The sequence below is a fragment of the Notechis scutatus genome, chromosome 11 (assembly GCF_049901735.1).
Source record: "Notechis scutatus isolate UNSWTSFEM ecotype Mainland chromosome 11, rNotScu1.2, whole genome shotgun sequence".
Lineage (NCBI taxonomy): Eukaryota > Metazoa > Chordata > Lepidosauria > Squamata > Elapidae > Notechis > Notechis scutatus.
Window position 1 is genome coordinate 2,244,266 of NC_142019.1, and position 71,137 is coordinate 2,315,402.

At 43.9% G+C, this 71,137-nt stretch overlaps 2 protein-coding genes across 2 annotated transcripts in view; one reads left to right on the top strand and one right to left on the bottom strand.

The window, feature by feature from the left end:
- Window positions 1-9,605, top strand: part of LOC113425225 (uncharacterized) — a 12,013-nt gene extending 2,408 nt beyond the window's left edge. Inside the window, exons 2-12 of the mRNA XM_026687278.2 lie at window positions 1,396-1,454; window positions 2,234-2,394; window positions 2,673-2,800; window positions 3,170-3,228; window positions 3,508-3,644; window positions 3,738-3,862; window positions 4,460-4,518; window positions 4,934-5,088; window positions 5,829-5,938; window positions 6,694-6,807; window positions 8,022-9,605. Coding sequence (XP_026543063.2) covers window positions 1,396-1,454; window positions 2,234-2,394; window positions 2,673-2,800; window positions 3,170-3,228; window positions 3,508-3,644; window positions 3,738-3,862; window positions 4,460-4,518; window positions 4,934-5,088; window positions 5,829-5,938; window positions 6,694-6,807; window positions 8,022-8,048 — 1,134 coding nt within the window. The 3' untranslated portion in view covers window positions 8,049-9,605. The remainder of the gene's footprint in view (window positions 1-1,395; window positions 1,455-2,233; window positions 2,395-2,672; window positions 2,801-3,169; window positions 3,229-3,507; window positions 3,645-3,737; window positions 3,863-4,459; window positions 4,519-4,933; window positions 5,089-5,828; window positions 5,939-6,693; window positions 6,808-8,021) is intronic.
- Window positions 9,606-15,360: 5,755 nt separating this feature from the next.
- Window positions 15,361-35,933, bottom strand: LOXL1 (lysyl oxidase like 1). The gene is made up of 7 exons (XM_026687267.2): window positions 33,517-35,933; window positions 25,640-25,748; window positions 20,226-20,363; window positions 19,142-19,298; window positions 18,413-18,508; window positions 17,402-17,517; window positions 15,361-15,601 (listed from the first exon to the last, which is right to left on the bottom strand). The coding sequence occupies exons 1-7, from the start codon at window positions 34,703-34,705 to the stop codon at window positions 15,595-15,597; spliced, it is 1,812 nt and encodes a 603-aa protein (XP_026543052.1). The 5' UTR covers window positions 34,706-35,933; the 3' UTR covers window positions 15,361-15,594.
- Window positions 35,934-71,137: the final 35,204 nt, after the last annotated feature.

Consider the following 71,137-nt stretch of genomic DNA (forward strand, 5'->3'; position numbering starts at 1 on the left):
ATAACGATAAGGTTGAAGTAAATGACATAAGACTGGTGGGGTCTTTTGGTGCTGAGAAATAAATAACAGTCTGTCTGTGCATCAAGGTCAGTACAGGAAGTTTTTAGAAGGTAATCAACAGAACAAGCCTGCAGAAGCAAGGAAGGACTATATATATGGTGTGATATGAGATCATAGGTTGTTTATGTAAGGTACCAAGGGAAATGTGGACTACAACACTCATCTCTTGTGTATGAACACAGCATCAGCGTTCCAAGTAACAACCTCCAAAGGAAAAGACTCCAAGACTATCATTTTCACAAAGATCCATTTTATTAGAGATGTCCTATTGGCACATCTGAGGAATACCCCAAATCTGAGATTTCCGGGTTATCCTTAGCTCAAAGAGGATCCAAAATCCAACCCCTACATCCAACAATCCATCACATGGTCCAGTCATTACTTCGTTCCAACTGGAGACTATCCCCAGTCACTCCCCTCCAGGTACAGGGTTACATGTCCTTGACTGTGAGAAAGGAATGTTGTTGTGGCTAATACTTCCACCACTCCTTGAAATCTCCCCTCCCAAATTCCCAGGCGCTGAATGTGGCAGCCCAGAAGCCCCAAAGAAAAATGGCTTCCAAGCTGACACACAGGAGGCTGGGAATACGGTGGAAGGGAAAGGAGAATGTCCATGGAGATTCTCAGTCATCCAGGTCGTAGTTGTCCCAAAAGTGCTTTTTTCTCAAGAGGCAACTGGACTTTCTGGTTTTTCTTTGAAGACGTTTCGCTTCTCATCCAAGAAGCTTCTTCGGCTCTGACTGGATGGTGGGGAACGGAAGGATTTATATTCCTTGTAGACAGCTGGTCATTTGCTTCCTTTTAGGGGGTCATTGAGGCCACTTGGAGGTTTGTCTGTATCCTCAGGAAACAGGAAAGCCCAGTTGCCTCTTGAAAAGGCATCTTTGGGACAAGGGAGAGGAGACATAAATAATCAAGAGAAAGGTGAGATGTCCATTGACAGCTTAGCTTACCATTCCAACAAGTGGCTATCTAGGCTCTTCTTAAAAGTCTCCAGCCATCTGGGTGATGGAGCACACAGAACTTCTGAAGGCTAGTCTTCAGAACTTAATGAACTTGCTATTAATAAGGGTTGAAAATATAATTTCCATGTCTTTGTTTACCCCAAGACTAGCATTAAAGAGACCTTACTGAGATTTGCTGCTCTTGCTTTCATGATCTTGTGGATCTTGGTATCCACCATTGCAACAAAGTTGGTTGTTGAACAAGAAAAGAAACATTATGCGATATCCATGGATTATCCATCTAGAGTTTTCCCTACCAGCTTCCTACGTTTTTAACATTCTTCTGGGCAAAACTGCTCCTTAACAATCTATTTTATTGTTCTGCTTCCAGTTAAAGAAGATATTGTCTACCTATCAGAACTTTCTGCACGCAAGGGTTCTTCGTTTCTTGTAAGTAGGCTGCCAAGTTTATCGCTCAGTTTCTAGACAGGAAGAAACCCATGGAATTAAGGATAGATACAAGGGTATGAAATACCACTATGGAGATTTGGGCAGTTCTTTGCCCTGTCTTGGTTTCTGAAAGGAATGTCTCTTAAATTGGGCATAAGCACACAATCGTGCCTACCATCCCTGTCCTATTGTCCCCATTTATTTGTACCTATTTCCTGTATTCATACTCATGTTTATTCGTATATCATCTTGTAAGTGACCGACAAATCAAAATAAATAAATAAATGAAATGAAAATAAAATAAATCGATTCTGTGCTGGTATAATAATAGCCCTTTTTTCATTGGTTTTTCTAAATTGATTTTGCATGTATGTAGAATTCTCCCAACTGAATGCTTTGAACAGAAGTTCTGAAACAGTTTACCAGATCAATTGCAGATTCGAATCAGTTGGATCATTTGGGGAAAAAAAATCTATGTTAATTCTAACCCATCATTAGTCCTGTTTGCCCATGTAGCAGGAAAGATGGAGTGATATATGCAGAGAGTATTCTCTCTAGAGATTTTCCTCTTTTTTTTTCTGGACAAAGGCACCATGTGTGAGATGGAACCATAATACAACTTTGTCTCACCTGGGCCCTTCCAGTGGTTGCATTTAGACGTCCTGGACTGCTGGCTGGCAATTCCTGGAATTCTAACATGCTAGGAAGGTGTTGTGAAGGTCAGGCCACCACATTTGCAAAAAGTGCCTATAGATGTTCTCCTGAATTCTGTCCCACAGGAATGGATCTGTCATAGTGGAGAGCCAGGTGGTGTTCCAGGGAATGGGCCTTTTTCCCACCCCATCTGACATCATACGGACAATTGTGACGGGGGTTGAGAGTCTAAGAATTGATGCCTTTTTTGACTGGAGGATAGATGTGAGATCTTTGCATTCAAATGGTGAGTCACCAGGCAATGGTCAGCTTTAGTCCAGTTGCCATGGTTTAACCTTTTTAGATACTTTCGGCCTGGATGATTGAGTCTTCATTTACATAAACAACGGGCTTAGTTAAGGAACTTAATTTCCTTCCTGCAACAAGGCAGTAGCAAACTTCATTTGCTTCCTGGAATTTATTTGTTAGATTTACATCTATTGGTTGATTTGTAATTAAATTTGTAATGGGAAGATGCTTCTGCTTGTTGACATGCTTCCTAAAATTGTCCTCTGTTTTCACTAGGATTCAGCTTGAAAAATCTAGAACCTGAGAAGTTGGCTGTATTTTTCAGTCTCCTGGAAATGGGGTCCATATCAACCTTTGATGACAAGAACTTTGTCCAAGAACACTTGGAAAGTCTGAAGATCAAGGTAATGGAATGGTAATGCCCCTGACAGGCATGGAGAACACCTGATAGAAGAGAGGGCCATTGAGGATGAGTTTAGCCAGTCCTGCTTGGTTAAATTAAATGCCCCAGGCATTTAAATGGGTAGGTTGCACCCATACTTGGTCTACTGCTTCCAAACTAAGATCTCAGATAACTTTCCTTGATGAACTTCTGTGCCAGGAAACCTTAAGCTTAATGAGTTGTAAGTATGCTCCAAGTTTTTGGGAGGGATGAGAAGTTAAGAACTTGCCCATAAAGGTCGTAAGTGTTTTTCTGTTGAGATGCAGAGTTAATTCTTAACTCTGCAAACTGAATTTATGACTCAGTGATACAATAATTTCTGCCTGTACAGATGAAACTGTTGCTTGGAACCCGATATGCAGTTCATTTGATCTCGCTTGTTGATAAACGGTAAGTAACAACTTTCTGGGAAGCATCAATTCTCCAGTGGTCTGGACATTTTTCTCCCTCTCTCCCCCTCTCCCTCCCTCTCCCTCTCCCCCTCCCTCCATCTATATCTATCTTATCTATTTTATCTATCTATCTATCTATCTATCTATCTATCTATCTATCTATCTATCTATCTATCTATCATCTATCTATCATCTATGCTTGCAGTCAAATGAATATCGAATGCTGAATTTTCACTTCTCTTGGAAGTCAAGTCTTAACATAATTCCTCTCATACAGAAATACCCAAGGTGGTGTTGATATAAATGGAAATATCTTCATCAAGAGCGATAGTCACGTGGACGTTCACTGGATTCTCAAGGCACTGATTGGGCTTTCAAATGTCTCCGTGGACCTCATCTCACTCTCCATCAATGGTCAGTAGGTACAGATCCATGACTGACTTTAGGCCTGAGCTTGGGTTCAGGGGAGATGTACCTTTTTCCTTACGTGCAACTCTCTGATTTTAGGTTCCAAGCTGAGTCTTCAAGTCTTTCCAGTTTCCTTCCTGATAACCAACAGAATATTCAATGAGAAGATGTTGGAGCGTTCTTCTGTAGAACGTCAGAACATCGCCAAAGATCTCTCTGATACGGTGAGATACAAACGATTACTGGAAATTTAAATTCATCCGTTGCAAAACTGGTTGAAAACTCTTTTTGGTGTTCGTTATTGTGAACATTAAAGAATGTAGGAGGTTTCTATGCCTGTTTAAAACAGTAAAGGGTATATAGATTATAAAGTCTAATTTTCTTAGGTCTAATTGCGTAGTTCTTTTCTAACCAGGGACTGAATGATAGATTCTTCTGGTGAAGTTTCTCATCTCTGCAATATTTGTGATAATGATAAATTGGAAGCTGTAGATTTCCTAAGCTTAGCTTGGAAATGCATGGCAGGTTCAGCTCTGGATAAGCAATTCAGGATAATTCTTCTTCTTTAAAGTTCACATGGTGTAAGGCAGGGTTCCCCAAACATGGCAACTTTAAGTTTTATGGACTTCCAAACTCCCAGAATTCCTCAGAATTCCATGCTAGCTGGGAAATTCTGGGAGTTGAAGTCCACAAGTTGCCAAGTTTGGAGACTACTGCCAAGTTAGAGCTGGAATGATGAGACGTAATAGCTGAAAAGGTGATGCGTAAGGCTTAGAAGGACTCTGATCTGGGCTCACCTTGTGAAAATGATTGCTTTCCAGCTGACACGAATACTTGGCAAATACAAAAATCTTCTCCAAGTGGCAATCCGTAGGATCACGTAAGTTAACTGAATTTGTCTGTTTTTCATAGCCTGCTTATTAGGTAGCCTGTTGCTGATGCCAGCTGAGATCACTTTTCTTCAATTTAGTAATCTACCTGTTTGGTTGGTTTACACCTTCCGAGTTAGTAATTTGGCCATGCTGGCATCCATCCTATTTGGAGAATTCTTATTAGGGTCTTCTTTGAGTCTAGGGTGAAGCCATAACGTTAGCTTTTTCTTGAAACCAACAACTTTGGGGGCCTCTATAGAGGCTGGGCTCGGAGAACTGAGTCGTAACGTGACTTCTGGATGTTGGGTTAGTGCAGTGGGTGAACCTGGCTAGTCACTGTGGGATTAGCAACCTGGGTTTTAACACCAGGTGTGAACTAGATCAACCTCCTTCAGCCATGTCTTCTCTCTTGCAACTGTGTAGAGGTGGCTCTCTCGTTTGTTATGGAGATGTGATATTCCAGCAACCGGCGCCAAGCAACAAGGATGTTCTCCAGACTCTGGCATTTTCAGTCAATCCAAAAGATTACCTAGATTCCTCAAGTTTTCAAGTGGATCGGTTCTCCTTTACTGTGGCAGGTAGGATTTCATTTGGACCTCTTGTTCTAAGAGGAAGCATCAAGTGTCCTCTAAACCCATGTTGGGTTACAACCAGTGGTGGGATTCAATTTTTTTTACTACCAGTTCTGTGGGCGTGGCTTGGTGGGTGTGGCATGATTTGGTGGGCAAGGCAGGGGAAGGGTACTGTAAAATCTCCATTACCACCCCACTTCTGGGGGAAGGTTACTGCAAAATCCGCATTCCCTCCCCACCCCACTAACCTGCTTTCCAGCTCCGTTCTCCTGTTCAGGGCAACCAAAGAAGACCCAGCCAATCAACTGGGACTCAATGGGAGGCGGAGAATAGATGGGGTTGGCGGGACCAGTCAGAGGGGGTATTTGGCCGGTTCTCCGAACTACTCAAAATTTCCTCTACCGGTTCTCCAGAACTGCTCAGAACCTGCTGGATACCACCTCAGGCTACAACTTTCATTTCTTCAAGCCCGTTGAAGCCAGGGATTCAGGCTCTTGGGGGGAAAATGCTTGGGGTGGGCTGCTTTGCAAAAGGCAGAAGATGAGAAAGAAAAGCTGGAGATCTTCATGAGTATTAAAATTCCTGGCTTTGGTTCCCACTGGAGCTGCTGCTGGGCATTCTTAACCTGGCAACCTTGGGCAGGTTGCTTAACCCTTTCCGGGATAATACGGTGTGAGCTAATACAGAATTTGCCATGGGTGTATGACCTGATTTAATTCTTTTTTTTCTTCTTCTTCATTTCTTAGGTGCTGGGCTGGAGCCTTCCTTGAAAAAATCAGGTGTCCCAGTCTATGCTATAGTCCTCATCGTTATATTTCTTCTTGCTGTAATTGCTGTCCCTACTTTCCTTTGGCTGGTAAGAGCTGCAGCCCTAATCAAGAGCTTTACTCCCTTGCTGGACAAAAGACCTCACAAAACATCTCGGCTCTGTTCCTCCCCACTCTCTGGGTGTGGGGGAGGGGCTGGGTGGCCTTACATCATCCTCATCTGATTGTCCAAGTGGGGCCTAACTTTAATCACCTCCCGGCAATTCTTGCCTTGGAGTCTCCCAAGGTTGACAATCCTACAGATTCAGCTAGAGAAGCTTCTTCAGATTCATATTCTGAATCTTGAGTCCTAAACCTGGTTCTTTGGTCGCCACGAGATTAAAAAAAGGATGTTGAGGTTTTTGAAAGGGTGCCGAGAAGAGCAACCAAGATGATTAGGGGGCTGGAGGCTAAAACATATGAAGAAGGGTTGCAGAAATTGGGTATGGCTAGTTTAATGAAAAGAAGGGCTAGCGGGGGACAGGATAGCAGAGTTCCAGTATCTCAGGGGCTGCCCCAAAGAAGAGGCAGTCAAGCTATTCTCCAAAGCACCCGAGGGCAGGACAAGAAGCAACGGGTGGAAACTAATCAAGGAGAGAAGCAACCTAGAACTAAGGAGGAATTTCCTAACCGTGAGAACAATTCAACAACTTTCCTCCAGAAGTTGTGGATGTTCCAAAACTGGAAGTTTTAAAGAAAAGATGGGACATTTGCAATTGCTTCCGGGAGTGGGTGCTCCTTTTCAGAAATTCCAAAGATGTCTATATCTTATTCTAACTCACAGCTTTATTCTTTTTCTTTGAAGCCCAAAGCACTTGCTCGCCGTGGCAAAATTACAATCAACAGAGAATCTGATGCAGGAGTGCATATAGAAGTATTTGAGCTGGATAATCCGGGATATCAAGCTACTGTTGAAGAGGTAGAATTGGGAGGTGGGGATACTTTGCAAACAGGTCCTTCCAGGAAAAAAAAAATAATCTCTAGGCCACCGGGGTGGTTTTAGGGACGCGGTGGCTCAGTGGCTAAGATGCTGAGCTTGTCAATCAGAAAGCTTGGCAGTTCAGCGGTTCGAATCCCTAGCACCGTGTAATGGAGTGAGCTCCCGTTGCTGGTCCCAGTTTCTGCCAACTTAGCAGCTTGAAAGCATGTAAAAATGCAAATAGAAAAATAGGGACCACTTTGGTGGGAAGGTAACAGCGTTCCGTGCACCTGCAGCATTTAATCATGCTGGCCACATGACCACAGAGACGTTTTCAGACAGCACTGGCTCTTTGGCGTTGTAACGGAGATGAGCACCGCCCCCTAGAGACGGAAACTACTAACACAGATGTGCGAGGTGTCAGGGTTCCGGCAGTGACCCCAATTAAATCATGAGTCTCGAGCCAAACTTCCAAAACTTCAAATGGATTTATTGGGAGTTAACATGTCCGGCACTGCCTGGGTGTAGCCGACTCTGAGGCACATCATTCATTGTCACCCTTGACCCTGGTTTTCCCCCCACCCCTCTGGGTGTATCATAATTCATATTCTCCAATGGGACACCTCCATAGCCAAGAGTCATCAATCATGCTCTCCAGTTAGAATTTTGCACGGCAGAAACTTCAGTCACCTAGTTACTATCTTTGAAAACATTTATGGAATGCACTTTCGATTTCCAAGCGGCTGCACTGCTCTCCCCTCCCTTTCTGTTGGCAACTCTAAAAAGACCATTGAAATATTTTATGAGTTGACATGAGGGAGACCTTTTAATTTTTTAGTGTGGTTTTTACTCAGTGGACATTTTGTGGAGATGCTAACTGTAGGTAGTCCTCAACTTACAACAGTTCATGTAATGACCGTTCAAAGTTCACAATGGCCCTGAAAAAAGTGGCAACTGACTCATATTTATGAGGGTTGCAGTGTCCTGAGGTCATGTGATTCCCCTTTTGTGACCTTCTGACAAGGCCAGTCAATGGGGAAGCCAGATTCATTTAACATCCATGTTACTAGCTTACCAACGGCAGTGTTTCCTTAACAACTGTGTCTAGTAAGGTGTTAAAACGGGATAAAATCCACTTCACAAATGTCTCGCTTAGCAGCAGGAATGTTGTGGTTATAAGCTTGAGGACTAACTCATTTTCCTATAATCCACAGGCAAAGATCAAGGACTCCTGCAATTGAATACCAGAATGTCTGAACCAGAACAAAAATTTGCAATCCTTTCCGTTTGTCAATGCCACAGTGCGTCACTGGCCAATTTATTAGATTGAAACCTGAGTTTTATTCTGTGGAAAAGTCTCTAAAACTAGACATGGTTTTAGAGAGGCAACTGTGTTTCTGTTTTTTGCTAGGAGCTTTTAAGGAAAGGCAGCCGGGATACACACTTTTCTATTGCTTCTGGAGGTAGATGTCCACCCTCAAGATGCTTTTCTCCCAAAGCAGCCATCCCGGTTTCTTTTATTATAATAAGTTGGATCTTTTAAATGATGTCTTTCAAGTATTCCTTGCTATTCTTTGTGTGAAAGAGAATGGAACGATTCCATTTTCCCTATGTTTTTTTCAGATAGAAAAGTTTAACCTTGGGGGTGGGAGGAGGGGAGGGGAACTGCATTTGGTTAGGTTTTGAATTTTTTTGGGAGAAGTAGAAAAATAGCCTTTGGTTGAAAGGCCTGATGGTTGACTGTCAAACATGTACAAAACTGGAAGCTTGTGAAACTGAAGGAATGTGGCACCGTCGTTTTTTAAAATCTCTCTTTTTAAAAATGTGATATGTTTGTAGGCTGTGCAGAATGTGAAAAACACAATCCAAATGGTTGGATTTGAAAAATGGATGGGAGGATTCCAATTGGTTCTGGACAACTGATCCCAGGGTCCAAACTGATGGAGAAAAGGTCTTTCCTGCACTCACACCAAAATAACTTAGCAGATTTTGGAGACATGCCATTTAACTCTCCAAGGGAATTGATTTGATGCCCAGATCGGATTGGATTGACTCCAGATTAAATCTTTGCCAGTTCCTCATTCTAAGCTGACTTTCAGCCTTCCTCTTTTTGACTTCCTAAAATAACCTCCCAAACTCAAAACTTGATTTTCCAAAGCTGCTTTTTAGCACTGTCTGAACCTTAGAAATCTTTTTATGCCCAGTGTGCTCATGAAGAACCCAAGACCCAAATGGTAGAGGAACCAACAAAAGGCAAAATGGATATTTTGTTTTTTTTAATTGCAGTATTATGACGTCGAGAATTGACAGCTCATGTTTTTAATTCTTCCTTTTCTCCCTGGCTTGACAATTTTCCCAGCTCCGTTGCCTTAACTCTATTCCGCTGCTAGCGATGCGTAACTCTCCAGGGGCTGTCAAACTACAGCTCCCATCCCCGCAGGAAGGATGGGAGTTGTAGTCTAAACACTTCCTGAAGTTTCACCGTTGCCTATCACAGCTGCGTCCATTCTGCATTTTTGGGAAAGGTGAAATATCCACTTTGCTGAGTTGCAGTTCGAGACAGAGGCAGTCCTGTTGAACTGCTGAGGTTTTGTTTTTGTTTTTTGTCATTTCCCCCCTCCCCGCACATCACTTCCTTCCTACTCTTACTTCCTTAGTCTCACCATCTGATGGACTTTATTGTTTGTTTTAACAGTGAGCAAGTCAAACATAACTGCTGAAGTCACTTCTTCCAGGCTTCTAGCCACCAAAACGTTTTGTTGTATTAAAATCTAGCCCTGAATAAATTGTAAGAAACTTACCTTTGCCTCACACCTTATTTGAGTATCTGGTGCGGGAAGCCATAGAATTTGGGGAAGAGGCAGGGTGTGTCTACAGATGGTTAAGAAAGATGGTTTTCTCTGAAATTCCTGGGAAGTTAACAGAATAACAGAGGTGGAAGGGACCTTGGGAGGTCTGCTAGTCCAACACCCTGCTCAGTCAGGAAACCCTATGCCATTTCAGACTGTCCAATCTCTTCTTGAAAACCTCCAGTATCGGAACCCGCACAACTTCTGGAAGTTAAACTGTTCCACTGGTTAATTATTTTCACTGTCAAGAAATTTCTCCTTAGTTCTAGGTTGCTTCTCTCCTTGATTAGTTTCCATCCATTGCTGCTTCTCCTGCCTTCTGGTGGTCAGTTGCCTAAACCACATTTATTGATTTGATTTGTCAGTCGCTTACAAGTATAAACATGAGTAAGAATGCAGGAAATAGGTACCAATAAATGGGGACAATAGGACAGGGACAGTAGGCACGATGGTGCACACCCCTTACAGACCTCTTAGGAATGGGGTGAGGTCAATTGTGGATAGTTTGAGGTTAAAGGAGTGGGGGTTAGAGTCAGGTACTACATTCCAAGCATTGACCACTCTTGTTGCTGAAGTCGTACTTTCTGCAATCTTTCTGCAAGACTCCGTACAAACGGTTAAGTCAGACAACAAAACAGACTCTGTTAGGTACTTGGGTTCCCATATAATGCTAAATTAAACTATTATTTGGTTTTGGATCACCTGGGAATCTCTCGTTTCTTTTGTGAACTTAACCTGAATGCCTATTTAGACCGCTACAAGGCAGCCTGTTAACACGCAGCCCAAGTAATTTCATTGCACACCGTCCAGAAGGATATGGGCATTCTAAAAACATCACAAATAACTGCCAACCGCTGAAACTCCATCCAGCTATTGTCTCCCCCAAACTTGCAAAAATTCCCGTGAGATCAAACATTAGGGGGAAAAAAATTCATTCGAGGTAGATCGCGATATCTCGGAGAAGACTTTAACGATGTTTATTATAGAAACTTGGGAACCTAAGCCTTCTCTTTTATCTTTGTTGGTTAAATTGGACGGTGAGACTGTTTAATTACACTTTGAACCTGTGTTTCTTCCTTTAAACAAACTTCTAAAGGATGCCGAGAGACGGGAGTTTACCTTGCGTTCTCCGTGCAGAATGCAATCTGACGCCGCTCATTATATTGTTTGTCCACGGTTGCCTTGAACTTTGAATTCATTTTCAAGCTTTCCCTGCTTTTTTATGTTACAGGTTCGGCTCTGTGGGGCTCCCAAGGCCACATTCATCAAATATTTTAATAGCCTTAGAGCAGGGGTGTCCAACCTTGGCAACTTTAAGACTTGTGGACTTCAACTCCCAGAATTCCTCAGCCAGCAAAGCTGGCTGAGGAATTCTGGGAGTTGAAGTCCACAAGTCTTAAAGTTGCCAAGGTTGGACACCCTGCCTTAGAGTTTGTTTTAAAATTGTCCACCTTTGTCATAGGTAGGTCTTATTTGGCTCAGTTAGCTGGCCACCCTGAGATTATCTCCGTTAATCTCAAAAGGCGAAGCGGGGAGAAGACCTGGTTAGGAGGAGGAGGATGGCTGGTGGGAGATTATAAAGTTAAGACACAAATAGTCACTTTTTTTTTTATCAGTTTAGCAAATAAAAAGTTCATTTCCTTGGCAAGATTGCCCTCTACTGAGGCTTGGTAGCAATGACTACACAACCCCCATTCAAAAATTGAAATCTGATTGGGACACGTTCGTATATGAAGTAGCCAACTATAATGTATGTGAGAAACGACCTGGCGGGGTAAGGGAGGAGCTGCAGCCAGGAGGATGGTTGAGTAAGAGGCAGCTGGGCCCAGAGAAGGAATATGGGTGTGGGAAACATTTCAGAATTGGGACACAGCTGGAAGGGATCTTGGAGGTCATCTAGCCCAGCCCCCTGCTGAAGCAGGAGATCCTATTCCATTTCAGACAAGTGACTGTCCAGTCTCTTCTTAAAAACCTCCAATGATGGAAGCACCCACAACTTCTAGTGGCAAGCAGTCCCACTGGTTAATGATCCTCAGAAACTTCCCCCTACTTTCTTGGATGTAAAGAGGGACGGAGAATATTCTTTCAGACTGGTGAGATTCCGTGGATGTAACATTACAATAAGCTGGTTCATTTGGGTGTGGGTCTTGTCTGGACACCAGGGGTCTCCAACCTTGGCCACTTGAAGACTTGTGAACTTCAACTCCCAGAGTTCCTGAGCTAACATGACTGGAGGAGGAATTCTGGGAATTGAAGTCCACAGGTCTTAAAACAGCCAAGTTGGAGACCCCTGCTGTAGAGTTTTAATTATTTTCTTGTGATTATTTTCTTTCCTGAGTGCGGGGAGAAGGATCAGAGACTCCTGTGTTCTTCTCCTTAGAAAGCCATGTTTGGTCAGAACGCCGTAGCTGATCCCTGCCCCACCCAGTGAGCAATGCCTTCTCTATGCATGCCTCCTTTCCTCCGTGCTCTAGTCTAGCCAGATGTTTTGGATCTCTCTGCTTCCCATTGGCAGGGTTGCGTTCCACCTGGCTAAAGATTTTTTGGAAAGCTCAGTTCTGGATTGTGTTCTGGCCTGGTTGCAAGGGTGGTTCTGCCCAATTATGGATCTGGCTCCTTTCTTTCTTTCTTTCTTTCTTTCTTTCTTTCTTTCTTTCTTTCTTTCTTTCTTTCTTTCTTTCTTTCTTTCTTTCTTTCTTTCTTTCTTTCTTTCTTTCCTTCCTTCCTTCCTTCCTTCCTTCCTTCCTTCCTTCCTTCCTTCCTTCCTCCCTCCTTCCTTCCCTTCCCTCCTTCCTTCCTTTCCTTTTTTTCTTTCCCTTCTTCCTTCCTTTCCTCTCCCTTCTTTCCTTCTGCTCCCTCCCTCCCTTGTTCCTTCCCTTCTCTTCCCCCTTCCTTCCTCTCCCTCCTTTCCTTCTGATCCCTCCCTCCCTCCCTCCTTCCTTCCTTCCTCCCTCCCTCCCTCCCTCCCTCCTCTCCCTCCTTTCCTTCCTCTCCCTCCCTCCTTCCTTCCCTTCCCTCCTTCCTTACTTTCCTTTTTTTCTTTCCCTTCTTCCTTCCTTTCCTCTCCCTTCTTTCCTTCTGCTCCCTCCCTCCCTTGTTCCTTCCCTTCTCTTCCCCTCTTCCTTCCTCTCCCTCCTTCTGATCCTTCCTTCCTTCCTTCCTTCCTTCCTTCCCTTCCTTCCTTCCTTCCTTCCTTCCTTCCTTCCTTCCTTCCTCTCCCTCCTTTCCTTCCTCTCCCTCCTTCCTTCCCTTCCCTCCTTCCTTCCTTTCTTTTTTTTCTTTCCCTCCTTTCTTCCTTTCCTCTCCCTTCTTTCCTTCTGCTCCCTCCCTCCCTTGTTCCTTCCCTTCTCTTCCCCTCTTCCTTCCTCTCCCTCCTTTCCTTCTGATCCCTCCCTCCCTCCTTCCTTCCTTCCTCCCTCCCTCCCTCCCTCCTCTCCCTCCTTTCCTTCCTCTCCCTCCCTCCTTCCTTCCCTTCCCTCCTTCCTTCCTTTCCTTTTTTTCTTTCCCTCCTTCCTTCCTTTCCTCTCCCTTCTTTCCTTCTGCTCCCTCCCTCCCTTGTTCCTTCCCTTCTCTTCCCCCTTCCTTCCTCTCCCTCCTTTCCTTCGGATCCTTCCTTCCTTCCTTCCTTCCTTCCTTCCTTCCTTCCTTCCTTCCTTCCTTCCTTCTTCCTTCCTTCCTTCCTTCCTTCTCCCTCCTTCCTTCCTCTCCTTCCTTACTTTTTTTCTTTCCCTCCTTCCTTCCTTTCCTCTCCCTTCTTTCCTTCTGCTCCCTCCCTCCCTTGTTCCTTCCCTTCTCTTCCCCCTTCCTTCCTCTCCCTCCTTTCCTTCTTATCCCCCTCCTCCCCTCCTTCCTTCCTTCCTTCCTTCCTTCCTTCCTTCCTTCCTTCCTTCCTTCCTTCCTTCCTTCTCTTCCTTCTCCCCTTCCGCTCCCTTTCTCCCTCCCTCCCTTTTCTTTCCTTCTCCTCTTCCTCTTCCCCTTCCCAGTGCCATCCCTTTTCAATTGGAAAGCTCAGGACCTGCTGTGGAGGCTTGTAAGCTCTTCGGAAAACCTCTTGTTTGGCTACAGCATGGGGGGGTTAAAAAAGTACGCACATATGAAAAATGAAACCAGCCTGCCCCGAGCCCCACAAGATCCCCTCTGCCAGCTCACGATTTACAGTGTCAATGGGAACAAATGCTGACAGAGAACCAACGGTCCTCAGTCCTGATGTGGCTTCTGTGAATGGATCCAAGGCAGCCTCCCTCCCCACTGTGGTCGAATGTCGAGGACTTTCTCTACCCAGATTGAAACAGATTTAAAGCGAATCTGCTTCCCCACGGACGTAGCTTGTTAGAAGGGAGACCTCATTGCTCGTGGGACACACACTGCGATGGTCATAAGGACGAGTCGGTTGCCGAGCGCCTGAATTTTGTGAAGTCTGGATTCCATCGCAATATAGTTGGGGTTGACCTGAACCTGAGAGGTTGAGAGAAGGTGAAAAAGCAAACCAACCTCTTGGATACAGAACTGAGAAGAAGGGGAAAGTTCCCATGCCAACCAGCCAACCAATATGAGTCAGTTGCCGAGCGTCTGAATTTTGTGACCACGGGGATGCGGCAACAGTTGTAAAAGTGTGGGACAGCAGCCTTACATCACTTCTTGCAGTGCCGTTGTAACTTTGAACGGTCACTCAGCCCAGTGTTGTCAGTCCAGGACTATTTGTATCTGCATTTACACCCTAGCTTACATTCTGGATCCCTCTTCCCCCGATGCCCAGCTTGGCGAATGAGCTGCCAGGAAAAGCACCAGGGCCAGACAAGATAACTCCTTCTTGCTTAAAAGTCTGTGCTGACCAATTGGCCTCCATCTTCACCCGAATCTTCAATAGATCCCTAGAGATGTTGCGCTATGTTCCTTCCTGCTTCAAGCGTTCTACCATCATCCCAGTGCCAAAGAAGCCCTCCCTCAAGGGACTGAATGACTACAGACCAGTTGCTCTAACATATGCAGTTATGAAAATCTTTGAAAGGTTTGTGCTGTCCCACCTGAAAACCATCACGGATCCGCTGTTAGATCCCATGCAGTTTGCATACCGAGCAAATAGATCGACAGATGATGCTGTTAACATGGCTCTGCATTACATCCTACAACACCTTGAATCTCCCAATACCTACGCAAGGGTCCTCTTTGGAGACTTCAGTTCAGCATTCAATACCATCATTCCAGACACTCTTCTAAGTCAATTAAACCAACTAGCGGTACCTGAACACACTTGTAAGTGGATCATAAGCTTCCTAACAGACAGGAAGCAGCAGGTGAAGCTAGGCAGAATCACATCCGATACCTGTACAATCAGCACAGGGGCCCCTCATGGCTGTGTGCTTTCTCCACTTCTCCTGATATACCAATGACTGCATCTCAAACGATCCATCTGTTAAAATACTGAAGTTTGCTGATGACACAACAGTGATTGGTCTCGTTCAACACAACAACGAATCCACAGACAGACAGGAGGTTATACAACTTGCCTCGTGGTGTAACCGGAACAATCTGGAACTGAACACACTCAAAACTGTAGAAATGGTGGTAGACTTTAGAAGAAACCCTCCCATACTACCACCTCTTACTATACTAGACAACACTGTATCAACAATAGAGACCTTCCACTTTCTAGGTTCTACTATATTCCATTGTGAAAAAAAATGAACAAACAAACCGAGATTCAGAACAAACGTATTTATAAAAAGTATTGAAGTGACACATTTCATTTAACATAGTCTCAAAAAAAAAAAAAAAAAGAGAGAAGAAGAAGCTGAGGAATGATTTCCATTTCTGTATAGGCTCCAGGTGTGATGAGGCCACTCCCTCCTAGCGGGCTTCACCTTGCAAGAGGCTTTTGCAGAAGACGAGAGAGGACAATTAAGCAAGGTGGGAAGAGCTGTTGCCATCCTAGTTGAAATCAAGACCTGCAAAGGAGAAACCAAGAGAGTGAAGTCCAGTATCAGATGCAAATCCAGGAACAGTAGAATTATGTTCAGATCATGCCAGGCGTGGAGGTGGAGCTCTCGCCTCACAATTCGGAGGCTGTGAGTTCAATCCTACGTAGAGGCAGATATTTCTCTCTCTGGCCACAATGAGAATATATCTGCTGAACAAAACTCCGCATTGGTGACAGGAACAGCATCCGGCCATTAAATACTCTGCAAGCGCAATTCCACCCTGCAAGGGATTATGGGGGTCATTAAAAAGAGGATGATGAGTTAATGACAGTTCTCATCCAAGAAGCTTCTTTAGCTCTGAGCTGAAGAAGTTTCTTGGGTGAGAAGCGAAACGTCTTCCAAGAAAACTCAAGAAAGTCCAGTTGCCGCTTTCGGAAAGCACCTTTGGGATTGCTCCAAGTGCTTTATTTGCCTAGGAACTTGCATATTAATGAAGCTTAGGTGCCTGTCCAAATGACACAGAAGAACATCAGGACAGCCCAGTTGGATTAGGTCAATGCTGCTCCCAATTTAAACAGCTGGAATCTTCAGGCAGATTACTCTTGATGGTGGAGGCTCCATTTTTAGCTCTTTGGATCTAAGAGTGAATAGACTGAAGGTTGGAGTTGAAGGGTAAATGGACAAGCAGAAGATAGAGCTCCTACAAACTTGGTTATGACTTGACTGAATGCCATAGGTCTTCTGAAAAGGTTTTCTATCGCTTTCACCAGATGGACCCCTTCCAGATGTTTAGACATGCAATCCCTGCCAGATTTGGGCTACAGGTCAGGGAGAAAAGTTGAGGGACATTGTCACACAGATTGAATGGAGGTGATCCAGATTGAGGAAGCTTGTCAAATCCAGAAACCTACTGGATTAGATTACTGATAAGGGGGTGGAGCAGGAAAGGGATCCACCTTGCTCATGAAGGCCATTGTCATGACCCTGGTGGAGACTGACTCTGAGGGAGAGGAGGAACAGCCAACAGGGAGGGGAAGTGTGACTCCAGAGGTTGTGGAGGAGGCTGGGGAAGGGCAGAGGCCGGCTGAGCAGTCAGAGGAGGACCCAGGCCCATCCCCTCTCCATCCTAGGGCATGCAGGGAGGAGAGGATAAGGGAGAGACGTGGTCTATGGGGGAGGAGAGGGCCTTGATCCTCTTCATGGGCTGCAGCTATGACAACTGGATAAGAGGACGGACATGCGTACAGGCGAGTGCTGGAAACAAAGCATGGAAATATCTCTAGTTTATGGTTCCTCTCTGAGTTTGGCATCCTTTCCAGTGTGTGTTCTGATATCTGTGGATGTCTTCAAGCCCTTATCTTGCCTGGTTTGTGTTGTTTTTTTTTACTCTTTATAATTTAAACAGCATTTCCTCCTCCTTGTAACTGCTTGTGGTGGAGTTTTTTTTGTTTCTAGTCAAGGATATTTGGAGCTTGGAAGCAAAGTGAAGGAATAAAAGGGGCTTCACCTATTTTTTGTGACTGTGTTTATTTTGTATCCCACCCTGGGTCATCACAGCCATCTGCTCTGGGAGAAGATGACTTCAGGCCAATAAAGAGTCCCATCATTTTGACAGGTTGTTCGTTCTCGGATCAAACTAACCCTACCTCTACTAACACTGAACCAGATTTAAGATGATGCATCCAAGTTCTGATCCCATGGACAGTGGGGGCCACATTTGTTTCAAAGAGTCTCATGGTGGGCCTCTCAAAGCTAGAGACCATCCCACAAAATAATTGGACTCAGCCTATCCATGCTCCCAAAGAGAAAGTCATTCCAGAGGCTTACTGGGATATTTTGCAGTTTGTGGTAGCCACAAAGCGCCCGGTGTAGTGAATGTTGCACCTTACCACGTTGTTGGTGAAGTCTGATTCCATCACAATATATTTGGGGTTTACCTGAACCTGAGAGGTTGAGAGAAGGTGAAAAAAGAAATCAACCTCTTTGATACAGAACTGGGAAGAAGGGAGAAGTTCCCATACATACCAACCAACCAACCAACCAGCCAACCCCAACCAACCAGCCAACCAACCCCAACCAACCAGCCAACCCTAACCAACCAGACAACCCTAACCAACCAGACAACCCCAACCAACTAGACAACCTACTAACCAACCAATTCCAGCCAACCAGCCAACCCACTAACCAACCAATCAGCAACTAGCCAACCCCAACCAACCAGCCAACCCACAACCAGCCAACCAGCCAACCCACTAACCTCCCACCCACCCACCAAACCCCAACCAACCAGCCAACCAGCCAACCCACTAACCTCCCACCCACTCACCCAACACCAACCAACCAGCCAACCAGCCAACCCACTAACCAACCAACCTACCAACCAGCTTCTTAGATAGGAAAGGCATGTCATTTAGTCCCTTGATTTGCTCATCAATGTATTTTGGCCCACCCCCATGAGGGGTGTCTCTAGGGCAGCAATTTTAACTTCAGTGACTTTAAAGATGTATGGATTTCAACATCCAGAATTCCCTGGTCAACCAATATCTTAATGTTGCTGAGGCTGACAGACATTGTTGTAGAGTATGATTTAAAAATTGAGATGGTGACCATGATGTTATGATTGAAAACCAGCTTTTATGGGTGTTGCAACACAACCTGGCAAAGGTTTGAAAGCACCGTTGTGTCTTTGTCATCTTGACGTGTCTGATTATACTGTCAACATCTCCAGCCCTCACTTTTCAACAGTCATTTGAAGTGGACTTTTCACTTATAACACAGTCTTTACTTCCCTAAAGAATAGAAAGCAACATTAGGGAAGTTCAAAATTTTATGGCGCACCTTAAGGATATAATTCCCAGGCTGAACATCTGTGATATCAATCCACTGGCAATCTATGTCAGCATTGTAAGTGTCGTAGCAACCTGGACTCAGACCCTGGAAGAAAACAAAAACATGGCTTGAACTTTGAAGTGGATAATTTTAAAAAAATATTGGGTTCAAATGTTGATGACATTTTGAAAGATAACAGTTGTCAGACTGCGAAAAGATGCTTGATGGGAAAATAGGCATGGCACAGAATTACATCATCTCCTCCTCCTCCTCCTCCTCCTCCTCTTTCTTCTTCTCCTCCTCCTTCCTCTCCTTCTTTTCCCCTCTCCTCCATCAAGAATAGACCCAAAGACTAGGATTTCAACTGCTAATCAACTTAAATGGAACTTCACACACACACACACACACACACACACACCTTTTGGCTAAAACTCAGGGATTTTCAGCCTCTGAAATCCTCCAAGATTGGGCTGCTAAGATTTCATAGTAAACTGCCCCTTTTTATGTAGCACAATTTTAAACACCCACTCCCAAAGATATGTGCTCAGCTCTAAATAACTCTAATGCACCTGCTCTCACTAAGTATTCCCACTAACTCTTCTAAACCCCAAGAGTTGGGTCCAAAATGTCAACCTGGACTCTCTAGCAATATCGTGATATTGCCAACATACCTCCACAGTCTTGGAAGTTGGAAATCAGTCATTAAAAGGTTGTCTTTGCACCCCAAAGTAAACCCACCTGGGTATGTGATGTGCAGGCGTAGCGCTTGAGGTTCCCGAAGTCACACGTGGTGTCTTCTAGGCAGAAGCTAGCTTTGTGGCCTTCAGCCACCTTCTTCCCTGTTGTAGCATCCAGCAAGTCATAATGGCTGAACTCATCCATACTGTGGTAATGCCTGGAGAATGGAGAAGGATTGCTTAGAACAGAGGTGTCCAACCTTGGCAACTTTAAGCCTGGAGGACTTCAACTCCCAGAATTCCCCAGCCAGCAAAGGAATTCTGGGAGTTGAAGTCCTCCAGGCTTAAAGTTGCCAAGGTTGGACACCCCTGGCTTAGAAGAAACCCAACATCGCCTACAGGAAGGTTTTCACATGAGAAGATGCCCATAACAAGTTTTGAATCTGAATGCTAAGGATGACCGTCAGAAGGTGGGTCTACCTTCCATCTCATTTCTGAAGCCCTGGTTTCAGGGCTGTATTTGGGGGAAGGGGGAGCTAGAAGCTCTCCTTAGGGGAGGGGGTCTTGTGGCTTCTAGTGTGAAGCCTCAGCTTTGGTTGCCCTCTAGTCTGAGAGTACAAATAAACAAGGAAAATGTGTCAATCATAGCAAGTACCAAGGTGTGATGGGATGTAGTGAGAAGGTAGATCCCCAGGAAGGAGAGGGTGAATTCCAGAAGAGGAAGAGGCAACTCAGCCCAGATATCACGTGTGTGAGAAAGAGGGTGAAGAGAGCTCCTTCTCAATAGGTCCCAGATTATATTGTAAATTCAGATAGGAGAAGATTTCGCTGATAGGTGTGATACAATAAAAAACAACAACAACTCAGTTTGGAAGAATCAACCACATGTCTTTCTTGGTTCGGGCCTGACGTGTCTTCTGGATGTGTAGAAAACTTTGAACCCATAACCTTATAGACAGAGTGGAGAAGGGTTTACTCGTTAGGCTAAACATCCCGAAACAAGCAACTTGTAGCCAACCAGTTTTAGTGCTGGGTGGGAATGCAGTTGCTAGGTAGTGAACAACCTTGGTTAAGCCGGTTGGGCGAATTGAACAAGAACACCGCACGCTTTCACACACCAGTTTCTGACATTGAGGGACACTTACTGATGGCAACTGTGCCATTCCCAAGTATGACGGGCTCGGTTGGGCAGGAAGTCTGCCGTCCCCTGGTTCTTCACTCGCTGCGGGAAACGCAGTAGCACGCGGACATCGTAATCGGTCGCTTCTGCAGTGTAAGCCGTGCTGGATGAAGATGAAACCGAGATATGAGAGCAGGAATATAACTTTGGTGCTCAACTGAATCAACTTAGGAGGTTTAGTCATTACAACAGTGGGCTTAGATCAAGGATCTTCAAACCACAAGTTTAAGGCTTGTGGACTTCAACTCCCAGAATTCCTGAGTTAACATGACTGGAGGAGGAATTCTGGGAGTTGAAGTCCACAAGTCTTAAAGCTGTCAAGTTTGAAGACCCTTGGCTTAGATCAAGAAGATTCAAGTCTCCATTCCATTCTGGAGTTCTTTGGGTGTCTCTGGGCCAATTGCTCTGTCTCTGCTCTTCCTGCTTCAAAGGGTTCATGTTGTGGGGCTCAGATGGAGAATGAAGGCCCAGGGGTCAGTTTCCTTGAACCTCCTGGGCAAAGGAGAATTAGAAATACCATTCACACCTGAACAAACTGGAAGGTTGGGTATAGAGTTGGCCAAGGTTCAATCTGGACCCTATATAGCTGTTGATGATCGGGTTATCTTGTTTAACACCATAAATTTTTTTAAAAAGCATCCATTGGTTTACAATTAGGACAGTAGATTTTTCTTATACTGGTGTGTGTGTGTGTGTGTGTGTGTGTGTGTGTGTGTGAAGCTGTGGCTTGTGAATTGTAAATAGCCCAGGATTTATTTTTTTTGTAAATTTTATTTGAGTTTTCACAAAGAGAAAAAAAAATACAAATAAAACATCTTTTTTGAAAGCAGCATAATCCCGGGTTACATTTCTTCGTACAGACACAAATTCAGGTTCATGCTCATTTTTATATTCTATTCCATATCTTATTACTATTTTACATTTTCTGCATAGCTTCTCCCCTCTTTTAATTTTCTCAATTTTATTTTAATTATCTCATCTCAATTCAAATCATTGTATTTATATTTTTTGTCTGTCCTGTTTCAATTATCTATTATCTTTTCTCATTAAACAAAATTTCTCCTGTAGTTACTGATTGGAGTATGGACCCCTTTATATCTTTTCCCTAAAATTGTAACATTCATTATAATACATAACTTCCATTCGGATTCTGCTTGGTACATTCTTAAAATACACACTGTATTCTTAAAAAAAGAAAAAAAATTATAAATGTATATAATTAAAACAACATTCCATTCCAATTCAATTCTATCATTAATATTAATATGCATTAAAGTCTTAACATCTTTAACATTACTCTTCAATTAAATATCATACTTCTATGGGAACAATTATAAGCTTTCCATAGTTAATTCCCCCCCCTCTTCATTTATATTTTATAAAACATTAACTAATTAAAATGTTCCCGTTCCTTCCTAATTCAATTTTCTCATTTATTTTATTTCACTTATTTTATTCACAAACATTTCACTAAATTACACTAACTATTTTATCCCTCATTTTAATCATATGTTGTTTCCAATTTTCTAAAGTTATTTCTATTACTAATATAACAATACAATCTTATGTACCTTTACAGAATCCCTTTTTCAGTTAGATCTTCACCCATTATCTCTAAATAGGTCCTGTTTCTCTATATCTTGCTCCGGTCCTTTGTAACTTCTTTTCCTTTCCTTCTTCCCTCTCTTCTTCTCTCTCCCCTTTTTACCCCCTTGACTCTCTACCTCTATTTCTCTCTTCTGTATTCCCCTTTTCTGTTGCTTTCCAGTATTATACTTATTTTTCGAATTATTTTTCTTTTCTTTGGTTGTTTTTTAAGTCTTAAATTCTCCATTCTCTTTCTCCCCTTTCCTTTTTCTTCCCCACATAGAATTACTTGTTCATGAAAGATGGCTTCTTCTTTGTCCCAGTCTTCTTGTTTTGCAGTCTTTTCTTGTTGTTTCTCATAGTTCCAAATCTCCATTTCTAAGAATTGAAAGACGAAGCCAAAAGAACCCTTCCCTTCTTGTGCATCTTCTTTGTACTTTTTAAGTTCCATTTTCAATTCATCCAGAAGTGGTGCCATTGTATACATTTTTAAACAACCACCCGATTGATTTTAGTCATTCAAATATAATAACCAAAAATCCAAAGATCACCAAATAATCCAAATACACGCAAGCTGATTCTTTTTTGCTCTTTTTTTCCTACTTTCTCTTCCTGGGGTTACTATTTAGTTGCAAAGTTTCAGTTAAAATGTATCTTTTAGAAGTCTTGTTGAAGTTTTACTTTAGATTCTTTTTAATTCCAGGCAGTCTCCTCCCTCTTCCAGATCCTGCCCTTATTCTTTTTCTCTCCCTTCCTGCTTATGAAAAAGAAAGTTTTTAATGTCCAGAAATCTTTATTATCCCTTTGGCATTTTGTTTTATTTTCAGCTTAATTGCCTATTGATGTCAAAGCGGATTTTTCCAATTTCTTATTTAAGTCTCTTAGTTGTCAGTATAGGGAAGGAGAGAGAAGGGGGAAAAAAGCCAAACCTTTCCCTTTTCACTTTCCTTTGCTGCTTCCGACTCTTCTTTGGGAGCGATGTTATTTTTTGTAAGTTTAAATTCCAGGGTACCTTGGTTGTTGCTTTTACAATTTAACCTGGTCAGCCAAAACTTTCACTTCTTATCTTCCTCCTGCACATTCTTTTCCGGTCGAGTTTTTCTTTGTGGTGGCCCTTTCTGCCCACCGCTGCAACCGCCTTCGGGAAAGGGAGTAATGGCCAGCTGAGGAGGAGAGATGCGGCTCTCCTCGACCCTGCTGGCGGTCTCCCCCCTCTTCACCACCTCTACGGGGTGGCTTAGCCTCCAAACCAGCCGGCCCGGGGCGCTCTAGCGGCGAGCCCAGACAGAAACCGCGCACGATCACGGATTTCTGTCTGTCGCCGAAGCCCTTCAAACCGGAAGTCAGCCCAGGATGTTTTAATAAAAGGCAGAAGTATTTTTGGGTGAACTATGACTGCATCTGATGATTGCTTCATCAGATGCAGTCATCCAAGTTTAAATCAGAGGTTTCCAAGCTTAGAAACTTGAAGACCCTGTGGACTTCAATGCCCAATTCTGGGAGTTGAAGTACACAAGGCTTCAAGTCACCAAGATTGGACAACCCTAGTTTAAACTACATGCAAACTAGCTCCATCTCCCTGAAAATACAGCTTTTTCCAATCCGCGCAGATAATATCTTGTTGAGCTCTTTTTCAGCCTTCCTTCCTTAAACTCCATTTAAGGGCCTTCTTGAACGGGCTGTCCAATCCTCCTTCAATTACATCCCTGCTTAATGGAGTTGAACAGGCTGAGTATTTTTCCCCACTTTTAAAATAAATTATCATTCTACGTTGGGAGGCCAGTCGATGTGGCTTGGATAAGTTTCCAGTTTTTTTTTTTTTTTTAAAGCAAGGAAATATATTCAAAATCTATATTAAGGGCTGCCAACCATGTTTGGTGCTGAATATGTTTCCTACCCCCTCTGTTATTTTGGCTTCTTTTTAGGAAGATCCTCCTCTCGCTTTCTTCTACAAAATTCAGGCTTTCCTTGGTGTTGCTGACAGTGAAATCTCACCATTGTTCCTCAGTTCCGTTGGCATTCGTCACCTGACTTCAAAATTAAGAATAACCTTTGCCATATCTGACTTTTACTTCTATTCCCCCCCCCACCATAAACTAGCCTGCAATCCTCTTCACACTTGGTGTCATGCCCCTGCCAGAGTCTGAATCTGAGGAGGAAGATGAAGAGCTTGGCTGTGGAGGAAACTGGGCTAGGGCAAAGTCCGGCTGGGCAGAGCAGGGAAGAGGTAGAACAAGGAAGAGGGAGTTCAGAGGAAGACCCAGGCCCACCCCTCTTCATCCAAGGACAGGCAGGGAGGAATGGAGAAGAGAGCAACATGGGTTGCATGGCTTATGGGGGAGGGAAAGGGCCCTGATTCCCTTCATTAGCCACAGCTGGGAAGAGAGTTTAAAAGAGAGGCATGTTGACTGCGGCATCCGTTGGGAACAAACGTGAGTTTATTTTGTGTTGACTTTGGTTATCTGTGTTCCTGACATCCTCCCAACTGTGTTGAGTTATTGCCATTCCTTCATGCCTGGAATTCCTTCTCTTGCCCTGCCGAACTAATTATCTAATCTTGCCTTGGTTGGACTTTAAGTTACAGTTTTTGTTGACCGCGTTTTGGACTTGATTCTCTGCAGTCAAAGGCTGTTCCTGGGAGAGTTTTTATCCAGCCAGAAGGTAACCTGGACATTGGGGGCAAAGTTGGAGCTAATAAAGGGACTCCTACTGATTATCTGACTGTGTTGCCTTTGTGCCACGCCCCTTTGGGTCATCACACTTGGAGAGATTTCTTTTACAGGTAGTCCTCAACTTATGACAATAATTGAGCCCAAAATTTGTGTTGCTCAGCGAGACAGTTATAATTTTGCCCCATTGTACAATCGCTCTTGTCAGAATTGTTACATGAATGGTTGCAGTTGTTCTGTTAGTGACATGGTGGTATAGTTAAGCTGCCTTCCTCATTGACTTTGCCCACCAAAAGGCTGCAAAAGGAAATCCCATGATCCCATCATAATGACCACAATCCATTATAATTGTGAGAATCAGTTGCTAAATATCTGAATTTTAGATATAGGTGACCTTGGGGATGGTGCAATGATCATATGTGTGAAAAATGGTCAAATGGTTGTAGGTGTGAAAAAATGGTCATAAGTCACTTTTTCTCCAGGGTAGAAGGAATGATAGTTCAATGGAATTATAGCTAGAATGGTAGATAAAGATGTGGAATGATAACTGACAGATGACAGATAAATAAGTAGAGCAATAGAATTATAGCTAGAATGATAAAGATCTGGAATGATAGATGACATGATAGATAAATAGATCAATAGAATTGTACCTGGAATGATAGATAAAGATCTGGAATGATATATGACAGATGACACATAAATAAATAGATCAATAGAATTATAATTAGAATGGTAAAGATTTGGAATGGTAGATGACATGATAGATAAATAGATCAATAGATTTGTAGCTAGAATGATAGATAAAGATCTGGAATGATATATGACAGATAAATAGATCAATAGAATTATAGTTAGAATGATAAAGATTTGGAATGATAGATGACAGATGTTAAATAAAAGATAGAATTATAGTTGAATTGACAGAATGATAAACAATGTATCTATGATAACTTACTGGTTAGTCTGGCCCATTTGATTTTTTTTTTCTGGTAAAAATCGCTCCTAATTTGTTGGCATCCCACTCAGAGATGCTGTGCCTTGCTTGTCTACACAGGTTGAACAAGTGAACGAAGGAACAAATGAATGATTAAGCAAAGAAGGGAAACATGGAGAGGGTTACCTTGCGAGGCACTTCTCTTCAGCTGCGCAACGGAGTGAGTAGAGGTGTGCCCTCTGAACATAAGTGGACGCTTGGACATAGTTTGGATCAGGTACGAGATCAGGGAGACCTAAGAGGGGGAAGCAAGAATTGGGAAGAGCTTTGAAAGTAGGATGCAAACTTGATGAGAAGGCATCAGGATTCAATTGAAGTCCAGCAGGGTTTTGCTGGTCTGACTTTCTAAGTTCTCCAGAACAGAAGGCCATCATTCTACCATTGTTCCTCTTACCTGCTAATCTTTAATGTTTAACTTTTAAAATTAAGTTACTAGCTGGATACTCGTGCTTCGCTATGAAACTATGTCATCGGGCTTAGTTTTTGGGGAGGAAAATAAGGGGGGAAAATTCTGCCTCTGCCTACCAGCATCCATCGGTATCCATCTGGCTAGCATCCTGTCAGTGTGTGAGGAGAGTTGAGGGCTGTTTGGAAACGGAAGCAGTATTTGCTGTGTGAGCAAGAAGGAGACAGCAAGGAGCCTGGGCGTGCTTTAGCTCAACTGTTCTGTACTAAAGCTGCTTGGTGCTGTGAAAATAAAACTGAAACTGAAAGACCTCTCCTCTGCTTGTGTTTTGCATTTGGAACAGATTTCTTTTCAGGTGGGGAGGGGGAGTAGAACTCCTTAACATCAGAGCTTGTTAATAATAACAATAATATTTGAAATACTAATGTTATGGTGGTCATTTCGAAAAATCCTTTCTTAGTGAGCACCCAGGAGCCAAGAGGAACATAAGTGATAAACGTCAAGTTTGTAGGCTTTACGGTTCTGGAGATTTTTTGTGAAGATGGAACACATAGACAACAGCTGGAACTTTGCCATTTTGATTTATTTGACCGCATCCTTGGATGGTTAAAGAGAAGCAACTAGCTTGAGCAAAAATCAGGAAATTTCTCCTTCATTCTAAGGTTGCTTCTCTCCTTGATCAGTTTCCATCCTTTGCTTCTTGTCCTGCCTTCATGTACTTTGAAGGTTGACCCCGTCTTCTTTGGGGCAGCCCCTTAGACATTGGAAGACTGCTATCACATCACCCCTAGTCCTTCTTTTCATTAAAGTAGAAATACCCAATTTCTCGCAACCGTTCTTCCTATGTTCTATCCTCCAGTCCCCTAACCATTTTTATTTCTCTCTTCTGCACTCGTTCTGGAGCCTCTACATCTTTTTCATATATAACAGAATAACAGAGTTGGAAGGGACCTTGGGGGTCTTCTAGCCAACCCCCTGCTCAACAGGGGGACCTTATACCATTTCAGACAAGTCATTGCCCATCGTGATGACCAAAACTGGATGCAACCAATCTACGTAGACCTTTTTTTTGAAGCTTCCCATCCCTCGCTTTTCTCTCCTCCTCCATAGTCTGAGACATCCTTCTTCAAAGCACATACAGACTTAAGAGAGGCCCTGGCTAGTCATGAAGAGATGCTGAGAAGCCGCTTGATTCTGTCTCCCCTACCCTCCACTCCTGGCAACATTTGTTTGAAGAGCGAAGAGACTCGCTTGAAAAAAAGAAACCGAGCCAGCATGCAAATGAGATTAGTCAAGCTGGATCCCAAAAAAACACTCTGCTGTGGGTTTTGACAAGCGCCCCGCGGCCCCCCTGAACGGTTTTTCCACAAGAAAAAAAAGAAAAAGAAAAAAAGAAAGAAAGAAAAAGGAACAATGCCTTCTTGTTTTTCCGGCCAATCTCCACTGAGAGATCACGTCACCAGTTTAGCTCTGGTTTCCTGTTTCTCAATTGATAAATTCTGCTGATGTCAGCCACAGGGGAGGCTTACTTTAAGAGAAGTCAAAGGAGGTTTGAGGAGGGAGGAAAAACTCCCCCACTTTTGGTTGATTTGAGTAGACAACTGTCTCCACAAAAAAATTATAATACTATAATCTAAGAGGGAGACGTCTTCCATAAGTGTCTTAGACGGAGGAAGGCTCACACAACTAGGTGAGCTGAAACTTAGAACTTAGAATAGTAGGGTTGGAAGAGATCTAGTGGATGATCACTTGAATCCAGAGGTGGTAATTCAGCAGGTTCGGACCGGTTCTGGAGAACCGGTAGCGGAAATTGTGAGTAGTTCGGAGAACCAGCAAATCCCATCTCTGACTGGGCCTGCCAACCCCATCTATTCTCCGCCTCCCATTGAGTCCCAGCTGACGGGCTGAGTCTCCTTTTGTTGCCCTGCACAGGAGAACAGAGCTGGAAAGCAGGTTAGTGGGGTGTGGAGGGAATGGGGATTTTGCAGTATCCTTCCCCTGACCAAGCCACGCCCACAAAACCGGTAGTAATTTTTTTTTGAATCCCACCACTGCTTGAGTCATAGACATCATAACATAGAATCAAAAATCACGTGAAGTATTAGTGTCGCTTTATAAAATCTAGCAAGAAGACCACATCTGGAATCCTGCGTCTAGTTTTGGTCAACACACGACAAAAAAACGAGGTTGAGACTTTGGACAAAGTGCAGAGAAGAGCAACTAAGAGGAGACTAAAACATACGAATAGCTGCAAGATTTGGGTTGGCTAGTCTAGAGAAGAGAAGGGCTAGGGAGGACATGATAACAGGGTTCCAGTATTTGAGGGGACGCCACAAAGAAGAGGGGGTCAAATTATTCTCCAAAGCACCAGAAGGAAAGACAAAGAACAATGGATGGAAACTAACCAACCTGGAATTAAGGAGAAACTTCCTAACAGTGAGGACAATTAACCAGCGGAACAGCTGGCCACCAGAAATCGTGGGCACTCTCCATCACTGGAGGTTTTTAAGAGCCTGGACAGCTACTTGTCTCAACTTCTATAGCAGTGGTGGCTAACCTTTTTGGGCTCCTGTGCCAAAAATTGTCCTGTGCGCGTGTGCTCATGTGCCAGCACCCAGAAGGCAATGCGTGAGGCCCACCGCCCCCTACACATGCATGCGCGATTTCCCCCACCGCCCCCTTGCCTGCACTGCACCTGCCAGCTGATTTTCAGCCCATTTGAGGTCTTTTTAGGCCTCCCAGAGGCTCGAGGGAAGCTTCCGCAGCCTTCGTAGGCCGAAAAATGGGCTCGTTTTGTCACTTCCGGAATTTCCAGAAATACAGGAAGTGACAAAACGGGCCTGTTTTTCAGCCTGCAAAGGTTGCAGAGGCTTACCTCGAGCCTCTGGGAAGCCGAAAAAGGCCCCAAACAGGCCAAAAATAAGCTGGGAGGCGCACGCATGCGCAGTGAGGTAACTTTACCTGGGGCTCGCGCCATAGGTTCGCCATCACGGTTCTATAGTGTCTCCTCCTTGAGCAAGGGGTTGGACTAGAAGACCTCCAAGGTCCCTTTCCAGCTCTGTTCTGAATCTGAGAACATCTGGGCACGTTCTGCTTCTTCTCAGGCCTAACACACACAGCTTTGATGTGCTTAGCAACCTTATCTGACTTGTTTACATCTGAAAGATTTTCCCTCCGGGGGAGACAGCTAGAGAGGAGATTCCGCACCGGACAGAACTGAATTATCCAGAAGAAGGAATTTGCTCCAGGCTCCCTTTGGTTAAAGACGGCCAAGGCCTCTTTTGGGGTGGGAGGGTTTCCACGCACCAGAAAGGAAGGAGAGTTGCTGTGAGGTTGTTATCTCACAAACGTCCTCCCGCTTCCTCCCTTGCAGACCAAGCCAGGGTTTAGTAAGTGGAAAGCAGAAAGGAGGAAATTTAATCACCCCAACGCCTACTCAGGCATGGGGGAAAAAAAAAGAAAGAAAACCACCCCGGTGGGACACTGAGGCAGGAATGCTAAGTGGAGCCGTTGCTAAGTGACCGCCGTACATATATACAGGAATGCAAAGGGAAATAAATCTAATCAGAGACATGTGGATAGAGCCAAGGCAGGCGGTTAGCATCTGTTGGTCATTTGGTCAGCTGGAGGTGGGGGGCTTATGGGGTGGGTTTAAAAAGATAGATTGCTTATCTCAGCCCTCACTTTGTCTCAGGCCACCCCTGGCTTAGGGAATTTTGCTCCAATTGCTTTAATCACAAGGGGGGGGGGGACGACAAACCAGGGAGTCTTATTCCCCCGTTATGCTAAGCTACAAATTGCAGTTTATTTGCAAACCACAGCTTAGGGCAGTGTGCAAACTGAGCCAAGGCTTAGTTTAGCTTCCTGATTCTTTTAGTGATGGAGTCCTCCACTGTTGGAGTCAGGGAACATTTAAATGAGGAGGGGACACACACACACACACACACACACACACACACACACACACACGCATAATGGTGTCCTTTCTGAAAACCACAGCAGGTTTTCCTCCATAAAGGAGATAGGTTTAGGGCCAAAAATAGGAAGTGGTCCCCCTTTTTTGTTTCAAAATATTTCATGGTGCCTTATATTTAATTGTTTTTATTGTGGTTTTTTGCATTCTGAATCTTTTTAAAATTTCCTTCCTTCCTTCCTTCCTTCCTTCCTTCCTTCCTTCCTTCCTTCCTTCCTTCCTTCCTTCCTTCTTTCTATCTCTATCTCTATCTCTATCTCTATCTCTATCTCTATCTCTATCTCTATCTCTGTCTCTACCCTCTACCCTCTGCCTGCCTCTATCTATCTATCTATCTATCTATCTATCTATCTATCTATCTATCTATCTATCTATCTATCAATCATCTATCTATCATCTCTCTCTCTTATCTATCTATCTATCTATCTATCTATCCATCTATCTATCTATCTATCTATCCATCTATCTATCTATCTATCTATCTATCATCTATCTATCTATCTATCTATCTATCCATCATCTATCATCTATCTGTCATCTCTCTCTCTCCTATCTATCATCTATCTATCTATCTATCTATCTATCTATCTATCTATCTATCTATCTATCTATCTATCTATCTATCTATCTATCTATCCATCATCTATCATCTATCTGTCATCTCTCTCTCTCTCTATCTATCTATCTATCTATCTATCTATCTATCTATCTATCTATCTATCTATCTATCTATCTATCTATCTATCTATCTATCTATCTATCATCTATCCTGCCTTTCTATCTATCTATCTATCTATCTATCTATCTATCTATCTATCTATCTATCTATCTCTTCTCTCTATCTATCTATCTATCTATCTATCTATCTATCTATCTATCTATCTATCTATCTATCTATCTATCTATCTATCTATCTATCTATCTATCTCCAAGAAGGGCTATTATTGGTGGGAATAACAGCCAAACTAAGAAAACGTGCAATGTTTTTGTTTGTCAGTAGAGGGCGCTAGAATACTGAAACTCTGTCTCTCCCACCCTGGCGTTACTGTCTTCTGGGTTGATGGGAGGAAGAAAACCGCTTTGTAATTGAAACAAAACAACTTTTAAAAACCTCTGCGATTTTGTCCCAGCAGCAAGATCGAAAAACATCACTGGGGTGGGGAGAAGCAGCATAGTGGGTGAGAAGTGGGGCTAGAAAACATGCAAAGGTACATCAGCTGGGTAGAAAGGGTGTGGAGAGGCGTGGGAATGGGTGGCTGGATCTGAAAGGAAAGTGTGAGTTAAGGGAAACACTAAATAGAACACATAATACAAACTGGAAGGGACTTTGGAGGTCTTCTAGTCCAACTCTCTGCTCAAGTAGGAAACTCTACACCACTTCAAACCAATGGTTATCAAATCTCTTCATAAAAACTTCCAGTGTTGGAGCATTCACAACTTCTGGAGGCAAGTTGTTCCACTGATTAATTGTTCTCACTGTTAGGAAATGTCTCCTTGGTTCTAGGTTGGCTCTCCCCTTGATTAGTTTGCCATTCCTTACTGGAAGAACATCTGGAGAACAATGAGCAGGCAGTGCATTACTCGGCAAAGCAAGAGGTTGGTACATGATTGAGGGATGTGAGAACTTGAAGGGCCGTTGTGGACCTCATGTTCTTAGAATTAGAATTCTTTTTATTGGCCAAGTGTGATTGGACACACAAGGAGTTTGTCTTGATGCAAATGCTCTCAGTGTACATAAAAGAAAAGATACATTCATCAAGAGTCAAGAATCATCATGTATGACACTTGATGATAGTCATAGGATACAATAAGAATAGACTAGAAAATAGAATAGAATAGAATTGAATAGAAAATCGAATTGAATCGAATGGAATGGAATAGAAAATAGAATAGAATAGAATAGAATAGAATAGAATAGAATAGAATAGAATAGAATAGAATAGAATAGAATTCTTTATTGGCCAAGTGTGACTGGACACACAAGGAATTTGTCTTGGTGCAAATGCTCTCAGTGTACATAAGAGAAGAGATACATTCGTCAAGAGTCAAGAATCATCAGGTACAACACTTAATGATAGTTATAGGGTACAATAAGCAATCAAATCATACCAGGAAACAGTCAATATAAATCCTAAGGATACAAGAGACAAAGTTACAGTCATACAGTCACAAGTGGGAGGGGGTGGGTGATAAGGAGTGATGAGAAGATTAATAGTAATAGTGCAGACTTTGTAAATAGTTGGACAGTGCCCTTCACCTGTAGTTTAGCGTCTTCCTCCCAACAAGCTTCATAATTCATAAAAGGAACGTTTCAGGAGAAAAGGAGATAATAAAGAACATTCACGGCTCACACCATGAATCTGATCTACTCATCCTTACTTACTCCAACAAGTCCTGAAATTTTGGGCTAACAAGGGAGTCCATCTACAACTTGAACGGTACTGGGAAGACTTTGGAAAATGTCTGCCCTGGGAAGGTTGCCCAGCTATAAATCTTGAGGATTGCGTTGACAACTGGGAAGATGGAAAGACAACTAAATGCAAAACTAATTGAAATAAGGAAAAAGAAAAAGATGTGTTCCCTTGGGGGAGAGGACAGGTATTGGGCACCTTGATATCTATCGGAACCTTACTCCAACTTGATGAGATAATGATGGTGACTAGCTCAGATATGATGATAAGCTAAGCTTCAATATCATGCAGGATTTCAACCCATGGTTTCCTGATTTGCTTTGGAAAGCAACAGTTGGCCATAGTTTGACCATACAGATGTTATAGATAAAAACCTTAGAGGTTAATGTGGACATGAAACTGAAAGAAATTACAAATAGACTGTGATGAATCTTCTAAGGAGCACTTCCTTAGACAATTTTGATGTCTGGCACTACCTCCTATTCTAGTTATGATAGTATATTATCTTGATCTCACAATCATAACCTCCCAATCGATGCAAAAGCTATGCATGGAGCAAAGAGGCAGGGAAAGATCCATGCTCTGCATCACAAGACAAGATAGAAAGACCTCCACGTGGATTAAAAAACAAACTATACTCTCAAAAGAGTAAAAGAATAGAAATGGAGGTTGGCTGGTCACATAGCCAGAAGAACTGATGGCAGATGGACCGAGGCAGTCATAGAATGGATCCCAGTGGATCAAAAGTGTCCATGAAAGAGACCTAAAACAAGATGGATCAAGGACATCAACAAGTATTTTGAGCCCAGTTGGCCAAAGAAAGCTTGGGATCGTATGGGTTGGAAACATGTGGAAGAGGCCTCCATTCTACAGCGGATAGACAATGGCTAAAATGATGAAGATGATTCTTTTGAGCATCATTGCTCTGGTATTAAAATCACCCATTTGGGTTTTTGTTAATCCAAAAAGAAAGCTAAGGAACCTAAGCTGTCCCAATTTTGGGACTCTCCAAAATCCCACAGGAGACACCCCGCCCCCTCAAGCACTCTTCCCATAGTCCAAGGGTCTTCAAACCTGGCGAGTTTAAGACTTGTGGACTTCAACTCCCCAAATTTCCTGAGCTAACATGACTGGAGGAGGAATTCTGGGAGTTGAGGTCCACAAGTCTTCAAGCTGTCGAGTTTGAAGACCCCTGCCGTAGTCAAAGACTTACCGCGTCCATTCTGATTTGGTCTGTAGATGCTGCCCACACTCATGCGGCCTTGGTTGACCCCTTGGTTGTCTGGAATCACTTGGGGAGTTTCAGAATTCCGGATAGGAAGGTAGGGCTCGGGCCGAGGGACCCCTTGGGGGTCTAAGGGCCGGAAAGGAGGCTGGGGTTCCACGTTGCGGGCAGGGATGTAGGGCTGTTCGGGAACCTGCCCAAAAGGAGGATACTGCCTCACCCATGGCTCGTTCCCATAGCCGGTACCAGCATTGGCAGGCGATGCAGAGTGGACATGTAAGTTGTCTGCGAGAGGGACTCCTTGGCCCTGATTCTGGGTAGACGCGTAGGAATCCGGGACATTTTGGTCAAAGCTAGTTCCGGTATCGTGGTAGAGGCTGTGGGAATACCGTCTGTCTAAGCCATCCGGAGATGGGAGCTGTTGGGCGGGAGGCACATACGGCCTCTCCTGGACAGGGGCATAGGGTTGAGCTTGGTAGGGATTCTGCTCCTCTGAATACTCTTCGTACCTCGCTCTGGGTTGAAAAGGGTTCACCACCCCAGCGCTGGCTGCGGCGGCTGCCACAGCGCCGCCCCACGTCCCAGTGGTACGGTAGTAATTGTGGCTCTCGTCGTACACCCGTGGCGCCTGTGGGTCATAGGCCTCATACTGGTTGGCATAAGGGGGCTGAGGGTAGCTGCCCTGTGGGTAGAGCTGCCCAAACGCGACGTACGAAGAGGAAGAGGACGCAGCGCCCACCTGCCGTTGACGAGGCGTGGAAGACCAAGGTCGATGGGAGTTGGAGCTACTGTCTCTGGTGGTTCCATCTCTCCAGTTGTCTGGGACCTGCCCAAAGCCAAAGGGGTGCCTGGTTTGTCCCCGGACTGTATCAGATCCTGACCTGATGGGTAAAGTTGGCGCTTGCCTTCGAGTGTTCCCTGCAGTGCGTTGTCCTTGGTTAGCGGCAGCATCGGCCAACATCACTCTGGCGCTGCTCTCGGCTCTTACGTGGCTGGCCGGGACATACTCCGAGCCGGAGTTCAGGAGACTGTACAGCCTCCCATTATTCTCCCACTGGATCATCTGCCTCCAGTGACCATTGTCCGCATTGCCCTGTTGTGGATATTGTCCACGGACCAGGAAGAAGGCAGCAGAACCCATCAATACCCAGAGGTCCCAGAAGCCGTGAGCTGTCATGTTGAGGCCGAGATCAACAGGCTTGACCTTGGTGGACGTTCGTCGGAGTAGGAAAACACCTCCGTGAAACAGCCCCCGGGGCTGAGTTCTAAGGACTGGCTTCTTTCCTCCTCTGCTTCCCTCCGCAAGCCGATCTCAACGCTGTCCATTCCTCACTTGTGCTAAGACGTCCCAGCAGTTCTCAGCAAATTTCATCTTGAGGTTATGGAGGGAAAAAAGCCTGCAAAGAATGAGGCTCTGGAGCAAAGGGGAGAGAGAAGAGAGAAGAACCTCAAAAGTTTTCCTTGATTTTTTGGTCTTCTGTGTGTTGGGTTTCTTTCTTTTTTTCTTTCTTTCTTTTTTACATTCCCTTGTTCGCAAAGGAAGTTGGTGGATCTCAGTTGCTGGATGGTTTTGTTCGTGCTCTGAATGAATAAGCAACCAGCTCTCGGGGATGTTTTAGGACCTTCTACAAGCAATCTGTTCACAGGGTCCTAAAACCAGCCAGTTTTCAATGGTTAGCCTTCCAGCGTTACTCTCTCTCCCTCTAGCCCGAAAAGAAAAGTTCAGCGAAAAATTAGGTGGCATATTTCCGAAATCGGCAAAGAAAGAGCTGCTCGATCCAGCTTTCTTGGGCTTCCTGGAACCAGGCGAAGAAAAAGGGACAGTCACAACTTCTCCAAGTCAAACCAAACGGTTTATAGCATGCCCTAGGATTTTTAAGCTTGGAGAATGTGCACAGAATCATTCATGCGTCTTCCATCTCAGCCCGCAAATATTATTTTATTTTCTTGGTTGGGAACCTCGGAACAAAGGCATGCCCTTCCTGTATGCTTTTCAGTCGACAGAAATTTTTTGGCAAAAGCTTGCTCTTTAAAAAAAAAGTCACAAAAGAATCATACCATCACAAGGCTCTAAGGGATCTTGGATGTTTTCTATTCCACCCCCCCCCCCCCCCGCCAAGGCAGGAGTGCTTATACCATCCAAGGAAAACGGTTCTCCAATTTCTTCTTTAAAACTTCCAGTGTTGGAGCGTTCATAACTTCTGGAGACAAGCCATTCCACTGATTAATTGTTCTCACTGTCAGGAAATTCCTCCTTATTTCCAGCACGCATATCTCTTTCGTTAAGCTTCCATCCATCCTGCGCTCAGGTGCTGTAGGGAACAAAACAGCACCCTTATCCTTGTGACATTCTTGGAGTTGAAGCTCACAAGTTTGGAGACCCCTGATAGAGACGAATAAGTGCGGTGAGAAAGATTTTCAGAGTTATCAGACGCTGGGAAAGGGAGATAAAAGGGAGAAGCGAATTGCTAGTTGGAGATCATTGATAAACACAGAATTCCCTGCTGCAACAAAGCACAACGATCCTTTCTAATGTGAATTATTTTCTTGACTTTGCCTAAATGTCCTCCCCTTGCCCTCCTCTCGTTTATGTGCTTCTCTATGTTTTGGAACAGCAGGTAAGTTTATTCAAGTGGGTGAATCAACACCGGAGCATTTCCAGCAGAAGGACAAATCAATAACATCTTTCTTGAACACTGAAGATGGCATTTAATTTCGCAATGACAATAGAATACAATAGAATAACAGAGTTGGAAGGGACCTTGAAGGTCTTCTAGTCCAACCCCCTGCTGAGGCTGAAAACCCTACACCATTTCAGACAAATGGTTGTCCAATCTCTTCTTAAAAACCTCCACTGATGGAGCACCCGCAGCTTCTGGAGGCAAAACAATCTACTGGTTAATTGTTCTGCCTGTCAGGACAATAAAATGAACTGAAACGTAAACAAGCTAAAGCTAAACTTTCTTAAACTCAAGGTTTGAGTTTATGATTGCTTCCCTGACAGGGCACAGAAGTGTCAGCTTACCCACAATATTTTCTTATGCTTTGAGGCTGTTTCCTGTTGAAGCAACCCGGTAACCTTTCTCTTCTTTCTGAAGTCAATTTCCAATCCAAAATCTGCTTCATTTCATTCCTGAAAAAGGCCCCTGTTGATTTTTTCCCCCCACCACCCCTAGGTTTTGCCTGCCAATGTCCGGAAGGGAGCTGAAACAGGCTGCAACTTCGAAGCACGTAGTGCTCAGCTATGTGAGAGAGAAGGATTCACAAAATGCCACACAAAAAGAACTTTGAGAAAACAGGTGTGAGTAAAGGAAAATAGCAGAAGGAGAGATTGACTGCCCTTCTTTATATCTGAGGGGTGAAACAGGCCAGCTGATGTTCCAAACGGATGAGATGTAAGGCCTGGTAAAGCTAATCCAGATTTATTTTTATTTATTTTTTATTTGTCAATTGCTTACAAGGTAATAGGTATAAGTAAAAACATAGTTATGAATACATGGATACATATAAGAAAAATAAAAAAGAAAAGAAAAGAAACAATAGGACAGGGACGGTAGGCACATTGGTGCGCTTATGCACGCCCCCTACAGACCTCTTAGGAAAGGAGTGAGGTCAATAGTACAGAGTGTAAGGTTAAAGTTTTTGGGGTTTGGGGAAAAAAACCACAGAGTCAGGTAGAGTATTCCAGACATTGACCCCTCTGTTGCTGAAGTCGTATTTCCTGCAATCAAGTTTGATGCGATTAACCTTGAGTTTGTATCTATTGCGCGCTCTTGTGTTGTTATGGTTGAAGTTGAAGTATTCATTGACTGGTAGGACATTGCAATGTATGATTTTATATACTAAGATCGGACCGAAGGCGGCGTAGTTGTAGGTTTTCTAGGTCTAGAATTTCGAGTCTGGTGGCATAAGGTATTCTGCAACGAGTAGAGGAGTGGAGAACTCTTCTTGTGAAATATTTCTGGACTTTCTCCACTGTGTTAATATCAGATACGTAATGTGGGTTCCAGACTGATGAGCTGTATTCGAGTATTGGTCTAGCAAATGTTTTGTATGCTCTAGTTATTAGTGCAATATTACCAGAGAAAAAGCTATGTAAGATTAGGTGAACAACTCTTAACGCCTTTTTGGCTATGCATCTTAAACCACATTCTTCTCACTGAAAACAAGAGCTCACCGAACACAAGCAAGAACAAATCATGAGTTAATGCCGTTTTGTGCCTGATCTGCTCTTGGGTTTGAAGGTAGACAACCTCGTTTTCTCAGCACATGGAAGCACCTTGAGATGGAGGTGACCTGATTGCATGGGAGGGAAATACTACAACCGGGGCTTCACCTTGTTCCTTGGATGGAATTCCAAGATCCCACCTTAGGGATAGAGAGGACGAGAGAGATCCACCAAGGGAATCAGCCATTATAACTTGAAGGAGATTTAAAGAACTGACCCAACAGCCTTAAGGATTCTTGAAGGACCCGCTAAAGAAAGACCAGAAGTCTAACTCTTACTGCTGAGTATCCACACATCCCTATCAGCTTTCTTAAACTTCTCATCACCCTGTGTACAATTAACTATATCAACACGTCCAAGTGTCCGCAGCTTTTAAGTTGCCTTTGGAAAATTCCCCTGAGACCGGCCTCTCAGTTATGGGCAGAAAGGAAGAGTATATAAATAGTAAGTCTATCTTAGCCTATTTTCCATGCTCGGTGGGGTGGGTGGGGGCTGGGGTGGGGGTGGAAGGGGAGCCTTGCTTGGCCCCTTCTTCTCACAAATCCTTTTGGAGCGCTGAAGTTCCTTGGCCCAGTGCAGAAATCCGAGCGATGCAATTTTATTGCGTTGTTTATAGATTGAGGGAAGAGGATACCAAACCCGTTGCACATACTGAGCCCTTCCTGGGCTTAAATCAATGGCATTGCCTTTAAGCACACACACACACACACACAGACACACACACAAATGTGGAGGAGAACCCAGATGTCAAGCCCTGAAAGCTGAGGTCCAGATCCTCCAAAGACTTTTGGCTTCTTGCAGGCCATCACACCGTGGGACGCCCAGGCGACCAAAAGCCAAGTTATCGGAGGATTTTGTGTCTTTAAACTCTGGCCGTGTTTTAATTTATTTTTCCCCTGCTGCTTCCAATTCTCAGCTCAAAGGCTGCAGGAAGGAGGCCAGCTCAGCGAAGTCGAGGGGGAGATTGGGGAAGGCTCAAAAAAAAAATCAAATCAAAACAAAACAAAACAAAACCCCGAGCTCGTGATGGGAAGTTGGTGGACGGGCCACCCCTGCTTTTTAAAGTTGCATCTGGGGGGCAGCTGTCCCTCCAACCCTTTCTCCAAACAAACCAAGCCTTCAAGCCAGGGCACCCTGCAGAAACCCAAAGAAATATGTCCTATCTTGGCCTACTTTTCCAAGTTTATTTTCTTCCCCTCTCCTGGTTCCCCCTCCTTTCCCCCTCAGGGATTGGAAATAGCAGAGCTGATGTCAGAAGCAGAGAAACCTCTGCCAAAAATGAAATGTTGGATAAACTTACAGGCTTTGCTTCATCCTTTCCTGGCCTTCCCCATCCATTTTATCTTCCCTTCCCCCTCCAATGTGGTACGGGAGAAAGCCTGTGGGTAAGGCCACCTGGGTATGTTTAGCCTAACGAAGAGAAAAGCAGTAGGGGTGACTTGGTAGCATCTCCCAATCCTTCAAGGGCTGTCATGGAGAAGAGAGGGTTGACTTCTTCTCCAAAGCCCCTGAAGCAGGGGTGGGATTCAAATGTTTTAACAACCGGTTCTGTGGGCATGGCTTAGGTGGTGGGCATGGCTTGGTGGTCATGTGACTGGGTGGACATGGCTTGGTAGTCATGTGACTGGCTGGGCATGGCCAACTCAACATCACTCACATCGAGGCACGCATCTCCTCGCCTGGCCTCTCATGACTGTGGGGATGCTGCAACAGTCGTAAGTGTGAAAAATGGTCATAAGTCACTTTTTTCAGTGCCATTGTAACTTTGAATGGTCACTCCACACAAGCAAAGTACCAGCAAAGGAAGGAAAAAAAACTCCAGAGAAGTTCCTGAGACAGGAAGTCTAGTCCTGCCAAGAATTTAATAAGGGTTAACGGAGAGGCAATTTCTGTCAGCAACACCAGAATGTTTCCTTCCTGCCTTCCTTACAGGATTAGGCCAGTAATTTCTTTTAACAACCGGTTCTCCGAACTGCTTAGAGTGTTAATAACTGGTTCTAGCGAATAAGTGCGAACTGGTAGAATCCCACCCCTGCCCTGAAGGCAGGAGAAGAAGCAATGGGTGGAAGTTCATTAAAGAGAGATCCAATGTAGAAATAAGGAGGAAATTCCTGACAGTGAGAATCATCAATCAGTGGAAAAGCTTGCCTCCTGGATTGTGGGTGTTCCATCTCTGGAGGTTTCCAAGAAGAGATTGTAGGAGAAGAGCAGACTGAGCTAGAAGGTGGAGTTAAATGTGTCATCAGTTTGGAATCATCGCGTTGCCACAAGAGACCCAGGTGAATTCCCTTGATCCCTATCTAGAGCCAATTTAGATTTGACAGTTGACTAAAGTCTTGTGTAGGTAGGTAGCAATAATAAATTCTTCGGCTTCCTGGTTATTTGTGCCTGAGAAAGATTGGACAACCAAGATGGAATAAACACTCCTGCCTAGAAAGACCTTCATGTTCCTTTCCAGCATTATGATTCTGTGATTCAACCAATATGGTTGTTTGGAAAACAATAAAGGTTTCCAAACAATATTCAAACAATTGTCCTTCAATGACAAGAGCTTCAAACCCACAGATAATTTAAACATTGAGATTGTATCGGATCCAAACAGGGCTAGCTCATCTGTGGCTTGTTCCAAGACCCTGAGGAGGCGGCTAACTTGATCCCAGGCTGCAGTTCTTTTTGGCCTCTCTGAAGGAGACCGCTTAAGCATGGTGGTCTCCAAGACTAGAAACTGACATTTCCTGAAACAGATGGACCTTCGCATCACATTTAGATCACGGGCAAGGGGATTTTAGGCTATCCAGATGTTGCGGGATGTTGCATCTCCTCATTCTTGGTCATGTTGCCTGAGGCTGCCGAGAGTTGTGCAACATCTGGAGGGCCATCATGAGGCGAATTTGGAGAAGAATGTTACAGTGTGCAAAATAAGTGCCATTTCTCCCACTGTAGCAGGGAAAACCAGGCGAGGTGGAGATGAGAGATCCTGTTTCAGATTACTTAAGCCTTTGAAAATGCAAACCAATCTGGATATGCCTTCGGGCCAAGGGGTGTGATCAGGAGAGCAGCATTGATGGGAACGTAACAGCTCCCATTCCTCGAAGCGGCTGCTCTCTTCTGCCTTAGGCGCAGCTGGAGGAGCAGGTTCTCCACTCACCCGAGCAGTGCCCCAACCCTCTTGAGTGGCCACAGGGTTGGGACCTCCCCTTTCAAAGTAGGAGGGACCCCAAAGAAGTCCATTGGGTGCTCTGCAGTGGGAATCTTGGAGAAGGGCTGTCTGCTGAAGAAGCGGGACCACCAGCGATGGTGGGAAGGTGGTCTGAGGGGAGGCTGTGCCGTGACAGGAGGCAGCTTTCCCACCAGTGAAGATAGCAGGCTGGGGTTGAGCCCCTTTTGCTGGCAAGAAGAGCTCATTCCAAAGAGTGAACAAGCAGCTTCCTAGAAATGGGAAGTTTGAAGCTATGAGTCAGGAGGAGAGGACATCAAGACCCTGGGAACCAAGAGCTTCAGAGGCGGCTCTGTTAGAGTTCATACCAACTCTCTCTTGATCCAGTATAAGTAGTAATCTTTCTGAATCAAGCATTTGTATTCGTTTAAATGCATACATTGGATTTCCATGACCTAGAGGATGCAGTGATGTGGGGCTAGTTGGTTCTTCTTCTTCTTCTTCTTCTTCTTCTTCTTCTTCTTCTTCTTCTTCTTCTTCTTCTTCTTCTTCTTCTTCTTCTTCTTCTTCTTCTTTTCTTCTTCTTCTTCTTCTTCTTCTTCTTCTTCTTCTTCTTCTTCTTCTTCTTCTTCTTCTTCTTCTTCTTCTTCTTCTTCTTCTTCTTCTTCTTTTCTCCTCTCCTCTCCTCCTTCCTTCTCCTCCTCCTCCTCTCCTCCTCCTCCTCCTCTCCTCTCCTCTTCTCCTCTTCTTCTTCTTCTTCTTCTTCTTCTTCTTCTTCTTCTTCTTCTTCTTCTTCTTCTTCTTCTTCTTCTTCTTCTTCTTCTTCTTTCCTCTCTTCCTCCCCTCCCCTCCTCCTCCCCTCCTCCTCCTTCTTCTCCTCCTCCTCCTCTTCTTCTTCTTCTTCCTCCTCCTCCTCCTCCTCTTCTTCCTCCTCCTCCCCTCCTCCCCTCCTCCCCCTCCCCTTCCCCTCCTCCTCCTCCTCTTCTTCTTCTTCCTCCTCCTCCTCCTCCTCTTCCTCCTCCTCTTCTTCTTCCATCTCCTTCTCCTCCTCCCCCTCCTCCCCCCTCCTTTTCTTCTAGCTTGTTTAAAGAGAAAAATAGATCAGTTTGCTGAGTTACAAAGCATTTATTTGGGATGGGCGAACACGGGAGGAGGCATCATGCCCCCTTAAAAGGACAATTTTACAGGGGAAATTTTAGCCGAGCAAACCGGAGGGGCTGAAATAGAATTGGGGCTGCTCACAACCCAGGCCCTGCCTGGAGGAAGATATCCCCAGTTTACTTGTGGTAAACCACAACCCCCAAACCTTAAAGCTTGTACCCTTCTCCTCCCGCTACCCTCTCTGACCAATGGACAGCCCAGAAAATTCTTCTGCTGCTGCTCCTGAAAATATCACATGCCCCCTTTTAGCTATAAGTGCTGTTGGGTAAACTTCTCCACCTCAAAGCTTTCTGGGCTGGCAATCCCTGCCTTTCATGTGCCAGCTTGCTTCCTCTGCGATATTGCCCCGATGCTTGTAAATACAGTAAAGCAAATATTATAACAGCTTTGCAAATCCCAAAGAGTCTGTCATTCAAATTCCTGTTCCTAGAAGACCTCATCTCGTTTGCAAAAGGAGACTCCCCCTTGATGGGGAGAAGGTATATTTCGCTAAGATCCATACAGACTGTGCTCATCTTTACTTAGTGTGTTATAAGCTCCTGTGGCCCAGATCTGAGTTACTGGCACAACAGAGACGCCTGTCACGGATTAATATTGGCTGTACTATCTAAATATTGGCTGTGCTATCTATGCATGAACCCCATTTTTGAGCCTTCTATGGGGAACAGGGAATTAGGCTTCCATCCTCCCATGTTTATACTTTTGGGTATGAAACAATTGCAAATCAAAAAAGGAACACCCTTCTAAAACCTTAAAAACTGGTTGTTTTTCTTCTGAAGAAAATGCCACCCCGGATCCCAGGAGTGGATGGATCAACGATTTTGGGCTTGGTGCGTCCAACAATATTGTTCTGGAAGTTTTTGCTGTGGTTTTTTCCTTATCTCTCCTAAAAGGTGGGTGATTTTTTTTTCAAAAAAAAAAAAAAAAAAAGCCATATTGCTGGCCAAAAGATTTGGATTGTGCACTAGATGGTGCCATAATGCAACTGTTGAATCTCACCCATCTGAAACATCTCAAGAAGATGATTCTGGGTCTGCTTATACTGTATAATCGTAGACTTGTCTCCGTTCCACGTTTAAGCAATTAGGGTCTGTCGGTTTGAAAGAACAGCTCTAGGATAGATTGTCCTGGAAAAAAATCTATTTATGTCAATATTAGGAGTTCAAAAAAAATGATAGCCTTGATGGCAATCAGCCAATTGGCAATCAGCCAATCAATCAATCAATCAATCCTATATCTAAGGCAAAGCCAGTTTGCTCTAGTGGTGCAAGCCCAAGACCAGGACAATATGAGTTGTAGTCCCATTTTAGATATGAAAGCTGACTGGGTTACTTTGGGCCAGTCACCAGGAGACGGTGAGTTCTAGTCCTGCCTTAGTTATGAAAGCTAGCTGGATGATTATGGGGAAATCATCAAACAACAAAACAATGAATGCTGCAGTCTAAATAATAACACCCCCTCTGTAATTTTTGGTGGAATAATTTGATTGGACTCTGGATTTGATTGCTTTTTTGGGCTCTGAATTGCCTAACAGTGTGACTCAGAAACTTATTAATCAGCTGGTGGCTTTGCCAGAGACCTCAACCTGACCTTGGTGGAGAACACAATGCTCAACCATGGATCCAGGATGTCTCCTCTGCTGTCAGAAATCCTATCATCACTGGGAAAGTAAATGTTTTTCTCTCCTAATAATTTATCCTCAAGAATGGCAGGAAGATGACATATTGATGGACACAGTGCTAGAATCATTATTATTATTGTTGTTTTTTGGTTTCCCGGATCTTCTTCCCTTGGTTTACGAGTGTTGGGCAGTTGTTCTAAATTGAAGGTGGACATCTATTTATTTATTTATTTGATTTGTCAATTGTTTGCAAGATAATAGGTATAAGTATATACATAGTTATGAATATATGAAATGGGTACATATAAGAAAAATAAAAGAAACAATAGGACAGGGATGGTAGGCACGTTGGTGCGCTTATGCACGTCCCCTACAGACCTCTTAGGAAAGGGGTGAGGTCAATAGTAGACAGTCTAAGGTTAAAGTTTTTGGGGTTTGGGGAAGAAACTACAGAGACAGGTAGAGTATTCCAGACATTGACCACTCGGTTGCTGAAGTCGTATTTCCTGCAATCAAGTTTGGTGCGGTTAACCTTGAGTTTGTATCTATTGTGTGCTCTTGTGTTGTTATGGTTGAAGCTGAAGTATTCATTGATAGGTAGGACATTGCAATGTATGATTTTATATACCATACTTAGATCAGACCGAAGACGGCATAATTCAAGGTTTTCTAGGTCTAGAATTTCAAGTCTGGCGGCATAAGGTATTCTACAACGAGTAGAGGAGTGGAGAACTCTTCTTGTGAAATATTTCTGGACTTTCTCAACTGTGCTAATATCAGATACGTAATGTGTGTTCCAGACTGATGAGCTGTATTCGAGTATTGGTCTAGCAAATGTTTTGTATGCTCTAGTTATTGGTGCAATATTACCAGAGAAAAAACTATGTAAGATTAGGTTAACAACTCTTAATGCCTTTTTGGCTATGTAGTTACAGTGGGCTCTAGCACTTAGATCATTAGAGATGAGTACTCCAAGGTCCTTTACAGAGCTTGGATCATCAACATCCTTTCGGGCAACTCTACATTTTGCTGGAGGTAGCAGAAAAAGCTCCAGAAAATGCACATTGTCCTAGTTTGCGATGCTGACCTCTCTTTTTCAAATTCATTGGCAGTTGCCGGATCTCAGAAGGTTTCCTCAAGGGGGTGAGGGCCAAAATCTGCCTTCTAGCAAAGGTCCACGAAGTGTGTGTGAAAAACAGGAAAGGAACTCTTTTTCCGGAAGGTTCATTTCCCTTAATAGCTGCTGACCCTCCAACAGCAACCTTTGCAAAATGCAATTAAACTGGGTAATGAATTGAAACAAGAGTACCAGGACCTGTCTCTCTCTTCCTTTGGCACCACTCAGCTCGTTGTGAAATATACAACGTTGCTCCTGGTTACAGGAGAGGTTAGCAAAACACCCGAGAAGATAATGCTCTGTATAAAGAGATTGGAGACAACCGAGAAGTTTTTCCAAAGCTCACCTTAGCACTTCCTCTGGTTCTTGAGGGACTTCCTGTTTGCGTTTTGCCTCCCTACGTGGCAGGACTTTACAAAGATGTGATCAAAATGAAGAACTAACCGCTGTCTCAATTTTTTTCAGAAGGACTTTTGTAAAACCCAACTTTTACTCATTGACCCAAAGTTATCCAGCTGGCTTTCATGTCTAAGGCAGGACTAGAACTCCCCATCTCCTAGTGATTGACCCAATGTTATCCAGTTGGCTTTCATGCCTAAGGCAGAACTAGAATTCCCCGTCTACTGGTGATTGACCCAAAGTTATCCAGCTGGCTTTCATGTCTAAGGCAGGACTAGAACTCCCCATCTCCTGGTGATTGACCCAAAGTTATCCAGCTAGCTTTCATGCCTAAGGCAGATTCTCTGTCTCCTGGTAATTGACCCAAAGTTATCCAGCTAGCTTTCATGTCTAAGGTTGGACTAGAACTCCCTGTCTCCTGGTGAATGACCCAAAGTTATCCAGCTAGCTTTCATGCCTAAGGCATGACTAGAACTCACTGTCACCTTGGCAATATTCTCTTAAACAGCTTTGTTGAGATGACCTCATTGTCTTATCACCCATGATATGGTTAGCCAACACAAGCTTCCAATATAAACAAACACGCTGTTTATTGACTGATGACTAGATTATATGCAGAAGGGGAACATCAGACTCCATGGCTCATCCGGCAGCTGGCTAAAACTGAACTTGTCTGGCTTCTAGCTTGTTGTCCTTGGTTGAATGTTGGAAAATCCGTCTCCTCTGAGAATCTTGAACGGAAACTGCAAGAGAGGACAACAATGAGCTAGGATACAACTTTGGGTAGATCAATTCCACGGGCAGAGTGAATGAGTCTATCTTTCCATCTCAACTTCCATCCAACTTCTGCCTGAATACCTTCCCTTAACGTCTTGTTTTGAACACCTGTCTGCATCCTTTGACTTTGATTAGATTTGGTCCAGTTAGGCCTTTAGTGTGGCATATCCACTGTCTGCATAGTCCTTGACGTACAACCGTTCACTTAGTGACTATTTGAGGTCACACTCAGTTTTGTGACCTTTTTTTACCATGGCCGTTAAGCCAACCACACAGCCCTGATCAAATCTGGTTTTGTTGAAAGCCAGTTGGGAAGGTGGGAGATGGTGATTACACAAACCTGGGATCCATCATAAATACATGCCAGTTGGTAAGTGCCTGAATTTTGACCCTATGACCATGAGGATGCTGCAGTGGTCATAACCTGAGGAACAGCCACCCCCTAACTTCTCAGGTTGTAAAAAAGACAGTGGGAGAGTTAAGCAAGACTGGCCAGATTCTCTTAATGTAACTTTCCAATGAGCATAGTCCAACCCACTCCCAAGGCAGGAATCCTCCTTATACATTCAATTTTGCAGCTACTAAGATTGTCGGAGGAGCAGTCATTAAAAACAGCCAGGGAAGTGATTGACATCTGGGATTTGGGACCCTTGTCAGTCAACAGGAGTGTTGATTTATCACCAGCTTCTCAAGTGCTTAGAAAGCAAAGGCTGGGCAGCACAAACAAGCCATCAACACACCCCAATCAACACCCCAAAAGCCACAAACAACAGGCACTTTAAATACCACACACGCTCCCTGAGGATGGGCTTCTGCACAAGTCCGAAAGCTCGGAAGGCAGAACTTCTGGTCCCCCCGGGACCGACCCAGATAAATAGAAGGAGCTCCTATGGTCTTGTTTCCTGCCTGGTCTACCTGAGAAGGTTGACATCAACTTTTGAGGGTCTCCTTCATTGACACCCCCCCCCTTGGGGACTGACCTACAGATGTTTTTGGAGATGGGACACTCCAACTTGACCGTTCCTTCTCATGGCTTCCTCATTTGAACCCAGGGCCATGCTTTGGTGCATTTTGCGGCCCCACAGGGGCAGCGGCAACTTCATCCTAAGTTGCCATAGCAAACTCCACCACAAGTACCGCCTCTTCACCATGCCTCCGTAACACGTGGTCCAAGCCAGGATGACTGCCTCCTTCTTCTTGGTCAGTTTCTCTTCCCTCTCTTCTCCCTCCTCCTTTGTCCCTGCCTTAATTTTGTTCTTCCTCCACTCAAGGGCTGCAGGGTATAAAGCAGGCAGTCCCCCAGAAGGGAAAGGATGGCAGTTGGAAGACCAAGACTCTAGAATTCTCCTTCGATTGCCTTGGCAACCCTCTTCTGGCCATTGGTCCACGTTTCTTGGTCTTTCCTAGTGGGGCTTATCAAACAGGACCCCTGAACAAGTCTCACCCAGCTATGCAAAATATTCAGAAAGCAAGAACAATGCAATAAATATTTCATATCTAAATATTTCATATCTAAAGTACTTTTTAATGCATTTCCTCTTGGAAATTTTTAAGAATTTCCAGCCTCTTTTTTATTTTATGTTTCATCTTTAAAAGATATCTTTTTAAATATCTTTAAAGATATCTAAGGTACCTTTAATGCTTGTCCTCTTGGAAATTTAAATAACTTCTCAGCCTTATTTTTATTTTATGTTTAATCTTGAAAAAGATATCTTTTTAGATATTTTGAAAGATACCTAAAGTATCTTTCATGCCCCTCCTCTTGGAAATTTTAAGAATTTCCCAGCCTATTTTACAATGAGTTAATTAAGGCAAAAACTCTTTCAAGGGTTTCAAATGTTCCTTTTATGATGTCTGCCATTGTCCTTTATGAGACAAACAGCCGGTGGGTTCTCCACGTAACCTGGAGTTTTAGACATCATTATTATTATTTGCCTCGTGAAAAATGATATTAGCACTTTTAAGATGGCCGTCTTCAGGAAAACAAGGTTGCCCTTCCCCCTTTTTCTTGGTCAAGGCCATTTCTTTCGCTATCTTTTTAGCCCTAAACAATAGAGAGTGTCCCCTAAATTAAAGACCTTGGAGACACTTGCAAGTTTTGAGGTTTTGTTTTTTTAAAAACATTTTAAGAATAAACCCAGCTGGGAAAGAGTAATGTCACCCATAAAACTGCTGTATGCGGAATGTTATCTAGAATCTATTTTTTTTATTATTCACGTTACATGTGTAATCGATGTCTTTGATCGTTGGATTACTTGCTTCCTGACATACCAAATATACCAAATGTACTTAGCCTATAAAGAATTCTATTCTATTCTATTCTATTCTATTCTATTCTATTCTATTCTATTCTATTCTATTCTATTCTATTCTATTCTATTATTCTATTCTATTCTATTCTATTCTATTCGACTATTCTTATTCCTTATTCTATTCTTATTCTTCCATTCTATTCTATTCTATTCCTATTCTATTCCTATTCTATTCTATTCTATTCTATTCTATTCTATTCTATTCTATTCTATTCTATCTATACTATTCTATTCTAATACCTTATTCTATGCTTATTCCTTATTTGATTCTTATTCTATTCTATTCTATTCTATTCTATTCTATTCTATTCTATTCTATTCTATTCTATTCTATTCTATTCTAATACCTTATTCTAATACCTTATTCTATGCTTATTCCTTATTTGATTCTTATTCTTCTATTCTATTCTATTCTATTCTATTCTATTCTATTCTATTCTATTCTATTCTATTCTATTCTATTCTATTCTATTCTATTCTTATTCTTATTCTTCTATTCTATTCTGTTCTATTGTAGTTCTAGTTCTTAATCTATTCTTATTCTTATTTTATTCTTATTCTATTCTATTCTATTCTATTCTATTCTATTCTATTCTATTCTATTCTATTCTATTCTATTCTATTCTACTCTACTCTACTCTACTCTACTCTACTCTACTCTATGTTGTATGTGTCAATTGTTTCTGTACCCTGTCAAAAGATTTAACCCCTCCTTTAATAAATGCTTTTTGCATTGCCTAAATTACAGATAGTCATTGATTTACAGCAGTTCGTTTAGTGACCATTCAAAGTTGCAATGGCCCTGGAAAAAGTGACAGGACCATTTTTTTCCACAGTTACAACTTTTGTCGCATCCCCATGATCAGGCGATCAACATCTTGGCGAGTGGCTCGTTTTACGACCGTTTGCTGTGTCCCAAGGTCATGTGATCATCTTTTGCAACCTTTTGACCAGCAAAGTCAAGGGAAATGTCTGGCTTAGAAAGGTCATAAAACGGAACAAAACTCACTTAACCAACGTCTCACTTAACAACAGAAATTTTGGGCTCAATTGGGGTTGTAAGTCGAGATGTACCTGTATTTGATGATTTGTATTTTTGGTTGGCCACAGAAGGCCCCGGGCACAGGTCAAAGTATTTCTGTCTCAAATTCGGGAATCAAGTGTTTATCAGCTCCACGAAGCAATGCCTGTTTATTGTGCGATTGTTTAAGATCACCTGCTCCTTTATTATATTTTTATCTTGCCTTTATTATGGGATATTATCCCCTATTATTATCCGCTTCTTCTCCCCATCTTGTTTCTGTTATAAATGAGCACAGTGTAAAAAAATTACAGGCATAAATATCTATCTAGGAGAATATGATTATAATATGGCTTTCAATAAACAATAAAACCAGCCAATTTCTCTTTCTGCATGATCGGTCTGTTTGCTGTGACTTGCTATTTCTCATTTTACGCGTTTCGGCAATATCTCATTCTAAGCATTTCTTTAACCATGTTGGAAGGGAGGAAAATTTAACAGCGATTATCAAGGGTGGCCCATCTGCTTCGGATACGCTGACACATGCAGATAATTGTTTATATATACACACACACACACAGAAAATAAAATAAGCAAATAGCCAAGCCCCAGTGAATAAGCTCAAATCAAAACCAGCTTCAAGTTTTATAGAATTCTTTTATTGGCCAAGTGTGATTGGACACACAAGGAATTTGTCTTGGTGCAAATGCTCTCAGTGTACATAAAAGAAAAGATGCATTCATCAAAAATCATCAGGTACAATATTTAATCATAGTCATAGGGTACAATAAGCAATCAAATCATACTAGGAAACAGTCAATATAAATCATAAGGGTACAAGTGACAAAGGTACAGTCATACAGTCACAAGTGGGAGGGGATGGGCGATAAGGAGTGATGAGAAGATTAATAGTAATAGTAATGCAGACTTTGTAATAGTTGAACAGTGTTGAGGGAATTATTTGTTTAGCATATGTGAGCGATCTTGCTTTTTACAATCATTTGGAGGACTAAAAGTTCTTCTTTCAAAGAACAATCATTCCTTGAACATTATCGGCATTGACAAAATGCCCATCGGTCAATTGCAAAAGAAAGCTTTACTTGGGAAAAGCTTATATCCTGCGACGGTACTTTTAATACTTTTAACACAGTCAAGCAACAACATCTGCCTATCTATCTAGATCCTTGGGAACGATTCGATAAGATGGATCCAGTCTGAACATCTGGCTGGCTATGACAATGCCGGCTCTTCTTCAAGAAGAGCAGTTCCAAAACCCCAGGGACACCTTTCCAGGTGTTTACCAGCAGGTTAAAAAAAAAAGGTAGGATTAAACTGCCTTGCTGTTTTCAATAACAACTTCAAATAAATCAAAATAATTGTCGGGGTTTTTCCCGCTCTTCTACATCAGAAGGGATTTGATATCTTGGCAAGTAACTGTATTAAAAAAAAATGGCATATTTACTTACTTACAGTATCCTAGCCTTGAAAGACGTTGGAGATGATGATCTTATCAAATTGGCTAGGCAGAGGATGGAATAATGATGGAGTTTACCCGCAAAGTGCCAACGAAGGTGGTGTTTGGACTTTAAAGCAGAATGTAATTAAATACCTTAATGCTGTTTTTGATCAGAGGAATCAAAGGCAGATAAAAGCTAAAAATAGATGAAGTTCCCTGGCTATGATTAAATTCAATGAGGCATGGGAGATGTGTGTGTGTGTGTGTGTGAGAGAGAGAGAGACAGAGAGAGAGCAGTCATAATTTAAAGAAATTTGACTTGCTATGAAATCAAATGAGACCCAAGGGAACTTTTGAACAGGAATGTAGCTTTTTCTTAAAAAGAAAAAAGAGAGAGTTGATAACTATCCATGGCCTCTCCATGACAGATATGAATCATACAGGGAGGTAAAACTTCAATTTCCCTTCCCCTAAGATGCATGATTAAAATTGCCTGCTTCAAAGCAACATATACAATTATCCTACAGGCACCAAGGTGTGCGTTCCACGAATTGAAAATGATATCCAGAGAAGATGCATTGGTAAAGATGAAAGGGTCCCAAAAGGTAAGTTTTCTTTGTAAGAAGACAAACTTTTCCAAAAAGGTTTGACTTCAAAAAATAGGTAAATCACCTGGAGGTAAAACTTGAAGTAATTTGCAGGAGATTATCAGGATGTTTGACTGGAATTAGCTAATGGCGGCAATGAAACTCCCCAGTTTTAAAAATAAATACATGAAAGAAAAATGGCATGAAATGAAGATAATTTGGCTTTTACTCCTAGGCTCCATCCAAAATGGTTGAAGTTCAAAGAAGTATTTCTTTGCCACCTGTTTACTCTGATCTTAGAGAATAACCAATTACCTATTTGTCCTTCTAAAGCCCTTTCCATAATCAAAAGATTTCACCCCCTCTCTGACCTGGCCCTTAAAAAAAAAAAAATAGAAGAAAAGATTAAAAGGAAATCAAACATGAATTTTCTCCACTTCTTCCCGATGGAGTTAATTCTCCAGACATGGTCGCCTCGAACAATTTCACGGAGAATTATCTCGAGAAAAGGCCCGCTTCACCACTTCAATTCCACCTTTCCTTACTTTAAATTGTGTTTTCCTTTGAAGTCTTTAAATAAAGCCACAGAATGGCATACCCTCGTGAAAAGTATGTAAGATGGCACTGAAATATTAGACAAAAAAGTCTTTTCTACGGCATCATTAAAGGAAAACGTAGGGAAGTTAATATTACAATCATACATGTATCTGCCCAGAAATGTATTGACTTTATTGAATTTAACTGACTTTATTCTCAAATATTAACATGTAAGACGGAAGCATTGGGCATTTTACAATCTTTTGATATTACTTCTCTATGCCAGTGTTTTTTTTTTAAAAGAAAAACAGAAGGGTTTTATTTGAGAAAAAAAACAACAACACCAGAGTTTTTCTTTCAAAAAAAAAACAGAGTTTTTCTATGAAGAATGATTGCAGGAACTGGGTATGGCTAGTCTAGAGAATAGAAGGACTAAGGGGTGACATGATAGCAGTCTTCTAGTATTTAAGGGGTTGCCCTAAGGAAGAGGGGGTCAACTTATTTTCCAAAGTACCAGAAGGCAAAAGAAGAAACAATGGATGGAAACTAATCAAGGAGAGAAGCAACCTGGAATTAGGGAGAAACCTCCCATCAGTGAGGACAATTAACCAGTGGAACAGCTCACCACCAGAAGTTGTGCGTGCTCTATCACTGGAGGTTTTTAAGAAGAGACTGGACAGCTCCTTGTCTCTAATTGTATAGGGTCTCTCCTGCTGGAGCAGGGTTGGACTAGAAGACCTCCAAGGTCCCTTCCAGCTTTATTCCAATTAACTGAAGTTACCAAATAATCAGAGGTTAACAAATAGGTTGGATTGCTCTCAGGTTGCCTATCAACCATTACTCAATGAGCTGAAAAGGCAACCTTCTTATTTTGAATTTTAAAACTCTGCAGGATATTTATTCATAGATTGGCTTGTCCAGCTATTGATTTTTTTTTCATTTGAAAGTTCGTCAATGTGGGGTTTGGAAGGCCGACATTATATCCTGCCAATTTGGGATTTATCAATACACAAAGGATTTTACTGAGACAGGATGTTTCAAAGGAGATTGTTAAAGAGCTGCAATTGTTATAAACACACGCCAGTGGCCAAACACCCCAATTTTGATCACATGGCCCATGGAGATGCTATGACGGAGATAAGTATGAGGCCCAGTTGTAAGTCACGTTTTTTTTTTTCCAGCCCTGTTGTCACTTCAAACAATTGCTAAAATATGAATTGTAAGTCAAGCGCTACCTTTATGGCTAGGTTGCCGGTCCAACAGCCAGCCGAGGTGGACAAAATCCATCCAAGGGAGAAAAAAAAAAGTCTCACCCAAAGCAGTGTGTTTTCACTCTCAGTTGTGGGTCAGCTGAACAAAACACACGTTATCTCTACGTCTCCCTAGAAACTCTTGGCTCTGCCAACGGGAAGCTGAACTCATCTTATGGAGCCTCACAACTTTAAAAACACCCAGCTTGGCTGTTGGGAATGGCTGCTGGGATTCTCAGACCATCGAGGCAACGGTTGGGTCTCACTTTATTTTTTATTTCTCTTTCTTTCTTTCTTTCTTTCTTTCTTTCTTTCTTTCTTTCTTTCTTTCTTTCTTTCTTTCTTTCTTTCTTTCTTTCTCTTTCTCTTCTTTCTTTCTTTCTTTCTTTCTTTCTTTCTTTCTTTCTTTCTTTCTTTCTTTCTTTCTTTCTTTCTTTCTTTCTTTCTTTCTTTCCTTTCTTTCTTTCTTTCTTTCTCTCTCTCTCTCTCCTTTTTCTTTCTTTCTTTCTTTCTTTCTTCTTTCTCTCTTTCTCTTTCTCTCCTTTCTCTTCTTTCTTTCTTTCTTTCTCTTTCTCTCCTTTCTTTCTTTCTTCTTTCTTTCTTTCTCTTTCTTTCTTTCTTTCTTTCTTTCTTTCTTTCTTTCTTTCTTTCTTTCTTTCTTTCATCTCTCTCCTTGTTCTTTCTTTCTTTCTTTCTTTCTTTCTTTCTTTCTTTCTTTCTTTCTTTCTTTCTTTCTTTCTTTCTTTCTTTCTTTCTTTCTTTCTTTTTTTCTTTCTGTCTCTCTCTGTCTCTCTCTGTCTCTGTCTCTGTCTCTCTCTCTCTCTCTCCCCCCTCCCCTCCCCTCTCCTCCCTCTGTCCCTCTCTCTCTCTCAGTTTTGGCTTGACAAACGATGCTGTTTTGTTTCCAATCTCTCCAGCATGCTTCAGCGAGGCTGCCCTCCATTGGGGAGAAACCGGTATAGCTTGCCGAAAAGGGAGCTTCTCTGCCGGCCCTGGCATGGCGCGCTGTGTTCCTTTGGCTCTGGTGATTTGGACAGTGCCCGCTTGCTCTCCTCCACTGGGACTTTTTAAGATCAGGAAATGAAGCCAGTCATGGAAGACAGAGTGATGTTCAGAAGTGGATCAGGGGAAAAAAAAACAACCAACAACAACAGGAGAAAGGAGAGAATAAAAAGGAGAAATTCCAGGGAGTCCTCAATTTACGACTGTACAGGTAGTCCTCAATGAGAGGAGAGGAGAAAAGAGAGGAGTTGATAGATAATGTGAGAGCAATCCAACCTATTTGTGAACCTCTGATTATTTGGTAACTTCTATTAACCAGAATAGAGCAGGAAGGGACCTTGGAGGTCATCTAGTCCAGCCCCCTGCTCAAGCAGGAGACCCTAGACTACTTCAGACAAATGGCTGTCCATTCTCTTCTTAAAAACCTCCAGTGTTGGAGCGTTTACAACTTCTGGAGGCAAGTGGTTCCACCAATTAATTGTCCTCACTGTCAGAAAATTTCTCCTTCGTTCCAGATTGCTTCTCTCCTTGGTTAGTTTCCATCCGTTGCTTCTTGTCCTGCCTTCTGGTGCTCTGGAGAATAATTTAACCCCCCTCTTCTTTGTGGCAGGGCGTCAAATACTGGAATACTACTATCATGTTCCACACACACCCCTGGTCCTTCTTTTTTCCAGACTAGCCAAACCCAAATCCTGCAACCGTCTTTCATACGTTTTTGTCTCCAGGCCTTTAATCCTCTTGAATTGAATGGGCATCCTTCAGTCTCCAGAGAGACGATGGTATCATGCTATGAAACCGGTCACTGCCACTTCCTGTGTTGTTTCCGTGCTGTATGCAAAGCTGGAGTGCCTTCTCCAGAGCATCAGGCCTGGGTAATTTAATGTGGAGGATAAACTGCTACCCAAGCAGCAGATCCCTCCTCTCCACATCACTGAAAGAGTCTAATCACAGGTGGGATTCTACCAGTTCACACCTATTCGCTAGAACCGGTTGTTAACATTCTAAGCAGTTCGGAGAACCGGTTGTTAGAAGAAATTACTGGCCTAATCCTGTAAGGAAGGCAGGAAGGAAACATTCTGGTGTTGCTTACAGAAACTGCCTCTCCGTTGACCCTTATTACATTCTTGGAAAGACTAGACTTCCTGTCTCAGGAACTTCTCTGGAGTTTTTTTCCCCCCTCCTTTGCTGGTACTTTGCTTGTGTGGAGTGACCATTCAAAGTTACAATGGCACTGAAAAAAGTGACTTATGACCATTTTTCACACTTACGACTATTGCAGCATCCTCACAGTCATGAGAGGCCAGGCGAGGAGATGCGTGCCTCGATGTGAGTGATGTTGAGTGGGCCACGCCCAGCCAGTCACATGACCACCAAGCCATGTCCACCCAGTCACATGACCACCAAGCCACGCCCACCACCTAAGCCACGCCCACAGAACCGGTTGTTAAAAATTTTGAATCCCACCCCTGAGTCTCATGGAACGGCAGAGCCGATACGATGAGTGCCAGCTGCGTCGCAGGAGTTACCAGAACACAGTCACGAACTGCTTCTGGGACTCTGGCTCCCGATTTTGCCTCGAGGTTGACTCCTGAAGTCTTTTCTAATAATAAACACAGCCACAAGGCAGTGGAGGTTTGAAATCAGAGTTTCCCTTCTCCTAGAACGGTGGTGGCTAAACTTTTTGGGCTCCTGGGCCAAAAATTGCGTGCGCACTCATATGCGTGCGTTCGCGTGCCAGCACTCAGAAGGCAATGTGCGCAGCCCCCCACGTCCTGCGCGCATGCATGTGTGATCCTTCCCGTCATCCCCTTACCTGCACTGATTTTCAGCCTGTTGGAAGCCTTTTTCGGCCTCCCAGAGGCTTGAGGGAAGCCTCTGCAGCCTTTGCAGGCCGAAAAATGGGCCCGTTCCACAGGAAGTGATGAAACGGGCCTACTTTTTGGCCCGCAAAGGCTGCAGAGGCTTCCCTCAAGCCTCTGGGAGGCCGAAAAAGGCCTGAAAATCAACTGGGAGTCCTACACATGCACAGTGAGGTAAGTTTGCCTGGGTCTCGCAGGCCCACACAAATGGCTCTGCATGCCACCTCTGGTACGTGTGCCATAGGTTCACCACCAGGGTCCTAGAAGATGGTTCTACTGTTTTATCTGCCATTGGGGCATAAATCCCTCTTCCGCCTTCAAAACTGTTGACCATCTTCTCCTGTAACCTGGAAAGGTGCTTACGAGGTGCTACCAGCCAGGCCACCTGGACCAAGGTTTTTTTTTAAAGGAGGTATTACTCCTCCGGCACTCCTCCTCACTCCAGGACACCCAACTCAGCTCCATTTGCAGTGTCTGTTACCTTCCAACTGTCTGATCTTCTTCGTGGCTCTCCTTGGGCACTTTTTCCCCCATTTTCTGAGCGCAGGTGCCGTCTGGGTGGGAACCAACCTCCCGACATTTGAAGACGTGGAAGTGGAAAGAGACCAGGATTTAATGAAGTGGTTCCTGTCTTCTGGGCAATCTCCCAAACGGGCCCTTCCCTCCCCCTCCTCCTCCCCGCCCTCTCGTTCCCTCCTTGCTCGGCTGGTATTTTCAAAATCTGGCGACACACATCATCTTTCTTTCCGCCCGGCTGGCAATTTCGCATCCTTTTCCATCCCATTTAGCAATTAAAACGGACTTCCTCCCTCCCCCACGTCTCCCTAATCCAGCCACCCTTCCCCACACCTTCTGCTTCTAATGAAGCTTATAATTAACATTGCTTCTGTTTTGTTTTTGTTTTTTTTAAAAAAAACTTCCTTGTTTTCATGCCAGCCTTGTAAGAGGAGGAAAAAAAAAAAAAAGGCACTGAGATTCCATATGGATGGCAATAAGAATAACAATACCTCGGAGCGGTGTTTAATGGCCTTTTCACGGGGGCAAAAGAAGTCAAATAATTCGGCGTGGAAAACCAGAGGGCAGACTGATTGTTTCTTGGGGGAAAAGAGGATTTGTTCCACCAGTGGGAGGGTCTATAGGGACAACCTTCTGAAGGTCAAGCTGTTGTCTCTTTATTGAAAAATGCACAATTTCTTTTCACGCTTCTTCTCAGTGGCGGGATTCAAACTTTTTTTAATATTGGTTCTGTGGGTGTGGCTTGGTGGGTGTAGCATGGGAAGGATACTGCAAAATCTTCCTTCCCTCCCCACTCCTGGGGGAAGGTTACTGCAAAATCCCCCTTCCCTCCCCACCCCACTAACCTGCTTTCCAGCTCCGTTCTCCTGTGCAGGGCAACAAAAGAAGACCTAGCTGGGACTCAATGGGAGGCAGAGAATAGGTGGGGGCAGGGCCAGGCAGAAGCTGTCTTTGCCGGCTCTCTGAACTACTCGAAATTTCCGCTACCGGTTCTCCATGGACAGTTCAGACAAGCTGCCGCTGAGTGGCCTTCTTCCAGGAGAGAGAGAGAGTGGATCTGACTAACCATGTGGTGCAGCACCTTCCCTTGGGTTCAGTCTCTTCAAAAGTAAATCCAGAGTCCGGTCGGGTGCAAAGGATAAGTTAAGTTGCAGTTCAGAATATTGATTAAGCCTATATGTCAGAATCTAGTCAACTGAAGTTCAAGATTGAATTGACTCCAGATATGGGTCTGCGGAATTCAAGAAGTGTTGGACTCAGATGGTTGGTGAGCATGTAACGATTCTAGGCTGATGACTCTAACGCTGCCCTCCAGTTCTGTCTCTTACAATTCCCGAAATCTTTCCAGGTGAATTTGGGAGATGGCATCCTCTACCTGGGACAATCAGTGGAGGCATAGAAACAAACATCTAGGCAGACATGGCTAGACAAGATAATCAACAAGGATTATCCTTAGGATGGGACGGGAACTGTGACCTCCAGGTTCCAAAACTGGGAAGTGAATTTTAGCCCGAGAGCTTTGGGGATCTACCTTCCACATCCCAGAGGCTGCTGACTCAGAAGCCAAATCCTGTTTTTAAAAATTTCCAGATTCAGATTCAGATAATCAGAGTTGGAAGGAAACTTGTAGGTCATCTAGACCAACCCCCACCACCCAAGCAGGAGACCCTACACTATTTCTGACAAATGGCAGTCCAATCTCTTCTTGAAAGTCTCAAGTGATGATGCTCCAACAACCTCCGAGGGCAACTTCTGTTCCTTTGGTTTATTGTCCTCCCTGTCAGAAAGTTTCTCCTTATTTCCAGGTTAAATTTCTCCTTGTTCATTTTCCATCCATTATTCCTTGTCTGGCCTACTGTTGCTTTGGAAAATAGCTTGACCCCTTCCTCCTCTCTGTAGCAGCCCCTCAAATATTGGAAGACTGCTCTCCTGTCTCCGCTGGTCCTTCTCTTCCCTAGACTAGCCAAATAAACGGGTGGCTTTAAACTGCCCTGAATCCTGATCGTCGCCTGGTTTGATCTCAGATGCAGAACAGGCTGGCTGCCTCGTTACTCTCGCAAGTCATGTTCGCCTAAACTTTGGGGCAATAAAAGAGGAGACTACAGAGTCATCAAGAGTTAGCAAAAGTCACTGGAAAGAGACATACCCTGTGTGACGGGGAGAAATCTATACCCTGCTCTAATAAGCACACCAAGTAGCAGAACAAAGCTATTTAGATCCTGCCACATTTTATCTCTTCGGCTCCTCCACTTTATCAGGTTAATGCAGTGGAGAATACACTGTGAGAGCAATAAGGAAAACAACCCCCCTCCCCCATTTCAGTCTCACACATTTCCCGCGACAGGCAGTGGTGGAAAATGGAAGCGTGCCAGGCTGGTGGGCGAGATCCGTCTTCAGTTCAATCTGGTTCTTTGGATGGAGGCAAGGAAGGGATTGTGCTGGCCCGAAACGATGGGTCCTCCTGCCTTTTTTTTCTTGTCTACTTGAGCCGCCCCTGCCGAGAAGGCTTCTGGCTTATCCAGATGCCGCTCCAGATGGACTGAGGAGAAGGAGGCATCTGAGCTGTTTGACTCTTCCAGAAGAAGAGCAATGGGGTTTTTAATCAGGCAGTTTGAACCTGCTGGTTGGTTTCTGGCCCTGTCAAGGCAAAGTATCCTCATTAGCATCGGGTATGTCTAGCTAGCTTAATGAAAAGAAGGACGAGAGGTGACACGATAGCAGTGTTCCAAAATCTAAGAAGAGGAGGCCAATTTATTTTCTAAAGACCCAGAAGGCAAGACAAGAAACAAGAAATGGAAACTAATCAAGGAGAGAAGCAACTAGAACTAAGGAGAAATGTCCTGACAGTTTGAACAATTAACTAGCGGAACCACTTGCCTCCAGAAGTTGTGGATGGAGGTTTTAAGAGATTGGACAACACTGGCCTGAAATAGAGTTTCCTGCCTGAGCAGGGACTGGACTAGAAGACCTCCAAGGTCCCTTCCCACTCTGTTGATGTTCTATGACGTTTGGCTTCTCACCCAAAAAAGCCTTCTTCAGAACTGAAGAAAAACACCTTTGGGACAAGCAGCGAGGAGCTTCTAAACTGAATGGCCAGGGTTTTGGTTTTCTGGTGTTGTGGTGTTTGGTCGGCAGCTGTAGCCGGTATCTTCAGAGGCAGAATGAAGAGGCCAGCTACGGTTGCTAGCGAAATGTCAAGACACCGGAGAAGTAGTCCAGGAGCCATTCATCCAGAAAGCTTATCCCTGCTTGATTGATACCAGCTGTGGGAGGCCACGCCAGTTTATTGATCTTGTAATGCTTTGAGTGATTTTCAGGGGAACATGGTTGAGGAACCTTGCATCCCTCCAGATGTTTCCAAGCTGCAGCTCAAGAGGCCTCAGGTCATGTCGAACGAAGGGAAGTGTGGCAGCTTCACAATGTCTGTAAAGGACCATTGCGCTTTATGGCGGAGACAAGATTGGCTGCTTCACGTACATCGGACTTGTAAAGCTTAAAAGGAAGGTAAATGACAGAGTAAAGATGAAACAGGCAGTTCTCAGTTTATTTCTTTAGCGACCATTCAAAATTACAATGGGGCTGGGAAAAAAAAGATTCGCAATCCGTCCTCGTACTTCTGTCCATCACTGTTTCCTTGCAATCTCAAGATTGTTGATTTGGGCACACGGCAACTGTTACACATTTATGATGGTTGCAGCATCTTGCAGTGAACATGTTCTTCATTTGTGACTTCACCCAGCCAACTTCTGACAAGCAAAGTCGGCCTGGAAGGGTACAAATCACGATTGTGTCTTGCTTAACAATGACATGGCTCGACGACAAGTTTTCCGGTCCCAAACGGAGTCCTAAGGATGACGGGTAGCCCAATATTTTTGTCTGTGCACCATATACATTGAATATGGTGGCACCGGGAGGGAGGGGGGTTGGTGTGGTGTTGATCAGCAGTTCTAGAATGGGTGGCGGCGGTGGTGACTGGGCAGCAGTGAATGGGCAGCAGTGGCAGTGGCAAACGCGCCAGATGAATACTGGAGGCAGAGGCAGACCTTTTTCTTCTTGTTTCATGAGTCAAAAAGAGGGCTGTGAAAATATTTACAGACCCCTCACATCCCGGACATAAACTGTTTCAACTCCTTCCCTCAAAACGACACTACAGAGCACTGCACACCAGAACAACTAGACACAAGGACAGTTTTTTCCCCAACGCCATAATTCTGCTAAACAAATAATTCCCTCAACACTGTCCAACTATTTACAAAGTCTGCACTACTATTACTATTAATCTTCTCATCACTCCTGATCACTCCTCCCCTCCCACTTGTGACTGTATGACTGTAACTTTGTCGCTTGTATCCTTACGATTTATACTGACTTTCCTAGTATGATTTGATTGCTTATTGTACCCTATGACTATGATTAAGTGTTTTACCTGATGATTCTTGACTCTTGACAAATGTATTTTTATTTTATTTTATGTATACTGAGAGCATTTACACCAAGACAAATTGTTTGTGTGTCTAATCACACTTGTTCAATAAAGAATTCTATTCTATTCTATTCTATTCTATTCTATTCTATTCTATTCTATTCTATTCTATTCTATTCTATTCTATTCTATTTTCTATTCTATTCTATTTTCCTGGGCGTGTCTTATACTGCAGAGCGTCTTATAGTCCGAACAATATGGTACTTATAGATCAAAACGGTCAATTTAGCCATCTCTGCCATCTCTATCAGCTTCGTCCGTAGTGGGAATTAAAATGTCCTTCCCTATTTGTGCATACAATAGTCTTGTTGACATCAACATATATAAGATCGAAGTTCCAATTGCTACCCACCCCTCATGTCCTGTACTTGTAATTCTTTCTGCATACAAATTGCAGTAAGAGGCCGGTAATCACAGCAGCCAGTAATCTTCCTGACACAGTAGACAAACACCAACTTTGCATCTGAGCTGCCCCAAAATCTCAGTAAAAAACAATTCCAAAGGGATTTATGATCTGACAGGCCACCAGCCACCTTCCCTTGCTGAATTCTCGTTAGACACAGGGAATGGAGTAGTACCTGACCTGTGTGCTGTTACGATCAGTTTTTTTTAAAAAAATCTGAGGTTTCTACCAGCAACACCTTTTGCACTGAGAATTTTCCTTCCAAACCACCTTGTCATTATTAGTTCAGTCTCGAGAAATACTTCTTTCACTGAGGAATTACGAGCCGGCTCGATGACTCCTAACTGACTCTAGATATCTTACGTGTTTCCAAGTGCTCGGCCTGTTGGATGCTGCTGTTTCTGGGAGACTTGTGATGGAAACTTTTTAGCAGTGACCTTTTTCGTAGAGGGAAAGGTCCTGCTCCTTGCTGGGAGCTGCGGACCACTCAACAGGAGAGCTTTTTCCCCAGGCACCGCATGATTTATTAGCTGCAACAGGCCTCAAGCAGGTTTGCTCCAGAGGTGCCAATTACTAGCCAGTCTGCAACGTGACTCTGTTTGACAAACCCTGTAGTTGCTAGACTCCAAAAAGACGAGAATAGAAGCACCCCTGGAGTCCTTTCCTCAAGATTGCTAAGGATCAGGAGTAAAAAAAAAGAAGAACTTGAAGGAGGACACCGTTCATCTAAGGTTCAAAGCAAACATCTCAATTACCTTTCAATGGGATGTCTTCCCCATTCCTCAGTCCACAGGTCCTAATGCAGTGATGGCTAACCTTTTTGGGCTCCTGTGCCAAAAATTGTGCGCGTGCTTGCACATGTGTGCTTGCGTGCCAACACCCAGAAGCAGGGGTGGGATTCTACAGGTTCGCACTTATTCGCTAGAACCGGTTGTTAACATTCTAAGCAGTTCGGAGAACCGGTTGTTAGAAGAAATTACTGGCCTAATCCTGTAAGGAAGGCAGGAAGGAAACATTCTGGTGTTGCTTACAGACACTGCCTCTCCGTTAACCCTTATTACATACTTGGCAAGACTAGACTTCCTGTCTCAGGAACTTCTCTGGAGTTTTTTTCCCCTCCTTTGCTGGTACTTTGCTTGTGTGGAGTGATCATTCAAAGTTACAATGGCGCTGAAAAAAGTGACTTATGACCATTTGTCACACTTACGACTGTTGCAGCATCCCCACAGTCATGAGAGGGCAGGCGAGGAGATGAGTGCCTCCATGTGAGTGATGTTGAGTTGGCCACACCCAGCCAGTCACATGACCACCAAGCCATGCCCACCACCTAATCCACGCCCACAGAACCAGTTGTTAAAAAATTTGAATCCCACCCTGCCCAGAAGGCAATGCGCGCGGCCACCCCATGCACCATGCACATGCATGCATAATGCCACCCCTCCTCCTTACCTGCACTGCACCTCCCAGCTGATTTTTGGCCTGTTTGAGGCCTTTTTTGGCCTCCCAGAGGCTTCAGGGAAGCCTCTGCTGCCTTTGCAGGCCGAAAAATGGGCCCGTTTCACAGGAAGTGACAAAACGGGCCTATTTTTGGCCTGCAAAGGCTGCAGAGGCTTCCCTCAAGCCTCTGGGAGGCTGAAAAAGGCCTGAAAATCAGCCGGGAGGCGTGTGCATGCGCAGTGAGGTAACTTTACCTGAGGCTCGTGTGCCCACACAAATGGCTCTGCGTGCCACCTGTGGCATGCGTGCCATAGGTTCGCCATCATGGTCCTAATGTTTTGAAATGGGGTCCTTCCTACATCAGTCCCTGAATGTCTCAAAGGTGTTTCTTCAAAAAGCTACTCGACTGTTTTTTCCCTTCAAGAAGAAGAACAAAAACATTTTGTTTCTCGTCCAAGAAACATCATCCGTTGTGATGGTTCTTGGATGACAAACAAAAATGTTTTGTTCTTCTTCCTCAAGGAAAAAAAAAACAGTCCAGTGGCCTTTTGAAGAAACACCTTTAAGACAACTATGACCTGGATGACTGAAAATCTCCACAGACACTCAGTCCCTGAATCTATTGAAGAGAAGGGTCAAGCTAGTCTCCAAAGCACCTGAAGGCAGGACAAGAAGCAACGGATGGAAACTAACCAAGGAGAGAAGCAATCTGGAATTATGGAGGAATTTCCTAACAGTGAGGACAACCAACCGGTGGAATGGCTTTTCTTCAGAAGTTGTGGGTGCTCCATGACTGGAAGTTTTCAAGAAGAGATTGGACAACCGTTTGTCTGAAATAGTCTAGGGCAGGGGGGGTCAAACTCAATTTCACTGGGGGCTATTGAGAGTTTTGCAGCGATAATTCAGCGCCAGAAAAATAAACACAGATGGCTGATGCTTCATTTAACATCTTTATAAACATAAGTAGATTTTACAAACCAGTTGTAGACTTTCTCCAACGTGGAGCAAACTCAAACAGAAACACGTTGCAAGTTCAGAGCAAAGCTCCAGCCTTCAGCAAGCAAGAAGCAAGTTAGTTTCATCTTCGATAGACAGACTCGGAGCTCAATATAGCTGCAGAGTTGCAGAGCTTAATACAGAGGCACGCCTAGACTACTTTTAGTTTCAGTTTCCAAACTATCCTCATTGGCTGATTTAGTTGCTAGGCCTATTCATTGCTGAGCTTGTTACCAAGCTGTCTTCCAGTTCAGGAATATACTGACAAGGGCCACATCAGGTTTGTGTTTGACCTCGTGGGGTTGGGGTGGGTGTGGCCAAGATGGGCCTGGTCAGCATGACATCACTTGTGTTGGGGGGGGCACCTGTGGTGGCCTGAGCACTCTGCCAGTGAAAACAGGCTCCCCAGCTCCGTTTTTGGCTGCGACAACCTCCTGCAACCCTCTGCCAGGGAAAATGGAGCTCTGGAGGGCCATGCCTAGCCCTCGTGCGCTCCGTTTTCATTGGCAGAGTCCCTATGGGCCGGTCCTTCGGTATTTCAAGGGCAGCCTTGCAAGCCAGATCCAAGCACCCCATGGGCTGGATCTGGGCCCCGGGCCTTGGTCCAGGGTCCCCTATGCTTGAGCAGGGGTTGGACTAGAACAGGGGTCCCCAACCACTGGTTCCCGGACCGGTACCGGTCCGTGGATCATTTTTTACTGGGCCGCAAAGCTTGGGCACCGCCATCTTGTTTCGACGGCACTTCCGGGTTTTTGGTTGCTTCCAGGTTTTCAGTTGGAAAGCGGCGTTTGGGTGCTCGCGCCTTAGTTTCGTCGAAGGGGGGGCCAGCTTCGAACGAAGAACCGTCCCGATGGCGGTGGAGTCTCGTGTTACTCAGGTACCGGTCCATGGAAGAATAAATAATCGTGAAACCGGTCCCTGGCTCAAAAAAGGTTGGGGGCCACTGGACTAGAAGACCTCCAAGGTCCCTTCCAACTCTCTTATTCTGTTACTCTGGATCATAGCCAAGCTTAGAAAGACCACCCACCACTGTCCTGTTTGAGTAGAGGGCTTGAGGGTTATCTGTTGAAGGTCTAACAGATTCATCCTTTCACACACTCCTTTGAGCAGAGGATCAATCCTTTGCAGGACGTTGCTGTTGCGAAGGGACGCACTCCTTCTCCTTCCATCCCAAAATACCCCTGGCGGCAGATATTCGTGACAGGTAAAGGGGAACAAGGAAGCATTTTCACAAGGAAACAGTTCTCTGAAATGTGCTGGACAGCACAAACAGCCTACTGAGTCAAGGAAATAACTTATTTATAGACAAATGGTTAACATGCAACAGCCTTGAATATTTCATAAGCTTCAGCGCTGAATGAAGATGAATTAGGCTCTCGGAATGCCAAACCGTGTGCAAGGAAACACGGTTTCCTTTCCTGGAGGAGGGTAGAACCAGCATTTGCAACCCAGCAGAAGCAAACGTCCCAGATAGGCTTCTTCTCGAGAACTAAATTAAATTCAATAATTAATAGGACTTTATTAGCTGGCCCTCCCTCTGACTACAGTCGTTTTCTATTAATTGGCTAGCAGGTGCAAAAGTAGAGAGAGGTGTGTAGGAGCTCAGGAATCTGACGTTTACAGATGATCTGTATTTTGGGTCTTGCATTTTCGATTCCAGCGTTCTCCAGCCCGGAGATTCCCTCTGGGCTGGGTTTCAGTTCTCCCAGCACGGAGGCTAAGTATTAAATTGGGGGAGCTTGGCAGAAGCAAAAGTTGTCACACATTCGTGAGTTATTATCCCAAGTCCCATGCCTCATGAAAAAGCTATGGGACGGCTGCATAGGACCTTGGGATCCATCCCCCACGTTGCTTCTCATTTATTTGTGTCCTGCCTAAAAATAAACTCAAGACGCTGACCATATTCACCATACTATCCTCTTCCTATTCCCCCACCCCAAAACAAGAATCTTATGAGTTGGGTTGAGACCAGTGGCAGATGAAGGCTCACTGGTGCCCTAAGCACTGGGGCCCCCCTCCATACTATACAAATGAAGGCAAGTTTAGGCTACATAACCATTTTTGTGGTGCCCATTTTGGGCCTGGTGCTCTAAGCACTTGCTTAGCAGTGGTGGGATTCAATTTTTTTTACTACTGGTTCTGTGGGTGTGGCTTGGTGGGCATGGCTTGGTGGGTGTGGCAGGGGAAGGATGCTGCAAAATCCCCATTCCCTCCCCACCCCACTAACCTGCTTTACAGCTCCGTTCTCCTGTGCAGGGCAACCAATGAAGACCCAGCCAATCAGCTGGGACTCAATGGGAGGCAGAGAAGAGATGGGGGCGGGGCCAGTCAGAGGTGGGATTCCGAACTACTCAAAATTTCCGCTACTGGTTCTCCAGAACTGGTCAGAACCTGCTGAATACCACCTCTGATGCTTAGCCTGCTTAATGATTAATACACCACTGGTTGAGAGAGAATGACTGGGACAAGGTCACCCAGTTGGTTTTCAGTGCAGGACTAGAACTCACCGTTTCCCAGTGATTGGTCCAAAGACACCCCCCCCCCAACCGGCTCTCCTGCTTAAGGTGGGACTGGAACTTATCATCTCTTGATTTCTAGCCTGGTGCCTTAACCGCTAGACCAAATATGCTCCATAGCAACAAACCAATACAAATAACCCTCAAGTTATGACTGGTGACTCTTCAAAGTTATGATGGAACTCCACAGCCATGTAATCAATTTTGGATGCATGTGATCAATTGGGCTGCATTTATGTCCCATGATTTTGTTACAGGTTTTTTTTTTTCCTGCCAGAAACCTGTGTTTACTTCCAGTTTCTGGCAAAAAAAACACTCATTGAGGACAATGGATTTTCTTAATGGCTGCCTTTACAACGGCCTTGTTCGTTTAACGTTTGTAACATTCAAGGGAGGTGAACTTAGGTCATTTGTGACTACGTAGGGATTCCAGACTGATCCCTCTTTTAACTCTGCCCACAGAGTTCTGCCACTTCTTCTCCTACAGCACCAAGTGATAGGACCAAAAGAAACAAACCTTTGCTCCATTCAATGAATGATACTAACCACCATGACTTAACTGTAGTAATGTTGGTCCATGCCTGTAAAATCAAGATCTGATTGATTAACTGTGGCTGATCATTTATGGGCCCTCTTTACCATCACAAAGCCAAGGTAATTTCAGGTTAGTTCAGTCTGTGAATCTGCTTTCTTGGGTCTTTTTGGGTGCTTGCCCATAGTTGAGGTGGGGAGAGACGGGGATTGTTGTAGCCTAACAGAAACAATTTCCAAGCCTGTGGGGGCTGAGCTACTCAAGGAAGTGCCTCAATTGACAGATTTAACAGATAATCAGAGTTGGAAGGGACCTTGTAGGTCATCTAGTCCAACCCTCCCCGCCCAAGCGGGAGACCCTACACCATTTCTGACAGATGGCAGTCCAATCTCTTCTTGAAGGTCACAAGTGATGGCGCTCCCACAACTTCCAAGGGCAACTTCTGTTCCATGGGTTGATTGTTCTCACTGTCAGAAAGTTTCTCCTTATTTCCAGGTTGAATCTCTCCTTGTTCAGTTTCCATCCATTATTCCTTGTCCGGCCTACAAGCACTTTAGAAAATAGCTTGACCCCTTCCTCCCTGTGGCAGCCCCTCAAATATTGGAAGACTTCTATCATGTCTCCCCTGGTCCTTCTCTTTACTAGACTAGCCAGGCCCAGTTCCTGCAACCATTCATCGTATGTTTTAGCCTCCAGTCCCCTCATCATCCTGGTTGCTCTTCTCTGTACTTTTTCTAGAGTCTCAACATCCTTTTTTATAGTGTGGTGACCAAAACTGGATGCAGGACTCTAGGTGTGGTCTTACTAAAGCTTTATAGAGTGGTATTAGTACCTCCCTTGACCTCGATTGTATCCCTCTGTTTATACTATTAGATACATGCTGCTGTAAACACAAGATTGGTCCCAAGGAATTTTTTTCTTGCCCCAAGCAAGACAGCTTTTCTAAACGTATGTTTCCACCCACCAGACACAATCAAATAGGCAATCAATACCTTTTTCCAATAGCAGGAAATCAGCAGAGCTATTTGGCTTCTTCAGCATTGCCTTGCGAACATTTTCCTGCCGTTCCTCTCTCTGATGATTTTGTTGCCAAGTTGGCTTATGTGGGCTTTTTTTTTTTAAAGAGAAGTTGAAATAGCATCGTATTTAATCATCAGTCCATTGGACTCTTCAAAGATCACCAATCAGGGCCATTTGCAGTGATACCCGTCCAATAAGGAGCCAGACGGGGTAGATTCTTTTCCTCCTATTCTTCTCATTTGCATTAAACTAAGACTTTCAGAGGTTTCCTGACTGTGGAATGGGAGAAAGAATATTGTTTTTCCCCTCTTCCCGCTAAGTCTCCTGGGCTACCTGAGATCCGTTGTTTTGTTTTTCTGCAGAATTCAGGGTTGGACCAGTAGATGTCAGGCTTGAGACAGCCCAACTACAGACCTACCAAGATCCAGAGAGAGAGAGAGAGAAAGAGAGAGGGGGAGGGAGAGAGAGAGAGAGAGAGAGAGGGAGGGTACCAGAGAGCTTTCAGTGCCCCCTATCCCATGATAACAGTTGCAGGAATTGGGTATGTCTAGCTCAAGGGTCTTCAAACTTGGCAAGTTTAAGTCTTGTGGACTTGACCTCCCAGAATTCCTGGGCTAACATGACTGGAAGAGGAATTCTGGGAGTTGAAGTCCACAAGTCTTAAAGCTGTCAAGTTTGAAGACTCCTGATCTACCACCTATCACCTATCAATCTATCATCTCTCTCTCTCATTCTCTCTCCGTATCTATCTATCTATCTATCTATCTATCTATCTATCTATCTATCTATCTATCTATCTATCTATCTATCTTTATCTATCTATCTGATCTATCGATCTATCTATCTATCTATCTATCTATCTATCTATCTATCTTTATCTATCTATCTATCTATCTATCTATCTATCTATCTATCTATCTATCTATCTATCTATCTATCTATCTATCTATCATCTATCACAAGGGCCTTCAAACTTGGCAAGTTTAAGTCATGTGGACTTGAACTCCCAGAATTCCTGGGCTAATATGACCGGAAGAGGAATTCTGGGAGTTGAAGTCCACAAGACTTCAACTTGCCAAGTTTGAAGACCCCTGGTCTAGTTTAATGAAAAGAAGTTCTAGGGGTGACATGATAGCAGTCTTCCAATATCTAAGGGGCTGCCCCAAAGAAGAGGAAGTCAAGCTATTCTCCAAAGCACCTGAAGGCAAGACAAGAAGCAATAGATGGAAACTGATCAAGGAGAGAAGCAACCTAGAACTAAGGAGAAATTTTCTAGCTGTGAGAACAATTAACCAGTGGAACACCTTGCCTCCGGAAGTTGTGAATGCTCCAGCACTGGAAGTTTTTAAGAAGAGATTGGATGGCTATTTGTCTGAGATGGTCTAGGGTCTCCTGCTTGAGGGGGGAGTTGGACTAGAAGACCCTCCCAAGGTTTTTCTGTTACATTCTGACTAGCTATACAGTAAGAGATGGTGACGCAGTGGCTCAGTGGCTAAGACGCTGAGCTTGATGATCAGAAAGGTTGGCAGCTCGGCGGTTCGAATCCCTAGCTCCGCGTAACAGAGTGAGCTCCCGTTCCTTGTCCCAGCTTCTGCCAATCTAGCAGTTTGAAAGCACATTAAAAAATGCAAGTAGAAAAATAGGGACCACCTTTGGTGGGAAGGTAACAGCGTTCCGTGTGCCTTTGGCGTTTAGTCCTGCCGGCCACATGTGACCACGGAGACATCTTCGGACAGCACTGGCTCTTCGGCTTTGTGACGGAGATGAGCACCACCCCCTAAGAGCCGGAAACGACTACCACAGTTGTGCAAGGGGAACCTTTACCTTTAAGAGAGCAGGTGAGAACAGGATGCCCTTCAAGAAACTTTCAAGGTTTCTATACCCCTTAAAGGAGATGAGGTCCTGTTCTACTTGGATCACATGTGGGTCTTGTGTGTGTATGTCTCTCTCTCTCTCTCTCTCTGTGTGGTTTGTGTGTGTGTGTGTTAGTTCATTCTCCTGCAAGACAATGCAGCAGATCTTTTCTGAAACATGGGAAAACCGAGAATAAACCTTTGCAGACTTAATTATAGCATTCTCAGTGGAGTGAATATTGAAAATCCCTGCTGAACGGGACTTTCGTAACAGGGGAGTCGTTCGAACGAGCAGCTCTATCCTTCAGTAATCTGTTCCCCTCTATTATTACAGCCAGAATTAATATTTGCTTATCGGGCCCTTCCTTTACGATTCAGCAGCTGCTGCTTAATCCCACAGCGAATGTATAATCTTCCTTTCCAGGTGACCTGAGTCGCCAGTCCAGATTAATGCTGAACATCTTTTCTTCTCATCGCTTTGTCCCGACAGTTGGTGCGGCTGCTTCATGCTTCATTAATTTGGAGATCACAGAGTTTACTTGCTTCAACTAGGGAAAAGCAAGAGACAGTTCCTGCACTTCAAAGAGGAAGGGAACATGTTAGTGCTGAAACCAAAAGGATCATAGAATCACAGGACTTGGGCGTCTTCCAATCCAACACCCTGCCCATTCTGGACAAATAGTTGTCCAATCTTTTCTTGAAAATCTCCAGTGATGGAGCACCCACAACTTCGGGACATTCATTCATTCCAGTGGTGGGATTCAAAACAATTTACTTCTGGTTCTGTGGGCATGGCTTGGTGGGCGTGGCAGGGGAAGGTTACTGCAAAATCCCATTCCCTCCCCACCCCGCTAACCTGCTTTTCAGCTCCGTTCTCCTGTGCAGGGCAATAAAGCAAGAGCCACCTGATCAGCTGGGACTTGGGAGGCAGAGAATAGATAAGGGCGGGGCCAGTCAGAAGTGGTATTTGTTGGTTCTCCAAACTACTCAAAATTTCCGCTACTGGTTCTCCAGAACTGGTCAGAACCTGCTGAATACCACCTCTGATTCATTCATTCATTCATTCATTCATTCATTCATTCATTCATTCATTCATTCATTCATTCATTCATCCCTCCATCCCTCCACCCAACTAACCATCCATCCACCCACCCACCCACCCATTAATAGAATCCTAGGGTTAGAAGGTACCTTGGAGGTCTTCTAATCGAGTCCTCTTCCCAAGACAGGAGACCTTATACCATTCTGGACAAATGGCTGTGCAATCTTTTCTTGAAAACCTCCAGTGATGAAGCACCCATAACTCCAGGACATTCATTCATTCATTCATTCATTCATTCATTCATTCATTCATTCATTCATTCATTCA

What these genes read in the sequence shown, in the direction of transcription:
- LOXL1 (XM_026687267.2), bottom strand. Translation starts at nt 34,705, where the DNA reads ATGACAGCTCACGGCTTCTGGGACCTCTGGGTATTGATGGGTTCTGCT. An exon ending in ACCAAATCAGAATGGACGCG is followed by an intron (nt 25,749 to 33,516) that starts GTAAGTCTTTGA and finishes TCCCCCTCTTAG; the next exon opens with GTCTCCCTGATCTCGTACCT. An exon ending in CCTGCACATCACATACCCAG is followed by an intron (nt 18,509 to 19,141) that starts GTGGGTTTACTT and finishes GTTTTCTTCCAG; the next exon opens with GGTCTGAGTCCAGGTTGCTA.